We start from the raw sequence: 72,089 nt of genomic DNA on the forward strand, positions 1-72,089 counted from the left end.
AATATATTTGGCACTTAAGGTTAGGTCATGTTGCAGAAGATAGGATTGCAAAACTGAAGAAAATGGGGATTCTACCCTCATTGGGTTCTGAACCTACTCCAACCAGTGAATCCTGCCTTCAGGGCAAAATGACTATATCACCCTTTATAGGATAAGGGTTAAAAGCTAAAAATATTTTGGAGCTAACACATAGTGGTGTATGTGGTCCATTTAAAGAAATAGCTAGAGGTGGTTTTCATTATTTTATTACCTTCACTGATGATAAATCAAGGTTTGGGTATTTGTATTTGATGAAATACAAACATGAATCCTTTGAAAAGTTCAAAGAATTTAAATCTAAAGTAGAAAATCAAACAGGAAAAAGTATTAAAGCTCTTCGATCAAATCGCAGAGGTGAATACTTGAGTGCTGAATTTGATGAATACTTAAGAGAGCACGACATTGTTTTCCAGCTGACTCCTCCAGGAACACCATAGCTAAATGGTGTATCTAAAAGGAGAAATCGTACCCCATTGGATATAGTACGTAGTATGATGAGCTATACTGATATGCCAATCTCCTTTTGGGAATTTGCATTAAAATCAACTTTGCATATTCTGAATAAGATTCCATCAAAATCAGTATCTTCCACACCTTATGAGATATGGCATGAAAGAAAACCATGTCTTAAGCATGTTAAGATTTAGGGTTGTCCAGCTTATATCAAAAAGCTGAACACTGATAAATTGAAAACCAAATTAAATATGATTTAATTAATTAATTAAAGAGTTTAATTGATTAATTAAATAGGTTTGGTTTGCAATTAGATTGCAAAGTCCCTAGCATGGCTTGAAACCAAATCTAGATTATTAGATGTATAGTATAAGTTAAATTTATATTTAAAGTGTTTAAATATAAATTTAAAGTGTTTAAATATAAATTTAATTATGAGAAATTAATTAATAGGAATTAATTAATTAATTTATATTTGATATAAATTGATTAGAAGAAGAGAAATAATTATTTTGGGTTGAGAACTCAAAATTAAGACACAAGAGTATTTTGATCATTTCACAAGGTGACATGTGGCACCATGAGATGGTGACACATGGCACTACACATAACCTTGCCATATGTCTTTTAATCATGTAAGATGATCAAAGTCAAAATTAAATATAGGTTTGACACTTGACATAATGTGATTGGGTCAATTAAACCTAGAGCTAATCAGAAGGTGGCATATGGCAAGGGTTTTAAGTGGTGACCTAGCTATATAAGTGTAAGGATGAAAGAACAAAATATATAAGCTGCTGCTCTTCTTTGGTGCCGCCACCCAAAGAACATCTTCCCTCTCTTCTTCTTCATCTCTCATCAATTCAAAGAGATTAGCCAATAATCTCTTGAATTAAAAATACTAGAAATCATTTCTAGTGTCCTATTTACATCTGTAATCTCTCAAAAGGCAAAACTTGATTTTCTAATTGATTGGGAAAGCTTTAGAAGTTGTTCAAGGGCTACCATTGGTGATCTTGGTGTGGACAAGCTAGAGAGACAACATCTAGTGTCTTAGGCGCATCCCAAAGGTGCCAAACACACTGCAGTGTATCAAAAAGGTTAGTGCACTTGTTCTTGATCTAATCTAGGGTTCTAATGAATTAATATGTTAATTCTAAAATCTTAAATGGCAAATGTAGATCCAAAAATATATTAAAAGAGTTTTAATATGTTGTTTATCATTGAAATCAAATAGATAAAAATGAATCTTGCGTGATGCATGTGACCCTAGATGAAAAAAATTTTAAATTCAATGATCTAAACTTATGTTTTTCATACTTCCCCTCCTTCACTTACATGTTCATGAGATTCTAAAACATCTGAAGTTAGCTGTGTGCTATACAATTTTGTCTCTAATTCAGCTATCGACAAAATTAAAATTTTAAAACTAAAGTGTTAAACTAACGTATTTTACAATACTTCCAATTATTTAAGCAAATATATATATATATATATATATATATATATATATATATATATATAGAGAGAGAGAGAGAGAGAGAGAGAGAGAGAGAGAGAGAGAGAGGGGAGGGAATATCGAGCCACATTTAAAGCTTATAAAAAGTAATTTAAAACCCAAATCTTCTTCAATGCTAACTAGTTTTGATGATGACCAAAGCCAATTTTGAGTATAAATAAGAGCTTCTCGTATTTTAAGAGTTAAGGAACTCTTATAGTAACCAAGAACTCATCCGTTGGTGCTAAATGCAGACTCTAAAGTAACTGTAAAGCTAAGAACTTCTAACATGTCATGAACCAATTGTGAAAGGACTGGAAATCTGTAACTATGACCTTCCCACCACCCTAAAATATCAAAGTTTTCATAATCATCTTCAACTTGTTCATCTAAATAGATATCCAACTCTAATTTAGGTTCTTCACATCTAGTTTTAGCTCTGAACTTCTTAAAACTACTTTACAGTATCCCAGTCCTTCTTGTTTCGAACCCCTTTACCTCTACTTCATATAAAGCTTGGGATTTCAAACTTGCTTGGCAACTTTGACAAGCAATTATATCACTATAACCATTCTACAAATCGTATGTTGCCTCTTTTACTTGTTTTGCCAATTCCAATGCCCTTTCAACTTGATACATAATAGAAAATGCAAACTTTATAAATAGCATTTTGTATCAAGGATCAAGAACTATAACGTAAATTAATTTGTTCACTTTGTCAAGTTCTCCCCAATACTTTTCATATTTGCCCTTTATTTTGTCAGCCATCATACTCATTTCCAAGTCTTCAACATTTCTCCATTCTTGCAAAACAAGGTGAACCACAATAATTTCATAGAAAGAAGTATTGGATGTGACATATGAAGAACTTGACACTCCCAATATGAGTTCATAAAAGTGTTTCAATAAAGTTACTATGCTCCCAACATTAGCCTAATCCTCATCATTAGGTAACCCATAACATCCATCCTCTTCAATGATATCATTTCTAAAATCAGGATCTTGCTCCTCAAATCTTTTGAAAGCTCTTTGAAATTTTTAAGCAACATCCAACATCAAAATGGTGGAATTCCATCTAGTACTAATATCAAGACCTAATAAACTTTTACTTTGTATTTTTTCCATCTCAATAAACTCTTGAAATTTTTTCAGCCTAGATGGAGTTTGCTTCAAATATCTAACAACCTCTCAAACTCGATTCACTGATCTACTCACTTCTTTCAAGCTATTAACCACTTTAGGATCAATAAAATGTGCAATGTACCTCATATGAAGGTATTTGCAATCTAAATTGCTATATTCTAAATCAACAAATTATTTCTTCAAATATGATATGTCAACATCTGCACTAGCATTATCAATAGTTGATAAGTACTTAAAAGTATATGTTTTTATCTCTTATATTTAGTCTTTTGTTCATATTTTCATGTTATTTAGGTTATTTTATGTTTCTTTTATGTTTTTAGAGTTATTTTGCATGCTTAGGATGAATTTGTGCTTAATTGTAATAGTTTATGTCATTTTTGCACTTAAGGGTATTTTGGTATAAGATAATATTTTATGTTTTTTCCATGATTCATGTTCTTTTATGCTTCTTCAAGGTTGAGGAAAAATTTGGGTTGAAAAAGATTCAATTTGGTTGAGTTTAGGCTTAGTTTGCATGTTTTGGACACTTAGGGGCATTTTAGGCATTTATTGTATTTGTGTTATGGTGACTGCATAGGAAAATGTGTAAGGCATGTTTATTTGGACTTTTAAATTTTTTTTATGATGTTATTAATTAATTTTGGGCTTTTGGTTTTAATTTAGGCATAAGTATTATAAAGGCCCAAAGTTAGTTAAGAATGTCTTAAGATGGGCTCATATGTAAGGAATCTTGTTTAAATTCTATTTTGGCCTTTTAGATAACATGTCTTAATTCTAATTTAGGCTTAAATGTGCACATGTGTGTGTGTGAATGTGTGTGTGGCATGTAGATGGAAAGATTCATAGTCCAGTTTGATTTCCTTAATGCTTAAGAATTCCTAATTCCTATCTTACTTCTATTTATGATGGACTTCTTTCTTATGTAGGATACATTATGGATAGAATGATGACATTAAGAGACAAATGAGGGAAAGACATGTGGCATTCCAACTAGCCAGAATTTACCATGTCATAGAAGCTCAAACCATGTTTACTTTAGCATATGAATTCGGCCAACATTAGAACTCCTACTTAAGGTTGGATTTTGACTTCCACATCTATATGGCATCTCTTCAACCAATTACATGCAAGATAAATATGCATTCACCAATCAAATTTAAGCTTCATATGCAAGACATGTATAATCCAACCAAGAAGAGAATTCCAAGTCCTAAGTGATCTTTGACTCTTCTCATGCAACCTACACTATTTAAAAGGGGGGATACTTCAGAAATTGGCATTCCCATCTTTTCATATTCTTGGTCAAAAATCATATCAAGAATTACCTAGAAAATTAGCTTTAATTCCTAGGGAATTCAAGATCACTTAGAGGCTCTTATTCATCATTCATCCTTACATGTGTTTTGTGTTATCACATTGAATAATGCTTTTACTTGGAGGACAACATCCATTCGGCTTGGGTGGAGATTCAAGGAAGAATTGGAGCTTTTCATTATAGCCTTGGCTGAACCTTGCTTGGTGGACTCTCATTGGATTTTCAAGTTTGTTATTAATCAAGGGAGCGTGTTTTCCTTATTTATGAATTCTTTAATTTGTGTTTTGTGTTTATTTGCTAGCATGAGCGAGTAGTTTGTTAATCTAGTAAGAGGATTGCTAAACTATGAACATAAACTTATGAGATTTAGGTTTTTTAGTTAATAAAGTTCAGTTTTTATCCATATGAATATTCTTTATCTTAAATATTGAAGTATTCATTTTATGCATAGTTGTTTTGCTTGATCACCTAAATGGTTATGTATGGAATTCAATTGCTGTTAGTTGATTTGTGATATGTAATTGTCACCTATTAATTTAACATTAAGTGCATAAAAGATAAAGAACAAGATTGAGAATTAATGGTTTTATGATTCTTAGTTTTGATTTGGTTAATCTTTGGAATTTAATGCTATTTTGAATTGGTTTTATCATGCGCTTGACTTTAAAATCAATGTAAGATAAGATATTGATTGCAGAAGCTTTTCGAATCAATTGATGGAAGAAAAATATAAGGAATTCATCCTTGGCTGAATTGTTCATGTGATAAAATTTATTAATTAATGATTAGTTCATGATTCGTAGTTAATGCATTCTCTTGCTAGGTTGTTTTAGCATATAGTTTTCATCTTATTGTCATAACTTGTATTAAATTTAGGTTAGAATTGGTTTGGTGTCTACTTTGTTTTTTGATTTAGAAATTCTTTTATAAACCCTCCCCTTATTTTACTTGCTTTATTAGTTTAGTTGCATACTTTAACTTTTAATTGATCTAAATCAATATTCTTTATGGGATCGACACCTTGCTTTCCATCTACTACAAGTTTTGTGTATTTAGATAGTAAGGTTATATTTAATTGGTGCACTCGGCACACATCAAATTTTAGCGCTATTGCCGGGGAATGTTTTGCATTTAGATTAATTAAATTAAAGTTGCATTTATAAGTGTCAACTTGTTGTTTGTTTGTTTTTTGTTCTTTTATTTTAGCTAGTATATATTTCAGCCATTGCTTTCTTTTTTGCTTAGGATTTGATTTATTTTTCTTTTCATTCGTTTTTCAGGAATTAGTGCATGTTCGACGAGGACATTGATCCTAGATTGAGGCAAATCCTTGAATTCATTATCTCAGTTAACTCACCTGGTTCTTCAGTTCGATATGCTCCTATTGTTGACAATTATTCTATTCCATTAAATAGCCCCATTACTATGAGATTTGATACATGGTTTGAAGAGGGAGTTCAAGTAGAGGACACCAAAACTGAAACCTCATCATCTAGTGCAACTAAAACCAAAATCAAAACTATGGCAGGGGAATTGAAAAATCCTAGGAATACATTTAAGGAGCTCACTCAAGCTTAGCTAAACTAGTAGCCATTATGCATTAACATCCCTGCTACAACTGTAACACCCCTCACCCGTCTACTTTATAGCTGAGCAAGGCATGCTACACGGCGTGCCGGAACACCTAGTCTGTGATTATCTCATTTCTTGAACTCAATTTGATTTTAAGAAGTCATTTATGTAATATTCATATCATGTTGATACTATTGTCATACTTTGTTAAAATCAGTGTTTCAAGACCGGTAATAAAAATTTGGCAAGGTGCCGTCTATATTTAGGACAAACTGTCCTTCCAAACCTGTTGAAAACAGTTCAATATGATAATGTCAAAATCTCAAACATTCAAAGTCTCTATTTCTCAGTAAAGTCAATAGACTTTTACAGTCATTAAACAGTTCTATAATACAGTCCATAATAATTTAAATATATACAGAAAATCTCCATGTTATTTAATATGTACAAAATATTACAAACTTTAGAGTTTTCATAACATTACAAAATACAGGGCCAAATTTCAAATATACAACAAAAGTACAAAATACAAGATATCCTAAGTCCTACCATGTATGCAATGCAGTGCATATCTGATGTCTCACCCAGTCGTAGGTCTGCTGGGCTCCCCAGCTGTATCTCCAATACCTATGCGTTACAAAAGCAACGCGCTAAGCAATTTTGCTTATTGGTGCCAAATATAAAGAAATATACACTAAAATAAAGTAAATAAATTTATGGCATCGGTGTTCTTCACAATTGTTGATTCTACCTTTATTTGCTAACATTTCAATATCTGCTAATTTTGGTAGTGTTGTATGTCAGAAGACTGAATTTATGTATTTGAATTTTTAATAGTACTTGAATTACTGCCCGTGTAGCCTATATACTGACCAGACTGGATAAACGGATATACTAGCACTGGGTACCTAGTACCTCGGGCCGTCACACCATCGGTCACAAAGTGTCTCCCGGTGTGCAAATAGCGTGGCTAAAAAGCCATATAGTCAATCTGGCGATAAGCCAAAAATAAATATACAATATGTAAAGCCGTAGGCTATTAAAGTCACAGTGCGGCATAATAAGCCGTAAAAACACAGTATGGCATAAAGCCATTTACAGAACAGCTGTCAGAATCCTATTGGCATGCCAACCTATCCATACTAGTCAACTAGGCAACTAGGGCACATTATTAATTAATTGTTTAATTCTTCAATTTTTGAAGTTTACTAACTATTACATAATTCACAAGTCAATGCATATGTTAACCTTTTTAGGTAATATGGATAAGTTGTTTCTAGCATCAATATATCACAATTTATATCTCAATATGCTGCCAATACAGTGCAATTTACAATTTTTACAAGTTGGCATTCATTGCCAAAATGCTTCAAGCATCATTGTATGCAAAATGTCAAATTCTCAATTTTAGTGTGCTAGATTGGTCTAGCTTAAAGTCCTATTTCCCTTGATTTTTAGCTTCTAGTCAAAGAAGAAAAATTGTAGCTCTATGTCTTATTGCAGGCGGGACAAAATTTCAGGTCATTCCGAGTTGTGTAGACCAAGATATGGTCAATTTGCTAAAGCTGGACAGATTGCACTTTTAGTGCACAATTTGGTCAATTTTTAGGTCACTTTTGGTTCGGCAGTTTTTGTGCCCGAACTTGCGTAAGCCATTTGACTTGGTTCTGGTCATTTTTGGGATTTAGTGTCTTCATATGACTTGTAGATATTGGTCTTAACTATTCATGGTCAAAATTTCAGGTCAATTGGACCTGTTTTGAGAGAGTTATGGTCTAAATACTAACTGCTGCCTAAATGGTCAGTTTTCAGGCCTTAAATGCACTAATCCGGATTTGGTCACTTTTTAAGGTCAGTTTCTAGGCAGAATTTTGGAAACATTTCTATATGAAAGTTGGCCTATTTGGTGTCTAGTTTCACACCATATTGGCGTCATACCAATTGGGTTCACAGTTTGGCACTTATGGCCTAAATTAGGTGCTGCCTCCAATACACAACCTGCACAAAGCACATACACTCCCAATTTGATGTTCCTTCTCCTCCTCATTACTACAATATTCAATCAATAACACTTCCATACATATATTTTACACAATTCCAGCAAAAATTCTGGGCAGAATACTCAAGTCCACAAGGCACACAATACACCATTAAACTTCAATATTTACATCCACCCAAATTCAACATACTTCAATGTTAATATTACACATATACTTCAACATATTCATACTTCAATATCACTTACACTTGCTGCCCACAATTTAACATTAACATATATCATTAATAACCACATGTTCACACACAATTTCATGCTATTAGGGGCTGCCAAACATGGCAGTTTGCTCAAGGCATCAAGGTTCCATTTCACACCTTTAATCTAAACACTACATGCACATACTTATGCACAAACTTACTACAACTTTCATTTGAATTAATCAACCTTCATTTTCATTCATTAGAAGTAAAAATAACTCAAGCTCAACAAGGGTTCATGGCTGCCAAAAATGGACAAGTCCATTTCTCACTATTTCTTTCATTTCTCTTCACCAAAACACTCACCTCAACCTAAACACAAGCTTTACTAAAGCAAGGGAGAGGTTTTGGACACTTACCACTTGAAAGCTTCCTTCAAAATTCACCAAATCTTTTTTTTCTTTCTGCCAATATCTTCCCCAAGGTGAGTATGCAAGCTTTAATGAAGGAAGGAAGTGGAAAGGATGGCTAGAACATGCTTGCATGGAGGTGGTGCAAGGTGCGGCAATGGAGTCCTCCCATGGTGGAAATTCGGCTGGTTTGTGTTTTGGTGGAGAAGAAGTGGTTTCTGCCCACTAATGGCTTAGATAATGTCCCAAGGATTGAGTTAGTGGAGCACTAACTCTAAACAAATTGTTTAATTAGTTAAACTTTCATTAATTGGACCTTTAGCTCAATTATTTCACTATTTACATAATGTATCACCATTTAATTTTTCATGACATTTCTAAAGTGTAATATCATTTATTTTTTTAATAGACATTGAGGTCAAAAGGCAACTCTAGGTGTCAAATGACCAAAATACCCCACTTCGGGTTATATTCCCGATTTTTCGGTAACACCGATTTTTTTGTCTGTTTCTCGATTTTTCGTTTTTCTTTGTACTAATTTATTAATTTTTCTTTGATATTTCTAGTGTCAATTACATTTCAATAAATCTTTATTTATATCTCAAAATTATATTCAAAGGGTTCCCCGCGGTCCTGGGGTCGGCAACGGCCTTCCCGGTGCGGTCACCCATCGCTGTGGTGCCGGCTTATTTAACTTAGCATCATTTTCTCTCTTTCATTTTTGTTTGATTTTTCTTGTATTTTCTTTTTATTTATTTCATCATTATATGTCTGTTTACTATCACCGAAGTGTAGTTCCAGACATACTGACTTGCCTGGACTATTATTTGACTACTGGAGCAATAGAACGTACAAAATATGTACAGTGGGGATGTTACAACTCTTCCCCTCAAAATAAAAATTTCGTCCTCGAAATTTACATGATGCGAAGAGCTGAGGGAACTGTTGTCTCATTGTCTCCTCGCTCTCCCATGTTGCCTCTTCCGTGTTGTGGTGTCTCCATAGGATTTTCACTAGTGGAATTGTCTTATTTCTGAGCTCTTTTACCTCTCGTGCCAAGATTTTAATTGGTTCTTCTTCATATGTCAGGTCAGGTTGTACCATAATTTCTTCTGCTGAGATGACATGTGAAGGATCTGATCTGTATCTTCTGAGCATCGAGACATGGAACACATTATGTATCTTGTCCAGCTCAAGTGGTAAGGCTAATCTATAGGCTACTGGTCCCACACGTTCAATAACTTCATATGGGCCAATAAACCTAGGGCTTAACTTTCCCTTTTTCCCGAATCTCAACACTTTCTTCCACGGTGATACTTTGAGAAATACCTTCTCGCCAACTTCATACTCAATGTCTTTTCTCCTCAAGTCAGCATAAGATTTCTGTCGGTTTGAGGCAACTTTCAAATTGGCCTTTATCAGTTTCACCTTTTCCTCTGTCTGTTTTATCAGGTCTGACCCCACTAGCTTATCTTCACCCAATTCAGTCCAACATACAGGTGTTCTGCATTTTCTCCCATACAGTGCTTCATAGGGTGCCATTTGTATGCTAGCTTGATAGCTATTATTATATGCAAATTCAGCCAGTGAAAGGTATCTGTCCCAACTTCCCTCAAACTCAATAACACAACTTCTCAGCATATCCTCGAGGACCTGGATTATTCTTTCTGACTGTCCATCCGTCTGAGGATGAAAAGCCGTACTAAAATGGAGTTGTGTGCCCAAGGATTCTTGTAATTTCTTCCAAAATCTAGATGTACACCTCAGGTCTCTATCAGATATAATGGAAAGTGGAATTCCATGTAGTCTAACTACCTCACTGATGTACAATTCTGCTAGCTTTTCCAGTGAGTAGTCAGTTCTAACTGGCAGAAAATGTGCTGATTTGGTTAACCTATCCACAATCACCCATACTGCATCATGCTTCTTCTGAGTGAGAGGTAGACCACTGACAAAGTCCATAGTGACTCGGTTCCATTTCCATTCAGGTATGTTTATGGGCTGCAACAAACCTGATGGAACTTGATGTTCTGCTTTGACTTGTTGACAGGTCAAGCATCTAGTTACATGGTCAACTATGTCCTTCTTCATACCTGGCCACCAGTATTAGAGTTTCAGGTCATGGTACATTTTTGTGCTTCACAGTGCATAGCATACACCTTTGTTATGTGCTTCTTTCGAATCTTGGTTTTCAACTCTTTATCATCCGGTACACATACTCTATCTTTATAAATCTGGCACCCATTTTCTTTCACTTCATATTCGATTTCCTTCCCCTCGGTGATTTTGCCCTATGACCATTAATTTCCCATCTGTCTTCTGCCCATCCTGTATCTGTTGTAACAGATTTGGCTTCACTTGCAACTCAGCCAAAATAACTCCATCATGAGTTAAGGATAGTTGGGCATTCAGAGATCTTAATGCTACAATAGATTTTCTACTTAAAGCATCAGCGACTACATTTGCCTTCCCAGGGTGATAGTCAATCACACAATCATAATCTTTCAGGAATTCAATCCATCGCCTCTATCTCAAATTAAGTTCCTTTTGGGTTAGCAGATACTTCAGACTCTTATGGTCTTTGTATATGTAGCATTTTTCTCCATAGAAGTAATGCCTCCATATCTTCAATGCGAAGATAATTGCTGCTAACTCTAAATCATGAGTAGGGTAATTCTTTTCATGTGGCCTTAACTGCCTGGAAGCATATGCGACCACTTTCCCTTCTTGCATGAGTACACACCCTAACCCATTTTGTGAGGCATCACTATAGACTACAAAGTCTTTTCTAGACATTGGCTGTGTTAACACTGGTGCCTCTGTCAACATAGTCTTCAGCCTCTCAAAACTGGCTTGACACTTGTCATTCCAGTCAAATTTCATATTCTTGTGTAGTAATTTGGTCATTGGAGCAGCTATCAAGGAAAATCCCTTTACAAATCTTCTATAACATCCAGCTAACCCTAAGAAACTTCTGATCTCAGTTGTATTTCTGGGAGGCTTCCATTCCATCACTGCTTCAATCTTCTTGGGATCCACTCTAATCCCTTCAGCCGATACTACATGTCCAAGGAATGCAATCTCATTCAACCAGAACTCACACTTGGACAATTTAGCATACAATTTCTTCTCTTTTAGAGTCTGCAGAACAATTCTCAAATGCTCATCATGTTCTGCTTTATCCTTGGAATACACCAGGATGTCATCAATGAAGACCACTACGAACCGATCTAAGTATGGGTGGAAGATACGGTTCATAAGGTCCATGAATGCTGCTGGAGCGTTTATTAACCCAAATGGCATCACTAGGAATTCATAATACCCATACCGGGTTCTAAATGCAGTCTTAGGCACATCTGCATCCTTAACCAATGATACCCTGATCTGAGATCAATCTTAGAAAACACACCGGCTCCCTTCAACTGATCAAACAGATCGTCAATTCTAGGCAATGGATACTTGTTCTTCACTGTTACTCTATTTAACTGCCGGTAGTCAACACATAACCTCAGTGTCCCATCTTTCTTCTTTACAAATAGTACCGGAGCTCCCCAAGGTGACACACTGGGGCGTATGAACCCCTTGTCTAGTAATTCTTGCAGCTGGATTTTTAACTCTTTCAATTCAGCAGGTGCCATCCTATACGGAGCAATTGAAATTGGAGTTGTACCCGGCATAATCTCAATAGCAAATTCAACTTCTCTTTCTGGTGGCAAACTAGGCAATTCCTCAGGAAATACCTCAGAGAAATCCCTTACTGTGGGTATGTCAGACAAGTCAAGTTTACCCTGCCTAGTGTCAACCACGTGTGCCAGATAGGCTTCACACCCTTTTCTCAGCCATCTCCTTGCAACTGTATCTGAGATGACATTGGACAAGAAATCAGTCCTTTCACCCACTACTATTATTTCTTCGTTCTCAGCAGTTTTCAGAGAGATTCTCTTCAATTTACAATCAACTATTGCCTGATGATGGGATAACCAGTCCATTCCCAAAATCACATCAAACTCATGGAAAGGTAGTTCGATTAAGTCTGCTAAGAACTCTTTCCCTTGAATATTCAATGGACAGCCTTTATACACATTGTTTACTACCACACTGTGGCCTAGCGGATTTGTGACCAGGATGTCTTGGTCACTTTCCTCCACTGGTATTCCCTTTTCTACGGGCAGCTTGATACAAATATATGAATGAGTAGATCCAGGATCCACTAATGCATGCACAGAAGTATTATAAAGGAGGAACGTACCCTTGATAACATCTGGAGCATCCTGTTCCTCCTGTGCCCTTATAGCATAGGCTTTGGCTGGTTTTCTGCCTTCTGCTCTCTCCATAGACTCTGACACAAGTTTCTGTGAAGTACCAGTTGCCTCAGCCTTACCCGGCCTTCTACCCCTTGGAGCTGGAGGGGCAGGCCTATCAGTTGATACCAGAGTGGATGTAGCAGTTCTGCGTGGACAATCTCGGACTAGGTGGTCTGTAGATCCACACCGTAAACAAGCACCTATCATCCTCCAACATTCACCCTTATGCCATTTTTGGCAATGTGGGCAAGCAACAGATACTGTTGGGGCTGGTCCCCTGTACCCTGTTCCTGGAGAGCTAGCCATTGAAGGGGTAGACTGGCCTCTCCTTGGTGCAAACTGAGATTTGGGCCTCTGTGGTGACCACGACTTGGTGCTCTACTAAAATTACGAGTAGGCGAACCTCTGAATTTCTTACTAGGGGCGAGAAAATGTACCTGATCGATCGACCTCTTTTCTGCTTTATCTGCATTCTACTCATTCATTCTAACTTTTTCAATCTTCAGTGCAGCTTCCTCTAACTTAGCAAACTCTATAATCCCCAAGGCTGTAATCATTACTTTAATGTTATCATTGAGTCCTTCCTCAAATCTCTTGCATCTCTCTGCCTTATTAGGGACTATTTCCCGCCCATAGCGGCTCAGTCTGACAAATTCTCTTTCATATTCAGCCACTGTTAGCTGTCTCTGGCGTAGGGTAATAAACTCCCTTCTCTTCTCTTCTAGGTACACACTGCCCACATACTTCTTTCTGAACTCAGTGAGAAAGAAATCCCAAGTTATCTGTTCTGGTGGCACCTCACTAGTTACTGTATCCCACCACTGGTATGCATCATCCTGCAGTAGTGATATAGCAACTTCCAAATTCTGCTCTGGAGTACAATGAAGTTGTTTCAAGACTCTTCCAGTTCTGTCCAACTAGTTTTCAGCTGTGACAGAATCATCTTCCCTTTTGCCCTGAAAGTCCACTACTCCAAACTTCCTGAGTCTCTCCATATGAGATTTTTGATGTGGAGGTGGTGGTGGTGGCATAACTCCTGCCATCTGTCTAAAGAACTCAGCCATTTGCTAAAATGTGGCTGATGCATTTGGTACTGGTGGAACAGGTTCCCTCCTGTCCCCTGGTTCAGTCATAGATGAAGCATGACCTTCCACTTCCTCATCGACTGCTCTCTACGATGTGGAGTCCATATTCTGATCAAAATAACAAAACAAATCAAAAGATCTACATTAGAGTCATCTTAACACTTACAATGCAATGCATGATGTGCAATCTATCTAGGTCTAGAAACGCCTAAACCGTGCTCTTATACCACTAAATGTAACACCCCTCACCCGTCTACAGTATAGCCGAGCAAGGCATGCTACACGGCGTGCCGGAACACCTAGTCTGTGATTATCTCATTTCTTGAACTCAATTTGATTTTAAGAAGTCATTTATGTAATATTCATATCATGGTGATACTATTGTCATACTTTGTTAAAATCAGTGTTTCAAGACCGGTAATAAAAATTTGGCAAGGTGCCGTCTATATTTAGGACAAACTGTCCTTCCAAACCTATTGAAAACAGTTCAATATGATAATGTCAAAATCTCAAACATTTCAAAGTCTCTATTTCTCAGTAAAGTCAATAGACTTTTACAGTCATTAAACAATTCTATAATACAGTCCATAATAATTTAAATATATACAGAAAATCTCCATGTTATTTAATATGTACAAAATATTACATACTTTAAAGCTTTCATAACATTACAAAATACAGGGCCAAATTTCAAATATACAACAAAAGTACAAAATACAAGATATTCTAAGTCCTACCATGTATGCAATGCAGTGCAGATGACTCTGGACTCCTGTGCAGATCTGATGTCTCACCCGGTAGTAGGTCCGCTAGGCTCCCCAGCTATGTCTCCAATACCTACGCGTTACAAAAGTAACGCGCTAAGCAATTTTGCTTAGTGGTGCCAAATATAGAGAAATATACACTAAAATAAAGTAAATAAATTTATGGCATCGGTGTTCTTCACAATTGTTGATTCTACCTTTATTTGCTAACATTTCAATATCTGCTAATTTTGGTAGTGTTATATGTCAAAAGACTGAATTTATGTATTTGAATTTTTAATAGTACTTGAATTACTGCCCGTTTAGCCTATATACTGACCAGACTGGATAAACGGATATACTAGCACTGGGTACCTAGTACCTCGGGCCGTCACACCATCGGTCACAAAGTGTCTCCCGGTGTGCAAATAGCGTGGCTAAAAAGCCATATAGTCAATCTGGCGATAAGCCAAAAATAAATACACAATATGTATAGCCGTAGGCTATTAAAGTCACAGTACGGCATAATAAGCCGTAAAAACACAGTATGGCATAAAGCCATTTACAGAACAGCTGTCAGAATCCTATTGGCATGCCAACCTATCCATACTAGTCAACTAGGCAACTAGGGCACATTATTAATTAATTGTTTAATTCTTCAATTTTTGGAGTTTACTAACTATTACATAATTCACAAGTCAATGCATATGTTAACCTTTTTAGGTAATATGGATAAGTTGTTTCTAGCATCAATATGTCACAATTTATATCTCAATATGCTGCCAATACAGTGCAATTTACCATTTTTACAAGTTGGCATTCATTGCCAAAATGCTTCAAGCATCATTGTATGCAAAATGTCAAATTCTCAATTTTAGTGTGCTAGATTGATCTAGCTTAAAGTCCTATTTCCCTTGATTTTTAGCTTCTGGTCAAAGAAGCAAAATTGTAGCTCTATGTCTTATTGCAGGCGGAGCAAAATTTCAGGTCATTCCGAGTTGTGTAGACCAAGATATGGTCAATTTGCTAAAGCTGGACAGATTGCACTTTTAGTGCACAATTTGGTCAATTTTTAGGTCACTTTTGGTTCGGCAGTTTTTGTGCCCGAACTTGTGCAAGCCATTTGACTTGGTTCTGGTCATTTTTGGGCTTTGGTGTCTTCATAAGACTTGTAGATATAGGTCTTAACTATTCATGGTCAAAATTTCAGGTTAATTGGACCTGTTTTGAGTGAGTTATCATCTAAACACTAACTGCTGCCCAAATGGTCAGTTTTCAGGCCTTAAATGTACTAATCCGGATTTGGTCACTTTTTAAGGTCAGTTTCTAGGCAGAATTTTGGAAACATTTCTATATGAAAGTTGGCCTATTTGGTGTCTAGTTTCACACCATATTGGCCTCATACCAATTGGGTTCACAGTTTGGCACTTATGGCCTAAATTAGGTGCTGCCTCCAATACACAACCTGCACAAAGCACATACACTCCCAATTTGATGTTCCTTCTCCTCCTCATTACTACAATATTCAATCAACAACACTTCCATACATATGTTGTACACAATTCCAGCAAAAATTCTGGGCAGAATACTCAAGTCCACAAGGCACACAATACACCATTAAACTTCAATATTTACATCCACCCAAATTCAACATACTTCACTGTTAATATTACACATATACTTCAACATATTCATACTTCAATATCACTTACACTTGCTACCCACAATTTAACATTAACATATATCATTAATAACCACATGTTCACACACAATTTCATGCTATTAGGGGCTGCCAAACATGGCAGTTTGCTCAAGGCATCAAGGTTCCATTTCACACCTTTAATCTAAACACTACATGCACATACTTATGCACAAACATACTACAACTTTCATTTGAATTAATCAACCTTCATTTTCATTCATTAGAAGTAAAAATAACTCAAGCTCAACAAGGGTTCATGGCTGCCAAAAATGGACAAGTCCATTTCTCACTATTTCTTTCATTTCTCTTCACCAAAACACTCACCTCAACCTAAACACAAGCTTTACTAAAGTAAGGGAGAGGTTTTGGACACTTACCGCTTGAAAGCTTCCTTCAAACTTCACCAAATATTTTTTTTCTTTCTGCCAATATCTTCCCCAAGGTGAGTATGCAAGCTTTAATGAAGGAAGGAAGTGGAAAGGATGGCTAGAACATGCTTGCATGGAGGTGGAGCAAGGTGCGGCAATGGAGTCCTCCCATGGTGGAAATTCGGCTGGTTTGTGTTTTGGTGAAGAAGAAGTGGTTTCTGCCCACTAATGGCTTAGATAATGTCCCAAGGATTGAGTTAGTGGAGCACTAACTCTAAACAAATTGTTTAATTAGTTAAACTTTCATTAATTGCACCTTTAGCTCAATTATTTCACTATTTACATAATGTATCACCATTTAATTTTTCATGACATTTCTAAAGTGTAATATCATTTATTTTTTTAATGGACATTGAGGTCAAAAGGCAACTCTAGGTGTCAAATGACCAAAATACCTCACTTCGGATTATATTCCCGATTTTTCGGTAACACCGATTTTTTTGTCTATTTCTCGATTTTTTGTTTTTCTTTGTACTAATTTATTAATTTTTCTTTGATATTTCTAGTGTCAATTACATTTCAATAAATCTTTATTTATGTCTCAAAATTATATTCAGAGGGTTCCCCGCGGTCCTGGGGTCGGCAACGGCCTTCCCGGTGCGGTCACCCATCGCTGTGGTGCCGGCTCGTTTAACTTAGCATCATTTTCTCTCTTTCATTTTTGTTTGATTTTTCTTGTATTTTCTTTTTATTTATTTCATCATTATATGTCTGTTTACTATCACCGAAGTGTAGTTTCAGACATACTGACTTGCCTGGACTGTTATTTGACTACTGGAGCAATAAAACGTACAAAATATGTACAATGGGGATGTTACAACAACACCCTTAATTGAGTTGAAATAGGACTAATCCACTTGCTACCAATTTTTCATGGACTTCCTAGTGAAGACCCTCACAAACATCTCAAGGAATTACATGTGGTTTCTTCAAGCATGAAACCACAAGGTGCAACAGATGAGCAGATGAAGTTAAAAGCTTTTCCTTTTTCTCTTATTGATTTAGCAAAGGAATGGCTTTATTACTTACCTTTAAGCATTATAGATTCCTAGGACATGATGAAGAGGTTGTTCCTTGAGAAGTACTTTCCTACTTCCAAGGCTATGCAAATCAGAAAAGCAATAAGAGGGATTCAATAATTTGATAATAAGACTCTCCATAGGTATTGGGAGAGATTTATGAAATTATGTGCATTAAGTCCTCATGAAATTGGAGACCAGTTGCTAATTCAATACTTCTATGAGGGACTTTTACCAGTTGAAAAAGGGATGGTGGATGTTGCATCAGGTGGCGCATTGGTAGATAAAACCCCTAAAGAGGCTAGAAACCTGATTGTAAACATGGCAGCTAATTCATAGTAATATGCCATGAGGAGAGACATTACAGCAAAGAGAGCAGTTAATGAGGTAAGTCATTCCGTTGAACAAAAAATCGACAATCTAACATCTCTTGTTGCTCAATTAATGACAGGTAATCAAGCTGTTGTGAAGAAGTGTGGGATTTATTGGATGACTGGTCATCAAACTGATGCTTGTCCTACTTTATAAGATGACTATGAGCAATATGGTGCTATAGGTGGTTTCCAAAGCCAACAACAAAGGAGGTATGACAATCTTAGCAATACCTATAATCCTAGATGGAGGAACCACTCAAATGTGAGTTATGGAGATATGGCACAACATGGCCGAACCTACCAAGCCCATCCACTTGGATTTGCGCAAGCTCCTGGATACTAGAGACCATATAATGCGCAACAACAAGCATGCCTAGTTTTTTTTGCACAGTTTTCTGGTGTTTCTTTAGAGGATCTTGTCAAAAGTTTAGCTTCTAATCAGTTGCAATTCTAGAAAAACACAAAGTCTAACATTAGCAATATTGAAAATCAACTTAGCCAAATGGCAGCTGCTATCAATAAGCTTGAGTTGCAAAACTCCAAAAAGCTTTCATCTTAGCCATTGGTTAATCCTAAAGAAAATGCCAATGCAATTGAGCTTAGGAGTGGAAACAAATTTGAGTCACTTCCTCCAAAAGTGACGCATGAAGTAAAGAAGGAAATTAAAGTTCCTTCTAAAGAGAGAAAAGGCACAGGAAGCTCATCTGAAGACTTTCCCAGTGCAAAAAGCAAACAAAAATTAAATGGAAACACTTCAAATTCATTGAAAAGTGATCCAAAAGCCAAAGCTTTCACTCCACTATCAGATTACACTCTTATACCACCTTTTCCTGGAAGATTGCAAAGGCCAGAAAAGAACAATAGGAAAAGGAGATTTTGGACAGGTTCAAAAAAGTGGAGATCAACATCTCCCTAATTGATGCAATAAAGCAAGTTCCAAGGTATGCAAAGTTTCTTAAGGAATTGTGCACTACCAAAAGAAAGCTAAAGAGAAATGAGAAAATGGATGTGAATGAGAACAAGTCTGCAATATTATAAAAAAAGCTTCCTAAAAAGTGCAAAGATCCAGGTATGTTTACTATACCCTGAAAGATTTGTAATGCTAGGTTTGAGAGATGCATGCTAGATTTAGGTGCTTCAATTAATGTGATGGCTAAATGTGTTTATGATTCTATGAATCTAGAGCCTTTGAAGAATACTGGAGTAGTTATCAATCTTGCTGATAGATCTACTAAATATCCTGTTGGAGTTTTGGAAGACGTTTTAGTCCAAGTTAATGAACTTGTTTTCCCTGCTGACTATTACATTATTGAGACTGAGGAGGATAATCATAAAAATATTCCTCCAATTTTATTAGGGAGACCATTCATGAAAATAACTAAGACTATAATAGATGTGGATAAAGGTACATTGTCTATGGAATTTGATGGTGAGACAGTGAGATTTAACTTGTTTGAGGCTATGAGATTTCCTACTGCTGTAAATTCTGTTTGTAGTATGGATTTGCTTGACCCTATAGTGCAGGAAATACATGATTTAAATGATGAAGATTCATTAAAAGTTGCATTATGCAACTTGGCCGAAACACCACCAGTGGGATTGATTACAGAAGCATGGAAATTGGTAAATAACTAAAGGAAACTCTTTCTCCATTTTCTGCACAACCTTCAAAGCATGATGAGGTATTTTTGAAATCCTTGTTAGATGAATCTCATACTAAAATTCTTCCTTCTATTATGTAGGCACCTAACTTAGAGCTCAAACCTCTTTCGGAACACTTAAAGTATGTGTTTTTGGGTAAAAGTAATACATTGCCTATTATCATCTCAAATAAACTCACCCAAGAGCAAGAAGAAAATTTGGTACAGGTTTTGAAAAGTAAAAAGACAACAATAGGTTAAACCTTAGCTAACATCAAGGGAATAAGCTCTTCAATATGTATGCACCAAATTTTGATGGAGGATGAAGCAAAGCCTGTTCGTGAGGCTCAAGGGAGGCTTAATCCTCCAATGATGGATGTTGAAGGAGATACTAAAGCCCCTTCATGCTGGTGTAATCTCCCAATCTCTGATAGTAAATGGGTAAGTCCAGTCCTTGTGGTTCTTAAAAAGAATGGTATTACCATAGTAAAGAACCAGAATGATGAGTTAGTGCCTACTAGGATCTAAAAAGAATGGAGAGTGTGTATAGACTATAGAAAGTTAAATTCCATGATTAGAAAAGACCACTTTCCACTTCCTTTTATGGATCAGATGTTGGAAAGATTAGTTGGAAGAGCTTTCTATTGCTTTCTAAATGGTTATTTAGGCTATAATCAAATTCCCATTACGCCTGAAGACCAAGAAAAACTTACATTCACTTGTCCATTTGGGACGTTTGCATATAGGAGGATGTCGTTTGGACTTTGCAAAGCTCTAGCCACATTCCAAAGGTGTATGGTTAGTATATTTTATGATTATGTTGAAAGAATCATAGAGGCATTCATGGATGATTTTACTGTTTATGGAGATTCTTTTGATGCTTGTCTTGCTCAGTTATCACTTATTTTGGATAGATGCATAGAAACTAACCTTGTTCTTAATTTTGAAAAGTGTCATTTTATGGTAGAACAAGGAATTATTTTAGGGCATGTTGTTTCTTCTAGAGGAATTGAGGTAGATAGAGCTAAAATTGATATTATTGCTTCTTTACCTTACATTCCCTCTGTTAGAGTAGTTTGTTCTTTTTTATGCCATGCAGGTTTTTACCGCAGGTTCATTAAAGACTTCTCTAAGGTTTCATTGTCCCTATGTCGATTGCTTCAAAAGGATGTGGAGTTTGTTTTTGATGATGAATACAAAGCTTCCTTTGATAAGTTGAAAGCTCTTTTGTCTATTACTCCTATCATACAGACTCCAAATTGGACTAAACCTTTTGAAATCATGTGTGATGCAAGTGACAAAGCTGTTGGAGCCATTTTGGGATAAAGAGTAGGGAGAGCACCACACGCCATTTACTATGCATCTAGGACTTTGGATGATGGTTAGTGTAACTACTCCACTAAAGAAAAAGAACTCTTTGCAATTATTTTTGCTTTAAAAAAGTTTCATTCTTATTTATTTGGTACTAAAGTTATTATTTATTTTGATCATATAGCTCTTAGGTACCTCTTAAAGGAGAAGGAGGCTAAGCCATAGTTGATCCATTGGGTGCTTTTATTGTAAGAGTTCGATTTGGAAATTCGAGATAGAACTGGTGCAGAAAATCATGTGGCTAATCATCTTAGCCACATGTTGATGGAAAAAGAACCACTTCCTGTTGATGAGATGTTTCCGAATGAGACATTATATGCTACACAGCTTTTTGACTCTTTCTGTTTTTCATAAGTACCCTTAGGGGAAAACCTTCCTGCACAATTTCATTCTGGAGTGTGCATAGAAGATGCAAAAAACATTGAAGATACCTTTATAGTGGCGCAACAAGATTCTGGAAGAGATGTATGGTATGCTGATATAGCTAATTATCTTGTTACACATCAATATCCTCCTAGTTACACAAATGCACAAAAAGAAAGGCTTAGATGCTTAGCTAAGTATTATGTTTGGGATGAACCATATCTATGCAATTATGGAACTGATCAAGTTATTAGAAGATGTATTCTAGATTCAAAAATATTGTCAGTTCTAACTTTTTGCCATAGTTATGAAAGTGGAGGTCATAATGGACCTCATAAAACAGCTCAGAAAGTCTTAGATTATGGCTTATATTGGCAAACATTGTTTAAAGATGCCTAGTACTTTTGCAAGAGAAGTGAGCAATGCTAAAAAAATAGGTAATCTTTTAGCTAGAAATCAAATGCTCTTATTCCCCATACTTGCTTGTGAAATTTTTGATATTTGGGGCACTGATTTCATGGTCCCTTTTCCATCTTCTTTTGGTAAGGTTTATATTTTAGTTGTTGTTAATTATGTTTTAAAGTAAGTGGAAGCCAAAGCCACCAAGATTGATGACTCTAAAGTTGTTGTAGATTTTGTAAAGTCTCATATTATTTTTAACAGGCATAGAATTTCCAAAGCTTTGATTAAGGATGGGGGAATGCACTTTTTGCAATAAGACTGTGGATGCCTTGCTCAAAAAGTACCATGTGACTCATAAAGTTTCAACAGCTTATCATCCCCAAACTAGTGGACAAGCCGAAGTGTGTAATAGGGAGATTAAATCAATCCTGGAGAAAACTGTCAATATCAATAGGAAAAATTGGAGCCTTCAGTTGGATAATGCTTTATGAGCCTACAGAACTGCATATAAAACCCCAATTGGTATGTCACCATATTGGTTAGTGTATGAAAAAGCTTGCCATCTTCCTGTGGAGCTTGAGCACAAAGCATTTTGGGCCATTAAAGACTGTAACATGCGCCTAGATAAAGCTGGAGTAATGCGCAAATTGCAATTACAAGAATTAGAGGAGATACGTTATGATGCTTATGAGAATTCAAAGATATACAAAGAAAAGACAAAAGCATTTCATGATAAACGGCTTCAAAAGAAAGAGTTTAATATTGGTCAAAAAGTTTTGTTATTTAATTCTAGACTTAAACTCTTTCCAGGTAAGTTGAGATCTAGATGGTTAGGTCCTTTTGTTGTCACTAACACAAATGATCATAGTGCAGTTGAAATACAAAGTGTGGCAACTAATAAAATCTTCAAGGTGAATGGGTATAGATTGAACCCTTTCTATGAGGGCTTGCAAGTGAGCAGCATTAAAGAAGTGGACCTAGAAGACCCTCCAACACCTTCTGCGCCACCTACTTGAAGAAAGAATGGAGAGTGTCAAGCATATGACAATAAATAATGCACTTTATGGGAGGCAACCCATGATAACCAGATTTGCTTTCTTATCCCTTTTCTTTTTTATTTTTAAGTTTAGTTTCCTTTTCCCCTACATTGAGGATAATGTAAGTTTTAAAGTGTGGGGGAGGGAATTAGTGTTCATTTTGTTTCTATATGTGATTTTGTGCATCAATGACAGTGTCAATTGGTTTTGCGCACATAGCATAGTAAAATTGGGTAAAATTTTTCAAATTTCATGGTTATGTCATGTCTTATGCATAGGAACTAGGTGTGTTTCAAGTCATTGTTTGCGCATTTCACATGTAGTCTTAGGTTAGTATTTGTGTCTTTGCGATTCTTGCCATGAATTTAAAAGGTTATGCATGCTATAAGTGAACATTGATTGAACTGTTAAGGAAATTATGAGTAAAGAGCATTGAATTGGAAAGTTTAGTCTCTCTTAATATGATGATCAAATTGAGAAGTTAAGTATGCTTATTTAGAGAATCAAAACCTTTATATGAGCTTTTGAGCCTAAGGATTGAAACATCAATGTCAATCTCTTTCTTGCTGCGTGATATAATTCAATCATGATTTTGTTCTCTAAAACTTGCTTTAAATACTTTTCGAAGACTACATATATGTAACTATATGCATGCATTAAAATGATAAAAGTAAAATAGGGGTAACCATACAGCTTAAATAGCCTACCTTTTTTCAACTAAGAGTTATCCATTAGTGAGCTAATTTTGAGCCTACATTATTCCTACTCTTTGTTATTAGCTCATTAATTATAGCCATGAACTGAAAAACCATGTTTGTGACCCAACCTTAGGATTAGTATAGCATTTAAATATTAAATTTATGCATGAGAAAGGGTTGTGGTTGTGCTATGCGTGTGAAAAGAAAAGAAATGGTATGAATGGTGTTATATGAAAAGCTTTGTGTTTCCTATATGCAAAAGAAGAATCAAAAGAAGGAGTCATAAAAAAAAAAAAAAAAAGAGAGCAAGAAAAGAAACAAAAGTGATATGACTCCAATAAAAGAAAGGAATAGAAGCTAAATCATTTTGACATCATTCATGTTCAACGTGTAAAGTAAGCAAAGTTAAAAGGAGCAAAGTATATAAACAAGATGCTAGTGAGCTTGATCTTAATTATTGAAAAACTTAGTATGTATTTCTACATCTTTTATAAGTTTTATGCCTAGATGCTCTACTAGTTTCTTTGGTTTTAGCCTTCTTACCTTTGTTCCATACCTTTCACCCTAGCTCTATTATAACTAAATGAAAAGACCTTTTGATTAATGCATGCATGCACAACACTAGTAGTGGGAATAAGATGGACAAGCAAGCCTATGGTAGAACAAGGTTATGTATTGAATTTGAGAGCTTAAACACCTAACCGAAACACACGAGAGAGAGTGCTCATTGTACCTTGGCAAGGAATCTCTTAGTGGGTATGCTCAGCTTTTTAAGGAGATAGTTATGTTGGGTTGAGGTTAGATTTTGTGAGGAGTGTGAGGCCTTAATATGAATGATCTCTTTGATGGTCTAATTGAACTTGCGCATGTCATGCATGATTTTTAATGTTCATAGTAAGATGTCTTAGTTGAGTATAATTTGTCTAGTTTAGGTTTGTTCGAGGACGAACAAAGACTAAGTGTGGGGAAATTTGATAAGTACTTAAAAGTATATGTTTTTATCTTTTATATGTAGTCTTTTGTTCATATATTCATGTTATTTAGGTTGTTTTATGTTTATTTTATGTTTTTAGAGTTATTTGCATGCTTAGGATGAATTTGGGCTTAACTATAATAGTTTATGCCATTTTTGCACTTAAGGGTATTTTGGTACAGGGTAATATTTTATGTTTTTGGCCTTGATTGATGTTCATTTATGATTCTCCGAGGTTGAGGAAAAATTTGGATTGAAAAAGATTCAATCTTGGTTGAGTTTGGGCTTAGTTTGCATGTTTTGGACTCTTAGGGCCATTTTGGGCATTTGTTATATTTATGTCACGGTGACTGCATAGGAAAATGTGTAAGGCATGTTTATTTGGGCTTTTAAATGTTTTTTTATGATATCCTTAATTAATTTTGGGCTTTTGGTTTTAATTTGGACATAAGTGTTATAAAGGCTCAAAGTTAGTTAAGTATGTCCTAAGATGGGCTCATATGTAAGGAGTCTTGTTTCAATTCTATTTTGGGCTTTTTTAAATAACATGTCTTACTTCTAATTTGGGCTTAAATGTGCAAATGTGTGTGTGGCATGTAGATGGGAAGATTCATAGTCAAGTTTTATTTCTTTAATGCTTAAGAATTCCTAATTCCTATCCTACTTCTATTTATGATGGACTTTTTTCTTATATAGGATACATTATGGATAGGATGATGACATCAAGAGACAAATGAGGGAAAGACATGTGGCATTCTAACCAACCAGAATTTACCATGTCATAGAAGCTCAAACCATGTTTACTTTAGCATATGAAATTTGGCCAACATTAGAACTCCTACTTGGGGTTGGATTTTGACTTCCACATCTATATGGTGTCTTTTTAACCAATCACATGCAAGATAGATATGCATTCACCAATCAGATTTAAGCTTCCTATGCAAGACATGTATAATCCAACCAAGGAGAATTTCAAGTCCTAAGTGATTTTTGACTCTTCTCATGTAACCTATACTATTTAAAGGGGGGGATACTTCAAAAATTGGCATCCCTATCTTCTCATACTCTTGGTCAAAAATCATATCAAGAATTACCTAGAAAATTGGCTTTAATTCCTAAGTAATTCAAGATCACTTGGAGGCTCTCATTTATCATTCATCCTTACAGGTGTTTTGTGTTATCACATTGCAGAATGCTTTTACCTGGAGGACAACATCCATTCAGCTTGGGTGGAGATTCAAGGAAAAATTGGAGCTTTTCATTCTAGCCTTGGCGAAACCTTGCTTGGTGGACTCTCATGGGATTTTCAAGTTTGTTAGTAATAAAGGGAGCTTGTTTTCCTTGTTTATGAATTCTTTAATTTGTGTTTTGTGTTTGTTTGCTAGCATGAGCGAGTAGTTTGTTAATCTAGTAAGAGGATTGCTAAACTATGAACATTAACTTATGAGATTTAGATTTTTTGGTTAATAAAGTTTAGTTTTTATCCATATGAATATTCTTTATCTTAAATATTGAAGTATAGATTTATGCATAGTTGTTTAGCTTGATCACCTAAATGGTTATGTATGGAATTCAATTGCTATTAGTTGATTTGTGATCCGTAATTGTCACCTATTAATTTAACATTAAGAGTTCATCCTTGGCCAAATTGTTCATGTGATGAAAATTATCAATTAATGATTAGTTCATGATTCGTAGTTAATGCATTCTCTTGCTTTTCAGCATATAGTTTTCATCCTATTTTCTTACTTGCATTAAATTTAGGTTAGATTTAGTTTGGTATCTACTTTGTTTTTTATTTCAAAATTCTTTTATAAACCCCCTTATTTTACTTGCTTTATTAGTTTAGTTGCATACTTTAATTTTTAATTGATCTAAATTAACATTCTTTGTGGGATCAACACCTTGCTTTCCATCTACTATAAGTTTTGTGTATTTAGATAGTAGGGTTATATTTAATTGCTGCACTCGGCACGCATCAACAGTAATGGAGAAAACTTTATGTATGCCCCATTCAAGTAGACACCTCTCAACTACTTTACCAATGGCCTTGCGTTTATAACATGCAATTGGATGAAAATTCAACATTTTTCTATGCAGTTTCCAATCATTATCAATGAACTACACTGTAAGACACATGTAATCAATCCTTTGAAAAGAAGACCACCCATCAATAGTAAGACTTACCCATTGACATGAATTCTTCAAGAAATTTTATAACTTTGCTCTTTCATCTAAGTTGAGATCAAAACAATTCTGCATAATAGTCCACTGTGAATCTGTGATGGAATGTGAAAAATAGGACATAAATAAGATATGAATTGCCTAAACCCCTGATCCTCGACAAATTTAATGGTAGCCCATGGTCTAAAGTTTGTTGTAAACTCAATTGTGCTTGCCTAGTTTCTATGAAATAGGGATGTTCTGTGCATGAATCAATGTGATCCCTTAACGCTTGACGCTAGTTTTTCTTGGATCAACAGCTTCACAATAGCCGCACTTGCCCTTAAGATCACCATTCTCATCAATAATTTTGGCAAAGTGATCCCACTCCATTGAAGAAAGCTTCAGAAGTTTCATTTCTGCCAGTATAAATTGAGGTTGGAGTTGTGAACTAGACCCGTCATTATTGTCATCAAGAGTTTCTCCTTGTTGCACATCTAAGATGAATGGTGCATAATTAAAATTTAAAAGACAAGCAAGAAGAAAAGTTTGGCAATAAAGATGTGATTCTAAGAATATGCTTGCATTGTCTGCTAAATCCTTTGAGCCCATTGTGAATGAAAATAGTCTAAAACTCCTAAAAAATTTAAAAACATAATGCTTTAGAGCAAAAACGAGAACAAGAAGAGGAATAAAAAAAACCTTTACCCAACACAGTCCATAAAAAAATAAATAAATAAATAAGCTTGACCTAATACAGAAAATAATAGTTGATCAACACAATTCAATGTCCATCCATAAACAATTTTCATATTCTGAACTTAACACAGGCATAACTTGAAAACAAGCAATGCCCCCATGTAAATCCAGTCCAAGTAAAACTTGAGTCCCACATGGGATTTCAATGTGGGGTATTGTTACAATGCACTACAAGAAAAACTTGGGTCCCACATTTGGCATGGGATTTAAGTATGAGATTTAAATATGGACTTTTGGGCTCAATAGCTAGCTTTTGGCATGTTTCTCTTGAGTTCGTATCACCCTAAAACTAAATTCATTGCAAATAGGATTTTAGAAATTGTACCAAATAAGCAAGAGTAGCTAAATAAAAAGAACAATAAGAACATTGAGGCCTCTAAAAACGTCAACCTACAAGAGACATACATAAAAAATGGCATGGGATTTAAGTATGAGATTTAAATATGGACTTTTGGGCTCAATAGCTAGCTTTTGGCATGTTTCTCTTGAGTTCGTATCACCCTAAAACTAAATTCATTGCAAATAGGATTTTAGAAATTGTACCAAATAAGCAAGAGTAGCTAAATAAAAAGAACAATCAACCTACAAGAGACATATGTACATAAAAAAAAATAAATGGAGACGTTGTTACCTTTAAGAGATTTATTGCATTGCAGTGACAGATTTTTAAGAGAAAAATGGACTTGTTTGGAAAAATTGTACATTTTGAATGGTTTAATAATTTGGTTAGATGGCACAATTTTATTCAAATAAAATATTTTAAACTATGTCAAATCATCGGTTTGAAAGGTTATGAAAAATTTATAGTTAAGAAAATCATAATTTTACAACCTCAAACAACTATTTTTAGAAAACATATCCAAAATATGTAGAGTAATCATACTATATAATCACAAATTAAAAAAAAAAAAAAAAAAAAAAAAAAAAAAAAAAAAAATTTTCATTCCAATTGAACATAGTAAATAGTATGTATACTATATAATTATAATATAGTATGTTTACGATTAATTGGCAACTATTTAGAAAAGGGAAACAAATTGTAAAATCAAGAAACCGGAAAAGTTCATTAAATTCATTCATTGAAAAGTAATCAGCATAAAGAATAATTTGTTATAGGTAATCGATTTTAACATAGGCAACAAACAAACTCATTATGAAGTTACAATCATTTTCTCATACAACAATGTGAATCAGAATAATTTGTCTTTTCATTGACACAAACTAGCAGGCAAGAGACTTTTGGCTGCTGGAAGCATTGCAACAGCTCCTCTCTGGGGATGTGAGTACTTTTTGTGCACTGTTTGAAGCTTGTTTTCTGCAGCCTTTGAGTGCAAGTACACCAGCAGTCCAGCACAATCCCTGGTTGGGAACAAAAGAGCACAAGAACAAAATGTGTAAATTACAATCCCAATAGGAGGGGAAAAAAAAGGGTTCCAGGAAAGGCAAATATTGATAAAATCTTACTTAAGCTGTGATTCTGAGAAACCAGTATGAAGCTTAAGGGTCTCTGTCCAGACAGGGCATTTGCTTAGAGTGCATCGAGCTGCATAGACTGCTGAGGCAGCAACCATTGATGGGCAGAACATTATGGTGTCATAATGCATGATACCCAATTCAGTAAGAAAATAGACCATGTTCTCCATCTGGATACAAAACAACATTTCAGATATGTGTAAACAAAGCAAGATCGAGTATTAGTGCAAAGATTTGCTCTACCTCCTTGTCAGGAATAGACGCCTTGATGAAACGAGAAAGGAACACATAATGTGTTGGCACAGTTAGGGTCCATTCCAGCTTTGCCAGTATAGTTTTCTCCATAATCAATACCTGCTCATGAGTATAAGCTTTGTCGGAAATGCACACCAAATCATTGACCTACAGAATTCAATTTGTAAAGCAGTAAGCTGATATGGTACTCGTTACAGAAAGAAACTGAACGAACTCTTCAGAAACATTGGATTATTTTTACCTCTGGAGGCCAGATTTCCTCGTATTTGGAGGCCATTAGAGTGGCACTGATTCCCACCAGTTGGAGTTCCCTTCTTGGAACAGGTTTTACAGAAAGGAATCGATCAATGATATTGATTGTGAGATAAAGAGTTTCAGGTGACAGCTCAAACTTCTGATGCACATCTATCAACCAGTCTATCAGAATTGCTCTCATCTTCTCATTAATCTCAGGTTGTGAGTCCATGTAATTATGAGGCCGGCTCTCATTCTGCATTACACTTCTCATAGATTAGCACATGCAAAAATAGAGGAAACTGAACAGAAAAAAAGTAATATACCTCAACTAGCTTATAGAACTTGTAAATATCCTCGACATATTCAACTCCAGCTAAATCATTATTGGCATCTGCTGCATCAATATCAACAATCTCCTCCATTGGTTTGTTTCCCAGGCCACAAGCAGCCTGCAAATAAACCAAAAAAGAAGAGGCAAATAACAAGTTAGAGAAGGCCCCACCACATCTCAGCAACGTAGCATGTTTATAAAAAGGAGAATCAGAGGAAGAGGAGGTCACTTTGCTTCGAGCAGTGAGGGCTGATGTAAGAGTCTGCACTTTCTTCCTTGGCGATTCTTTTTTCTTGTGCACTGCCTTGTCTTGCTTCTTAACCTTTTCCTCTTCTTTCTCATTATCAGGGCTTATCTCAATCACCTCCTGGGGCTCTGGCTTGACTACGACTTTCTTCTGAGCTTCCTTCACTGCTCCACCATTTTTACCAGCGGCTGCTCCATTAGGACCAGCGCCAGGCACCGTCTCCACCTTGACACAGACTAATTTCTGCATTTCACAGAAAACACAGAACCCAGAGTCAAATACAGTTACTTCCATACTTGTTTTTGTTGGAAAACACAAAACTGCATAACTAATGCTAGTCTGACGCTTCCATATCAACAAGTGGTCTGAGGAACAAACCTTGTTGTTCTCTGCTGCTGCTGCGGCTTGGGCATTGGCCAATAACTGTGCACAGAATTTCCTATCGCAGAACAGAAAAAACAGCAAAAAGAAACAAAAATGATCACCACAGAACACACACGCGCACATGAGCACAAGAAAAAGAAATAGAGAGAGAGAGAGAGAGAGAGAGAGAGAGAGAGAGAGAGAGAGAAACCTCGTCATGGGGCGAGAAATTTGAGCCTGGGGCTTGGCAGCGTCAATTCCTCGAACAGTTACTACATTGCCAATGTCTCCAAGAGCACGGCGGTTTCTGCCATCAGCCCCTGCAGCATTCTTCTTCCGATGCATGTTGACACCTATAAGTGCTTCCCCTGTTTGAGATCATTCATTACAAATTAATAGATGGAAAAGAAACAGAGAACCCATTTGTAGCATGGGAAAGAAGAGGAATGAAAAACCAAAGATTTGTTTTCTCGGCAAACCAAACAGAAAATATGAGGAAAACCAACCAAAGCATCAAAATAAATAAAAGTGAATGGGAAAAAGCTTGAAAAAGTAGTTAATAAAATTGAAAAAGAAAAAGCATTTAATTTTCCTAAATAAGATAAATGATCGATCCAATCATAAAATCAATATGTGGGTGAGTATCAAACAGAAAGACCCAGAAAGATTAATCAAAAGGTTGTTCAAATAAGAACCCACTATAAAGAAATTAACAAAAAAGAGGAGATATAGACAAAATCAAAAGAATTAATCATTCAATAAAGCCAAAAACAATGAATAACGGTGAGAGAGAGATGGAAGAGTAACCGGGAAAGAACAAATACATACCTCTAGCCGGTTGTGGAACAATGGGTCTTGAAGCCATTTCAGATGTAATCTCTTGAATCCCTTGAGTCTCTTGAATGCGAATCAAACTTCTCCAAGAACCGAATCTCTCTCTCTCTTTCTCTCTTTCTCTAAAACTTCCACTATCTGGTGAGAAGTAGGAGATGGAGAAGAGGAAGAGAGGACTATTCTCTTTTTGAAGCTGAGAGGAGCCGACTCTTGTCATGCAACGGTCGGATTTCTTTTAATTATGGAGCGTCGGATCTCTTCTAAATCCAACGGCGTTGAGTGATTTATAGTTTTATAGCCGTTGGTGAATTTCTTCTAACAGCACAAAATAAAATATACTTGAATAAAACTCCAGTATTAAAATATATGGTAATAGCGGCGCGGTTAACGTATTACAATCAGTGATATGAAAATTCTGTACTACTCAATTCTTTTGCTAACACGTGCAAGAAAGTACAGATAATTCTAAAATATCTAATAATTTTTATTAATTAGTTATTTTATCTGTAGGATATGCATATTTATATTAATTTTTTATATGAAATATGCTTAAAAAATTTGTCCATCTAATATGTGATATAAAATTATGTAAAATTGTTAAAAATTCATGCACAATCCATGAATAACGTATAAAGGGAATAGTATAAACAAAAACTACTTCATTATAATAATTAATTATCCGGTAGGCAAAAATATGTAACTTATTTAGTGTATTCATATTCCAACTTCTATTTCTCTAAACTCTCTAAAAAAATTCATAATCTGTTTTATAGTAAGAAAAAGAATTAAAAAAAATCAATTCTCTTATTTTAATTAAAAAAAATTTTAACCCATGTTTTAAAAAAATTCACAAAAATTTATGAGTAAAATAAGTGGAAAAAAATGAAAGCAGTGTTAATATATATATATATATATATATATATATATATATATATATATATTTTTTTTTTTTTTTTTTTTTTTTTTTCTAAATTGTTTGTATTGTCTTTTTGTTCCTTTAGGGGTCATACTAGGGGTAGCCACGATCTGATTTTGAACCGGAATCGAATTGAAATCGGTTCGATTAAAATCAGATTAAAACTGATTAAAATCAGAACCGGCTTTGAACCGGGCCGAAATCGTCCTTTTGCGATTTGGTTCAGATTCATATTTTTTAAGAACCGTGAACTGGCAGTTCCGAACTGGATTGAACCGATGATTTCAAACCGAATTAAACCGGCGATTTAAATATAAAAAAATTCAATAAATATGTTATCTCACTTCTAATTCATTTATATATATCATTAATTCTCTACACAATTATTCTCTGCATTTTCTTTAATTCTTAATATTTTTTCAATTTTTCTCAAATTCTCTAAATAATTATTTTCTACACTCATTTTAATTTCCAATACTCTCTCAATTTTCCTACTTTATTATTTTATATACTTACTGAAATTTTCAATACTATCTCAATTATTTTGTTGTTACTTTAAATCCTCAATAAAATTTCCAATACCCTCTATTTTAATTTTTTTTCTCTTTTATACTATTTAATTATCAATTATTATATAATTTTTTAAAAAAAGCAAGTAATAGAACTAGAAATTTTTATTCTTCTAAATTCTAAAGGGATATTTAGACAAAATTAAGTTCATACACTTTTTGCTAATTTCTTTAAAAAAAAATTAATTTCATCTCTAGTTTTTTAATCATGTTCAAGTCTTTATTTATTAAATTTTTCTTAAAGATAAATTATTTTCTTTCTTTTTTTTTCTTATTTTATTTTCATTGAAAGATTTCTAAGAAAAATTAAAATATTTTTACAAATATAACTTAAATTTTGAATCAATAAAATTTTTCTCTAATTTTTTTTGTCTAAGCTACTCTTAAATCATCCCTAAACCACTTTCAAACCGTCCTCCAAACTGTCTTGAACCATTCTTTTTCGAACCGCCCTTTAAACTGTTTTAAACCAGGGTTCATACCAGAACTAGCGGTTCAGGAATCCTCTTCCAAACCATCCCCTGGCGATTTGATTCAGGTTCATGATTTTATTAAACCTAAATCTACAGTTCAGGAACCGTAACCGGCGGTTCCTGAACCGTGGCCACCCCTACTAGTGCTCACATATAGGATTAATTCAACTTTAGAATTGAAGACATATAATCTACAATTTAGTTGAGACTTTAGTAAAGTATGATATTTTAGTTGATTTATTTAAGACATACAATCTACAATTTAGGTATTGAGATACCTAAATATATATATATATATATATTGAGACAGATAGGGTGGAAATCTAAAAACGCAAAGAAAACTCATCTATAAGTCCTCAACATTTGGAGCCACGTCAGACCACCCATATTAGATTGAAGAACATTTTCACCCTACTGTTCAAATTATTATTAAGAAAAATATTTTTTTTTGAAATATATTAATTAAAAAATATTAAAATTAAATTTAATAAATTTCAATTATAAAAATATTAAAATAGTCGAATAATTTTTTTTAAATTACTTTTTAAATAGTATTTAAAATTGTGAGTATGTTTTTTTTTTTAATACAGTTTTAGCCATTTTATTTCAATGTGAAACAAGAATTAAGAATCTCATTAAAAGTTTCACGTAAAACGTGCCAACTAAGAGCTGAACAAATACCCAATTTAGCTAACTTATTTGCCACCATATTAGCCTCACGAAAACAGTGTTGGAAATTTAACCGCAAATCTTATTAAATTAGTTTTTCATATTTTGTTTTCTTATAAAATAATTTGGTTAGCTAAAAACTTAGAAAAGTGCAAATATGTTAAATACTGAATATATCAAAGGTATGCTTTCTGATTTCTAATTAAAGAGTTATAGAAACTAAACTATGTTGAATATGATTCCGTCAAAATCTCAAACAGATTAAATAGTAAAGTGAAAGAAAATTGTATTAATTACTTGAAAATTGAGTATTTAGGAGTTGGACCCTTTAGACAATTCCAACATAAAATCATCATGGTTGGGTTGGCGGCTTTAGGCTAGCCACCTAACCCTCAGAACTCACAAACGAAACATCTCCCACATTCCCCGAAAATACCACTTCCTGTGTCTGCTTATCATTGTTCTGTTCACCATGACCGTCTTCACTCATACTAACATGGTGTTTTCTGGCGAAGCTCTTTAGTTTTATTTTCCTGGATGATTTATATTTTATGTGTCTCGGCAAACTTAGATTTTCAATGGAGAAGGATAAATTTTCAAGAGAGAGACTAGTTATTTTTGGTGATTGGCATGGATTGCAGGGTTGAATACTATTTAACCATAGGATTGGGTTATACTCTGGTAAGTGAATCGGTTTCACTTCAATCTGGGCCCACAAAAGACCAGACATAATGATTAAATTGGGCCAAGGAACTGTTGGGCTTTGGGCTGATTAAGGAAACGTCTTTTAGTTTCTTCTGCTTAGAGAGGGCCGCAGGGTTTTGATAACCATATTTTCGCCCTCATCCAGAGGCCATGTTCTTGCCTCTTGCCTTTATTCTCTGGTCCAGTCACTTTTGCAATATTCGGACAAGTTTGCACTTGATGACAAAGAAGACCACACATGTAGCACGCGTCCAGTAACCATTCATATCAAAAACGAACGCTCTCCAATGATCCATCTGCCTTTCTATTTATGAAACATACGATCAAAGGCTTCCTAACATCCACTTCGACTTCAATCCTCATAAAGTACCCACTTAAGCATCTAACTGAGTTGCAAAATCCGTATACACCAAATCATCGAATTTTCCCCATCCGAAAAGCATTCTGCTCTGTCATTTGGTTTAAGGATAAACCATGTACTTGAATCCAGAATGGACAAACAGAGAAATCAAGTTCTTCAATCTTTAACTCGGGACCAATTTTTCAAAACAAGGAGATGATTACTTGCTGACCAGAAGATTCCTTCCATCGCTCATTGTTTATCCCTTTCATGGGTGAAGGTGAATAAAAAAGTATAAACCTGGTTAATAGGCTTCACTTCAAACGCAAAAGCTAAACTCCAGATCTGTGTGAGGATATTTCTTATATGGTTCGCCAAAAATGGCTTAGAAGAAATGGTACTTCCCTCAAACATAATGCTGGAAATTGATTCATCAGCCTGATTATCTGAATTCAACTCTAACGTGACTTCCTCCCAAGATAAGAGGTTCATCTCATCACATATATCATTTAAAGCTAATTCTAACGGTTCCATCCCAGCCAAAGATACGAGCTCTGAAAATTAAGAATAAATGCTTCACAGCAATAACTGAATGGAAAGATGAGAAATAATATACACACTCCACTAGAAAAGAGAGAGGAGGAGCTAAACTGAAAAAAAAATTGAGAAAAAACTTAGAAAAGACTGATGAAAGTTTTACCCTAAGAAGAGAGAACACTTACTATGACAATGGAATCATTTAATAATAACATTTTTTTTAATCGAAATTTAATAATAAGTTTGATGAATTAATTGAACTTTTAAAGCACTAATCGTGTAAACCTCTAAATAACTAAAAAATATACAATTCATGTTGAAGTTATAAATAATATGAAAGAATAATTTTAATCTCAATAAAATTTAGCTTAAGGGTCACCTTCAAAATTATGAAATCTCAAGTTTAAATTAACAATGAACTAATTAATTATATTAAAATTAATAACAATTAACCAGTAAAATTTAACTCAATAGTAACGGAGTTATCTTCAAGAATATGAAATATCAAATTCTTAAATTCATTATATTAAAAAAATAATAACTTTTTTTTTTAATTTTAATAGAAAATTAGTATTAGATTTCAATAATTTTGTATGCAACTATATTGAATCATAATCATTGTACAATTTGCATCAATGCAAAAATGGGAGGCAAAATAATCATAAACATACATAGGTGTGCAAATCATCAACAAATGAACCAATCAATTAAAAAAGATGAATTTGTTACAATAGATTAGGCAAATAAAAAACGATGCCTAAGACGACAGCAACAAGCTTAGCAGACCAATACAATAAAGGTGCATTCCTCTTCATCATGGTGCAAACACGCATACAAATCACTCCCACACTATCTAAACCTGATTATCCTCACATGGTAAAGTAAAAACACTTGTGTCAGTTACATTTTGTTCTATAATTGATCCTCTGGTCCAGCAAGTATCACCTGTCATTCCACCATTGTAATATGTTAAAGATATTTGTAATTAAGTACATTAAAAAGGAGGAGGAGGAGTAGGCAGATTAGTGATAAAAACACCTTTTCCATCGAAGGACAGCCCACTGAGCTTTTTTCCAAGTTACAGTTTATAAATAAAAAGGGGTGATTCAATGCACGAAACATTTCACACTTGTGGGTTCTAGAGAGGTTTATGTACGCAGCTTTACCCCTGCTTTGCAAAGGGGCCGTTTTTGTGGCTCAAACCAGTGTCCTCCAGCTCACACACCAAATATATATTATTTATTGTCAAATAGATTAACTTTACTAAAACACTTCAAAATATATATAAAATAAAAAATATAGTTTAATAAAAATAAAATAATATCTTGCACAATAAGCTGGTTCACTACTAGTTTATCTCATAAAATTTAGCTATAAGCATTTGTGCAGAAAATGAAAATCCATTTTAAGAGCTTTGAAAAATTTATGCATATTTGTGAAAGTTTGGAAGCATAAAATCAGAGCTGAGAAGTAAAAACATCATGATGATGAAGCTAAAAATCAAACATCAAGTTCATGATCAGAATTTATTGACATAAACAATTATGCCAATATAAGCTTTACATGGAACCTCTAAGATAAAAATGGGGAAGGGAGCTTTTTAGCAGAAAATTCAGTGACCTTGCATGAAATTTTACTGGGATGCATGGAAAAACAAGCAAAACTGATAATGCTTAATAAATTTAAGTGCATAGATAAAAAGTACAGAAAAAGATACTCACATTACAATCAAGAGCATATTTCCTGGCAATCATTATGGCTGCATTCCTTTCTCGTTCTGATTCAAATGTCAATACAAATGAAAGACCCTTCCTCGGTTGCCAGAATAACGCCTTTGCTGCAGCATTACTATTAGCTCGAACTCCACATAACTAGAGGTCAGAAAAGTGCAAATGTAAGGAATGCTGATTAAGGAAGTTAAACTAGCACTAGAGAATAACCACATTAATTTTAAGCCTTAAGGAAAGAGTTATTTCCTACTTTTCTACTCTTCATTCAATTAGGTCTTCAACTAAACAATGGAGTAGCTTACCCTCCTATACCACAAAACCCCCAACCATCCAGCTTGGAACCTCCAAGTTGGATTTTAAAACTTCAAGCCAATTAACTGTCCTCTTGCAGACTCTGCTTAAATAAAAGTTTAAATAGAAAATGGAGGGGGTAAAAAGGAAGAAATATAGAGAAGGAAAGGAAGGATCCTTTTCAAGCAAAGAAAAATGAGAAAACTTTAGTCGAGGATTGGAAATGACAGCCCGAATTAAGCCAGATAATTCACAACTTTATTAAATATCTTTGCTTGTTGATCACCTTCAATTTATATAAGTACAGACTAAGCAGAAATGTTACCTGCATAGATGCAGAATAAATTTCTCTAGCCTTTGTAATCCACCCTCTACAGAGCTTTATCCTCATTTTTCCCACATTAAATGTGTGAACAGAATGTGATGGATGATCTTGTCCATTCATCTGGGAAATAACTACCTACATGGTGTAATATCAAAATCAAATAAATACCAAGAAGTGAATACAAGGAAAAAAAAATCAGCCCCAAACTATTAGTCAACAAGTTTCTAAACAGTCATTGTAATATCTTATTTTCATATTACCTAATCAGTATTCAAAAGCAGTGACTTCAACCACAAATTCCAAATAATGTTAACTATTAAAATCAGATACAGAATTTTTGACATACTCAGTGGTGTGCTGATACCTGATTAGTTATTATCCAAATGGTGCTTAGATGTTAACTGAATTTCAATTTAAAGCTGTGATAATGAAAGTCTTTCATCAAGGCAGAGTTTTTACAATTTTATCAAAAGATTTGGCTTCTAGCAGCTTGAATCTGGTCAAAAATAATTGCTAACGTCCATGAACATGAGGTGAAATAGTTGCATATTTTACATGAACCTAAAATTATCCTAGATACTTGCCAATATTCAAACAGTGGTGACATCAGACTGTCCTTCGAAACCTGTTTAACAATGTTTATTATATTTGCAAGCTTAAAATTCATTTAAATGTTTCCTCTTCTTTACTATTTCCTTTTTGCCAAGTACAGATATGCAAGTCAGGACAAGGTTTCAGAGAACACATAACAAATTCAAGACCCAATCAACAATAAGTTTCAGTCTCACTGGGGGGAAAAAGTACTCATAACAGTAGAGGACATGGCAAAGCATATGGCCAAACATCAACACTGCCTCAAATTAATATTCAACTGTTTTACTTCTCAGGAGGCCCCCACCCCACAACAGCACCCTAACTTAGGAATAGGAATGGATCCACAGGTAACTACCCCCAAGATTAAATTTACAGTGTTGTATATAGGATAAATTTCATGTTTATGAAATGGTCAGTAAATTAAAACTTTGATGACAAGAGCTAATTGATTGATCTTGGAATCAAACTTGATACTTGAATTCTGAGATAAGAAACCATAGTCACAATCACAAGGCTCACAATGAAATTAGATTTTAAATGGCAACAGCTTTTCTAGTGCCTGTGGTAGTGGCAAGCCACCAGACAAGGTGGTGGAGATATACTAAAGAAGTTTTTAAAGGTAGTGGTAGTACTGAAAGCAGATAAGAATGTCAGCAATGACAGCATTGTTAATGCAAAACCAAAAATGCCAGTAATGATGGTGGGAAACATTTCATTATGGCAGGAGCAGTGTTGTTTATGTTGTCTCGGCCAGGGTGAAGGTGGTACTGGTTATAACAAATATGGATTTAGTGTTGGCTTCAGCATCAGGCTACTGAAGGCCATCACCTTCCAAGATACCAATCTATGCATTCTAAATCATATCCTTCAGCACCAACTAAGTTACTGACAACAGCCCCACGATCTTGGCAAAATGTTTAAAAGCTAACATGCCATTAAGACTAAATTAATTGCATAGAAAAAGCACAAACAATGGTATTCCCAACAAGGTTTTGAATAACAGAATCTCCAACAGTTTCAGAATCAGATTGAATAGGAAAACATTGAGCACCACTATCATGATCATGAATTGTTTTGCCAAATCACAAGACAACTCAAATCAACATTAAATGAAGAATTTAACTAAATATCATTCTAGTCTTGTATGGCTAACAATTTATAGTATTAAAAAAAGAGTCAAAGAAATAATTCATTTTAAAAAGTTAATTAAAAAATTATATTTTTTATATGCATGGGTTGTAATACTAAATTACTAAAAAATTGATGTAAAAATGTAACAGATGGTGTAAATAAAAAATTAAAAGAAATATATTTTCAAATAGTTTGTGCTAAAAATTTTCAAAATTTTCCATTTATGTTATGATCCTAGCATTGAAAGTGACAATCTAAACATAAACCCAAACCTAAACAAAAGCTCATTACATATTGAGTTTAAAAAAAAAATTAAAAAAGCCAGTCCGCGTTAGACATTAGGACTTCAAAAGGTAATTACAAAAAAGAAAAATCCCTTTATTCCTTTCCCTTTGTACCATCCCTCTCCCTCCCTATTCATCTATTCAAGGTTTTAAAATTAAAAAAAATAAAAAATAAAAAGAAACAATAGCCCCCCACAACCCACGCACCCACCACACCACCACCCCCTCCCCGCACCCTTCTTTTTCTTATTCTCCCCTGGCTGACCATTTCAGCCGTTACACCTTTATCAAAACAGATTGTAATGGCCATTAGATCCAACTATCCAATATGCAGGCGCTTCACCATGACTTCCAAATCACAGTGGGTGCATTGAATGTCGAATTGGCCCTTCAAAAAACAGTTACATACTAACTTATATGATACATAACGGTTGATATTAATACCCTGGTTCCTAGTGCACAAGGCTCCCTACTTTGCATGGGTTGAGGGAGGATCTTATATCACAATAAAGATAATAATACCATTGACATATTGATGGAAAACCAAGAAAAAAGGGATGGGACATGGAGGGGACAGCATTTATGGTAGATGCAATTCTAAGTAATGAATAGAGATTAAAAAACCCTCAATCTAAGTAATGAATAGCCAAATAAATGAAGGTTAATATTCCAGTTTTAAGACACAGTGCTCCCTTCTTGTATCAAAATCAATATAAACCGTGTGACTATCATGATCACGAATCAAAATATTGCCACCCCATCACCTACAATAATCTGAGCATAAAAGGATCAAAATTCTAAATGTAAATCAAATGATTATGACAATTATGATTGTTTTGGGTGTTTCTGTGCATGTATATGCACATTACTCATTATTGTGGCACAAGAAGAATCATCAAATTCTAACAGTAGAAGTAACAAGAAGGATGAGGCTACGTACATTAAATTCAGAGCTAGATTTCCGCAAAAGATTATCTACATAGCTTCCCAATCCTGCAGCTGTTGGAAGCAATTTTATTAAGCATTATTCTCACGTTCTTTATGTATTTACCCAATGTAGCAAACACAGAAGTAACGGAGCCCAAACTTTGCAGTCTTATCCTTGCTATCAGAAATGATAGTTACATGGAAAAATTAAAAAAAGAATTCAAGGAAAATAGGCAAATGGACAACCACAAATCATATTCCATCATAAAAAGTAAACACCAACCAGTTTCAATGGGACCAGCAGTTGTTACTGTGATTTTTTGGCCATTTGAAATGATGTCTGCTTGCAAAATAAGTCCAACATCTAACGGTTCAGGGGCATAAATTGCTCTGTTGGCACCTGTTGAATAATAAAAATAAAAAGGATGAAAAATCTAACTTCTTACGGATATAAAAATTCAGTTTTTCACTTTTGCAGAATCTAATCAGGTGAAAATTGAATAAATTCATGATAAAACAATAAATGGCACTTGTCTGCTTAGAGGATTTTATCCTGTACATGTGAGGATTTTATGCTGTACATATAATGATTGAAGTGTGAAATAAGTTTTGGTTCTGCAGCCCTGAAAACTAGTTCACAAACCTACTTGACTATCTATGCTTATAAAAACAACCCAACCCTAAAAATGGAAAATAATTTATATCATAATAGAAGCACATTAAGTTTTAAATAGTAATTAAAAATTTTAATATATAATTAATAAATTTTTGCAGGATCTGCGACTCAATATTTCAAATAAAATGCTAATAAGAAAATTGCTTTTATTAACATATATATTATATCATTAATTAGAGACTTATAATATATTCCCTTGTTTGGTTACAAATGACACTAATTTAAAAGGTTAGTAATAATTGACAATTTAAGGAATTGTTTATAATTGGAAATTGAACCAAGGATTTAGAAATGCTTTGTCATTAACCCATTTTTCAGGATATTGCAACAGATTATATGCAATATAAGTAGTATTCATTCGATTAAATTCATGCCAATTTCAAGTAAAAGCATTCGATGTTCTACAGCAACTTGACCTATACTTTTTTAGTTCCTCTATGAACTTCATTTACAATGTTACAGGAGTTCACAAATTTTATCCAATAAATATAGTTGGAAATCTAGTATCATAAAACCAACACCAAGCTGATACATTTGCATAAGACACTAATAGACTCAGAGCCAAAACTGTTGAACCTTTTAAGTACAGCAACTTCTATGTTTTGTCAAATTTCCTCTTAAATTTTAAAAATGTGAAAATTTATCCAATTCAATAATAGTCTAGAGCATTTTTATCACAAGATATCTACTTTAAACCAGCTCATATGACAAGTTTATAATAGTTAAGCAAGTTTCTATAAGATGACAACTGAGCTTAACAAAAGCATGAAGCATATGGGAACTACAAAAGTTTTAAGATGCATGGAAAGCCTAAATTTTGGGACACATCAAAACATGTTGATACTTGTATTGACCGATATTCATCACCAGCAAAAACATGTACAACTGCAAATATTACAGCCTAAAATTAACGCTATAGTGAATTTCAGAAGAAGCAACAACCCAGCTTAGTTAAGTATGCCAACTCTGCTTCTGGAAGGGTATGCTGAACATTAATCAATAACAAAAAAAAGACCAAAAAAAAAACTTGAAGTTCTTTTCCTGATGATGTGCCCAAAACTGAGTGCATAGAGGATAAGGATCCATAGAGATGACCCCAAATAATTTGGGATCAAGTCATACTTGAATTTAATCAGAGGAGCTTTACATGGTAAGTGAGATATATATTTTATGAACCAAGATTTTCTCCACTTTGAGCACACAACTACGTGTTAAAAAGCTTTGACTAAGAGAATACCTGAAATAACTTCTTTGTGGCTGCCATCAGAAGATATACGGCACCACTGAATTGAACACTTTGAAAGTGGTGGTGGAGAAGCATTTGATCTAGGCTGTAGTTGCAGACATGAACCTAGAGTTTCAGAACCATCTATGACATATGGAGAGGATTTATTCTCCTTGGCTCTCTTGCTCATTGCCAACTGGAAGGATAAGGATATCAGTAGTGCAAGATAATTATCATAATCTAGCATTTCAGTTGTTATATGATGGTTGACAAATGGAAGCCTCATAGAATGTCAAGAAATATTCACAAGTGACAATCCTAGAAATACATATATAAAAAAAATAACAATAAAATAAAAGAAGAAGAAGAAGAAGAAGAAGAAGAAGAAGAAGAAAGAAATGGAAGAGCCAAGTGCCCACACATAAAGTTCAAATGCACTCTCAGTGGCCATTTGAACTGTCTGTGGCCTGCTCAATGGCCTAGCATTAGTTACGGATATACAGTATACATGCCTCAGAGGAATTTGGCTATCTGTTGGGGCTTGGGTGCACAGCCAAACTCAGACTCGAATGGGGTAAAAACATCACTATCTATAGCTTTCCTGGTAACATAACATAGAAATGTGAAAACTGCTTCATGTACTAGTTGGCTGTCTCAGCCACAGTGTCATGAATTCAGCTTAATTCCATAAAGGACACAAGATCCTTATCCACAATTATATCGCTGCATATGAGACGAAAAATCTTCACTGAGATACTGATGAGAACTGAAGGATCAAGAGAAACAAATTTTCAAGACACAAAGGAAGAGAAACAAATTCTCTAGAGAAACTAATTCTCAAAACTTTTATCAATTCTCAATAATAATCATAATAATGAACTCTACCCTAGATAACACATGTATTTATAGTAAAATAATTACTCCTATTACTACTAGGATTAGGAATCTTTAAACAAGAAAACCCTAATCAAATACTAAATAGGAATTCCTAATCAACTAGAAATTCCTAAATAATAAATTACTAAACCTGACATAACCCTATAAATATGCCTAAATAATAATATAATTCCTAAATAATAGAAATCTTCTATTCCTAATTTTACACGGTATATAATTTCTAAATTTTATCTTCCAATACAGCATCATTCTCCCCTAGTTGGAAAAAACTCGACCTCCAGTATTGTAAAGAAACAAGAATTGAATTTGAAGAACACAGTCTTATCTTCTCTTGGGCGAAAACAAAAAGGTTGAAATGAAATACTTAATGCTTTCCTTTGTGTCCTTTGAAACATCTGAACATAGAAAAAAATCACAATTATAGTTGAATAGCTCTTCAAATCGCTAGGAACAAGGGAATTTGAAAATTTTCAATTTTTCATTGTCATCTCCTTAGCTTTAATTTTTTTCAAATTCTATTGAAGTCTCCATTGCTGGATTCTCTTCAATTCTAGGTTAGTTTCCTCAAGCTTTTCTTGCTCAGCTTCATCAGCTTCTTGTCCAAGAACAAGTTTTTCAACATGCATTTCTAGAACTAGCTCTTCAACATGTGAAGACTCAACAACCAAATCTTCAGATTCTTCAAGTTCAAACTTTTCAAACTGCTCTTTGTTCTTCAATTCCATTTTCAAGTTGCTTTTAGATTCAAGCTGTGCTCTTTTTGTTCAACAATACAAGACTGGCATATAGAGGCAACTATTTCACTGTAATCATCGAAAGAAATACCCAAAGATTTCACTTTTTGCAAGTAAAGCCTAACCTTGTTAGCACAACTTTCAAGTACTATTTCTCCCGACTTATGAGCAATACATAGAACTTCTACATTGCTCCTTTTCACACTAGTTAAAAGAGGATGAAGCAATTCTATAGAGATATCTCCACTTTCTTCTAAGACAAGGGATGTCATAATGGTCTCCATGAATGAAAAACTATTGTCTGAGTGATAATACCTTTTAGCATCTAGGAAATGCTGGAACATCTCAATAATCAGATCATCACATTCAAAAGCCAACATCACCACATGAATGAACTCTCGCAAAATCCTTTTACAATATAATCAATCATACTTGTCTCCTAGATATTTGCATGATAAGACAATCAGTTGATTCAAATTGGGATCTGATCCAAACAAATCTCCGATTTCAGGCTAAGTCCCGAAACTGGAGTTGCTTCACTGGACTCACCCTGAGGATTTGCGATATATTGCTGGTGGTGTTTTGGTTGTCTAGCGACCGGCGATGGTTGGTCAGGGAAGAGACAGTGGCTGGCTTTGGTTGTCTTACTTCTCTATCTTGCAGGTCTGTTTGCGAGGCTTTTCTTAACAATAAACTAAGGCAGAAATCAAAAGAAATACTGAAAGGAAATTTCGAAGAGACAAAGGAAGTATGGGATTCTTCAAGGCTCTAATACCAAATTGATGTAAAACAAATGGAACCAAATGATCAAAAGAAACAAATTCTCAAGACACAAAGGAAGAGAAACAAATTCTATAGAGATAGAGAAACTAATTGTCAAAACTTTTATTAGTTCCCAATAATAATCATAACAATAAATTGTAATAAAATCCTTAGATAACAAATGTATTTATAGTAAAATAACTAGTTCTATGACTACTAAGATTAGGAATCCTTAAACAAGAAAAACCTAATCAAATACTAATTAGAAATCCCAAATCAACTAAAAATTCCTATATAATAAAATACTAAACCTGATAAACTCTATAAATATTCCTAAATAATAGAAATCTTCAATTCCTAATTTTACATGGAATATAATTTCTAAATTGTATCTTCCAATACTGCATCAGATACATTATCATCCCAAGTCATTAAATTTAATGTAATTCTCATGGAAATTAACTTATCACCAAAAAATAAGTTATCAACTGACAAGAAGGAGATGGTAGAAAACATTTTTCAAATTTTTACTCATTCAGCATTTTGAATATTTCATGCCATCATGCAAAGGTGCAACTGTCATTACAGCTGTATTATTTTATGTTTAGTATTTTATCATCTTCTGCCCTCTACTGACTTGAATAAGTGCAAACCGACCAAGATCCAAAACCTTTCATTGATATCCATCTATCAGATATCCAAGAATATAATGCAAAAGAATATTTACCAATCTGGTAACTAAGAACTGAAGAAAATGTAAGGAAAAAAAAATTCACAAAATTTAAGAGTTCCAAGATAATTAAACTGAAAGATACACTAATACAACAATTGCACAATATTAGTTTCATTCTATGATCTATCCCTCTAAAAAGAAATTTATTGAAAGAAAAGGTACATTATGTCTATCAAATTGATGAAATAGAAAAATAAAAGTTGTTTGCCTAGAGCTACAAACCTGATTAAATGAGAAGTAACAAGTACACAAAATGCTTAGCTAACCTCATTCTGAAGTTTAACCGAAAATATAGATTTCTCCCGAATCTGAGTTCTCAGCGCATGAAGCTCATGCTCCATTTCCATCACCTATAAACATAGCAAGTTTCGATTAACTAAAGAAAATAATAAATAAATAAATCATATCATTACAACTCAATACTTTGAAGTTTGTACTTTGCTTTACAAAATAAGATATGCAGCATCCTTAAACACACATTCCAAATAAAATAAAAACCTAAGAACCAAAACAAAATGAATAAAAAGGGAGCAAATACAACAAGGAATGGAAAGAATCAAAAAGCCTACGCACAAGCTTGATAATTAGCCTGGAATAGCAACTTTTTTTTTTTACAAGAACAGAAGCAAGAGGAATGCCAAAAAGAAGAAAAGAAGTCCTCTTACATAAACTCAAAATAGATTAAACTTCACATTAGATTATCAAATAAAAATTTAATGATGATTTAATTCACTAAAATGGCTTTTCCTTCTATTTTCTTCCAACCCTTTATAACCTAAATGAGTGAAACTATTCAAGGTATCCTTCTTAGTCCTATGAAACTGCAAGTCTCTTTCATATGGATGCCAATGTGTCAGTTCTAGAGGATAATAAGTCAGATCCACAAATAGGCCACCTGCATTAACAAATCTGGGAAGACAATATTGATTTACCTTGGTTGGCTGATGCAACAATTTAATTCTTCTAGCTTCCTGAACTTCCTCAATTAGTTCCTCCACATCCTGCAATAGCATCACGTTTATTGACAGATAACCTCATTAGATAGAAGATACGAGAAACCGTCCAAACCGATGAAACTATACTAATCCAAAATAATTTTTATGGTTTTCATTTGAGTTATATTGGCTATGGGTTAGAAATTATATAAACCGATGTATTTTGGTTTTTCAGTTATGAAAATTACCAAACTGATGAAACCTGAACTGATGCTGATTAAAGACAATGAAGAAGGAGGACCATGAAGAAAAACCTATAGTAAAGTCATGGAACTTGACTCTTTATTCTGCTTAGTTGAGTTGAGTTGAGTTGAGTATGAATGAATTTGTAAAAGTTGAGTAACATAAACCTTAAAAAGTATTGCATGAATCCAAAGAATTAATAAAAGCACAGCTCAAATTATCAAACAACCAAACTCAACCTGTTTTATTGTAAAAACCAAAGATATTGGTTTTGTAATTTCTTTTTTTTTTTTTTTGGTTTTAGTTCCAACACTTTCCAAACTGACTTGGTTGGTTTGGTTTGTGTAAAAATATTGAATCTAACCAAACTAACCCATGTATACCCATAGATGATAGGCATCACGTATGCTACATTGGTAAGACATTAGATAGTAAAATAATGCAATAAAAAGAACCGGAGGTTGAAGCTTCAAAGGTACAAGATTAAAATACTTTGAAAAGTAAATAACAAAATCCATCTATTTGGAAGCCTTCATTTAGCACACACTTTCAATGTAATCACCTTTATTGTAGTTTTTTTCTATGTGATGCATCTTTACAAGCATTAGTACAATGAAATTTATGTTATTCAAATTAATGAATTTAACTTTGCAAACAAAATAATCAGTCCAAAAATCACAAATAAATTTAACTGCAAAATTACAAACAAACTAACTGTTTCATGCATCTACGAGTTTTGACTGTCTATTTATAGATCACTAACTTCAATTTTGATTAAATGTATCCGCACAACTTTGAAATCTTTTCCCCTTCTAGAATCAATTATCGCTCCCTGTCTTGATTAAGCAGTGTTTATCTACGAAATTTCTAGTTTACTGATACATTGATGATAAATTAAATTTCCTCATTGTTAACAAAAAATGATTTTATTTTTTGAGTGGATAATGGAGTAAGGGGGTGCTATTATCACATAGAAAAATACAGCAATATTCACTTTTAGCAATAAGATCAGAAGGATGTGTAGTGTATTAAATCTAATCAATATAGTGGAAAGATTTAATAAAAAAAATCAATAATAAAAGAACTCACAGGAGCCTCGTTTTTGGAATTCTGAGCATTCCTTTCTTCTTCCTCCAAAGCCTCTCCAAACCTCTGCACGACTGCCCTGGCACTTTCAATTTCAGCACAGGCAAAAGATTTTTCTTGATTGACCAACTTTTTAGCATCTTCAGAAGCCTGTAGGTAAAAATTAAACATTCAATTTTGTTAAGGAAATAAGCAATGAAAAAGAAAGTCTCAATGAAAAGAAAATATGAAAGACCTTTTCCACGAGCACAAATTGGAGCAACTTAGCCAATCAAATGGCCATATTAGGAAAGCAATTGTGCAAGGCATTATTCAACAGTGACAAAAAGCAATAATTATTTGGGGAAAAAGAAAAATAGTTTGAACCATACAAATGATCCATAGTAGTGACCCCTTTTTTTGTATACTGTTAAAACATTTAATCCAAAAAATTTCTCTATTATAATGAGCAACTTCTATGTTATAAAAACTGATATCAGACACCAAGCATAACCAATATTTAATTCCATAAACATTATAAGAAATTAAGCCAAATTATGAACAAACTAAATAATAAATCAAACAGTGAAGAAGCATTTGATTGTAGATCTAATTGGCAAATATCTTTCTTTCTTTTTCTATTGATATATAAAGAAAATTTTACACCATCATTGCTGACCTGTTTAAGAAAGTTAGCAAGCTTTTTCACTTCAAACTTCTCTTGAATTAATTCTCCTTCTTTCTGAGTTAATTTAACTGCTAGTGCCTCCACCTGCATAGAATATTATAGTTGACAACCATTATCATAGTTCAAATAACAACCATTATAATAGTTCAAATATGCAACAGTGAATTAAAAATGCACTCACATCTTACATGCACTCAGAAGAATTTTTTTCCTGCCATTGATAATGTGCTTCACCGTGCATGACCACATGCATATATGCACACGCAATAACCATGCACATTTGATTAATAACATGAAAAAATAAACAATTATAAGCTGTCAAATGCTGGACCTTACTGATACATAAGAGTCAAATACATGTTAAAAAATCAACCACGTATTATTACCATAATACCATTTGCAACCATGAAAATCCCATACTCAAGTACTTTTATTTGCTTCTTAAAAGGTATTTTATACTGTATCCAGCAACCAAACCAAAGAAAGGGGCATGCTCCTATATATGATGCACAAAGCATCTAAATTGATTCCACGGAAGAATGGCTATCAATAAACTCCAAAATTGCTCAACCTAAAAGCTTTTGGATACAAAAATAGGTTCTATACATCTAAAATGGCTTCTCATACGAAACCCCATTCTGTTTGTAGCATGAACCAGTATGGACGCTTTTTATCTTGTGTTGAAATTTAATTAACTATCTAGGGATGACCAACATTTGAAACTCTAGACCTTTTTGTATGTCTCTAATAATATGTCAAGGAACCATTTAACCTAAAAGTTCAAACTTGTAGATAAGGGTACAAGGAAAAGCTTTGTATCAAAGTACGCACATTAACTGGAAGTCAATAATGGCACTAAAAAACACTTCCTTTTATCAGTTTAATAACAACATTATTAATGCGATAATTGGGTGTATTTGTAACAAGAACTAGAGGCACAAGGAGCACAGATGAAGTGTACTACATTTATTATGATTTATGACCATCATAGAACAATACAATAGCTGGCGTTTATGATCTGCAAAAGTCACAATGAGAAAAAAAGGAAAAGGCTTATCCTCCATGTTACAGCAATTGGCATTTTTTGCAACATGAGTACATTGTAATACTGTACCAATAAGCAAGAAGATATCCATTAATGACCTTTGATGAAATTCTCCTATAAACTAAAATCCAACTATCTGTAATGGGCATGGCATCTTAAGTTCAAAAACATATTGATAAGCAAAAGATGATAGATATGGGAACAGGGGGAGAGAACCACTAACCATAGAGATAGCTTTCTCTACATCCTCCTTGTTTTGCCCCGCCATTCGTCCTCTTAAAGATTCCAGTGCATCTCTAAGCTTTTTCAGAAGAACATGTCCTTCCAAAGAAGCCACCTCTCTAAGCTTTGCCTGAATCCCAAGAAGAATGAGTACCATTCATTTAGTCCTCTATCCATATTAGAAGATCATAAACTTAATACCAAGGAAGTAATATTATAAACAAACAAAATAAATGAGGATAATGGCCTTTTGCTAAGCTAAGGGAAGATAATTGAATGGCAAAGGAAATTGTCCCATGCCCGTAAGTGGTTGGCAGAAAATCGGGTTGAGCATTGGAATGACATGTTTAATGCATAAAGGAAAATAAATAAACGATACCATCTATAAAAAAAAAAAAATGGAAAACATAAAAGAAAAGAAAAGTGTGAAAACCTCCTCAGCCAACTTAGCAGCAGCAGCCAAGTTCTTGTCAAATTTACTAGCAAGGTCACGAACCGAGAGGCGCTTGTGCTGATCTGATAGCTGTATAGTTTCTTGTTCAACAACCTCCTTTAAGGATGGACCTTTATTGTCCTCTTTTGGCTCTTCCAAAATCTGATTGTCAGGTCCTAATTTATATTTTGGAAACCCGTTAGAAGCAAAGCTTACATCAGCTGAAACTGGAAGAATTACTTCCGTCTGCATCTTTTCTTCTATTTCAGGACTTATCTTCGTCATTGATTCAGATTATATTCACTGTTCACCATAAGCCAATTAAAAGCCAACCTCAAACATCAGAACTTCCATGAAAACAGAATATGTAAAATATAAATACACAATGAAATTCCACGTTCAATCAATTCGTGCTGCAATCCTCCAGGTTTTTGTACAAATTAAAAATATCAAAAACAAAAACACATTAACACATTAAGCATGTTACTTTGCAACATAGTTTAAGAAGGCAGCATAAGATTCTACCACACTTGATCTCCATGGTTACTCATACCCATGCAAAAACAAGAAGGAAGGTATCATTCTGATTCAAAATATAGAAAGGCAAGGAGAATTGAAGACAAAGAAAGTAAAGATAACGAGGTTGCAAACCAATAAAAATTGGACTTGCTAGTAAAAGCAAAAAAATGAATCCTGGAAATGAAAATGCAATTTATAAACACCAAATTTCAATTTAATTACGAACTACAAAACCCCGTTACAAATTAACTTGGAGGAGATTAGTACAATGGAATAAGTAGTGATCCAAAGTTTGCAATACCAAATTTTCCAAGCTACCCCTAAAAAGAGAGAGAGAGAGAGAGAGAGAGAGAGAGAGAGAGAGAGAGAGAGAGAGAGAGAAACCTTCTACATTCTAACTGGATATTTTCAAATTATACAGCTCAAGAATTCAACCTCTTTGATTCCAATTGCAGTGAACAAGTTCCAAGTTCTGAACTACTTCCCAAAAATATTAGCCCAGGTTACCAAATCTCTCCACACAACAAATTCTTCATCAATCTAAACAATTTTTTTTATCAGAGAAACAGTCGGCACAAAATCAATCCTATCCCAGAATTGGAACTCCCATAAAAAAAACCAAAAACTTCCAAGGCAAAAAAAAAAAAAAAATCTTGCAATGACAATGAAGGCAAAGAAATCAACACAAAGGCCAAAAAAAAAAAATGAAAGCAATAAAGCCCAGATGAACAAAAAGCAAAATGCAGGTTAAAAGAAAAAAGGGAAAGAAAGGAACTAGAAACAAAGATTTACATATTACCACTCAATGTGCAACCACAGCACAACAAAAGAATTATGTTAGCACCAGCACAAGTAGAAAAAGATTCTCCAAGCAAAGAACAGAGAAACAGAAAGAGAGAGAGAATGTTAATTGAGAAGAAGAAGAAGAAGAAGAAGAAGAATCTAAGGGATGGTTTTTGGGGTTTTGCTTTTAAAAAAGCAAGAGTTGCTGGTACCAACTTCTTTGTTTTCTTTTTTTTCTTGGGGTGTCTCCTCTCCCTCAACATCCAACAATCAACAAGTTGAATGTTTTTTGAGTTTTTGTTTATGGATTGGTTGCAACTCCCTCACTCACCCTCTCCCTCCAGGGTTGTAATTTCTGTCAAATAGTGATAAAAAAAAAAAAAAAAAAAAAAACTTCGGATTTCCATGAGATTCTCTGCTGTCCCACTTTCTTCTTGGGGAAAATTACAATTTAATACCATGTAGTTTAGTGCATTTATCAGTAAATCCTATGTTAAGTTTTTCACAAAAAGTTATACTGAGTTTTAACTCAGTTGGACAATTGTGTATACGCTCTAAAAACAAGTAGAATAAATTACAGTATCATTCTTAAAATTTAATAAAAGTTACATATTAATCCCTTCACCTAATTTTAAATTCAAATTTAAATTTATCATTAATTATATTAAAAATTCTAAAATAATATTATAAATTTATAATATAAATTTTATTATGAAATAATACCCATATTTTATAATATTTATTATATTAATAATAATACTATCCTATTATTTTATCAATATTCTTAGTATATTATATATTCAAACTAAAAGAATTTAATTAGAAAATTTTTTATTATATTATATTATATTATATAGAAAAATAATATTAACACCTTTGCATTTTTATAAATCCAAGTGTGGATAAATATAAAGACTTATTATAATATCAACTGCCATACATGCGAATTTTAAAAATACAAAATTAATACGTGGGACTTACTAAATATCCCTAGCAAAGTTTAGGCAATTTGTCCTATTTATTAAGGTTTTTTTTTCTCAAAATATTAATTTTATAATTCTACTTAAAAAATGTACAAACCTATAAGCTATTTTTTCTTTTTTAATTTCCTTTGGGTTCTTTTCAGTCATATGCAGGAAAAATAACTAAAATTTCATGTGATATGAAATAATATATTTAAAAATAAATATAATTATTAATATTTTTTAAAATATATATATTAAACCCTTCTTCTCAATTTACTTATGGAATTGCCTAGACCTGTTAGGGGCTGATTTTAGATTGGTTTTAGGTTTGAATTGGTGCTTTCGATTTAAGGTTCATGTGGATCGGAATCAATCTTTCAAGGTTTTCCATTTTAACTCAATTTTAATTTTTTATTTTGATTTCTATTTAACCTTAAAATTGATTTTTTTTTTAAATTATATTTAAAGAAAAAAATATGATTTAACTTGAAATCAAATCAATTAATTCTGATTTGATTTTGATTCAATTCAATATCAATTTTAATTAATTTAATTTTAATTAATTTCAATCTAATTTTAATTTAATTTATTATAATTTTAATATTAAGCGAATTTGTATATTTTTACCACATCATCAATATAAAGATTTTAATTAAATAATTTAAAATTAATTGTATGTTAAGTTAACTATATAATTAACAGTAAGTTTAGTAAGATTAATACAATAAACTTTCTTACTACATATAAATATAATATTAACTAATAATAATAATAATAATAATAATAATAATAATAATAATTCAATTTGATTATTTCTAATGATTAATGATTAAAAATCTATTAATTAATATTAATAACAATTTTATAATAAATTTTCATTTATATAAATATTACATGTATGAATCAATTCATACAAAAAGGTAATAAATATTTCTAATCATTTTTTTAAAAATAAATTAAATTTTAAATAATAAAAATAAATATATTGACTTGTTTTATATGATGAGTATTTAATGGATAAAGTACATTGGCCCTAAAAAATTTTGGGTTTTGTTTTTAATTAGGTTTTGACTTTTACATTTGAATAAATTAGTTAATAAATTTTTTTTAACCAAACAAATTTTTTATTTATTACTTTTAAAGCAAAAAATAAATTTTTTAATCTTACCTTTTATTTTTTTTTATAAAAGAATAATTTTCTTTAAAAAAAAATTTATGTGACATTTTAATCGAATTAAAGTATCATGAAAATAAAAATAAAGTAATAAATTTAACAAATTAATTAAATATTTATAACCTTATTTTAAGTTAAAATTATTAATTAATTATTTGAAGAGAAATTTAATTTAATTAAAATTTTAAATAAGAATTAATAAATAAATTTAAAATAAAAATATTTAAAATATTAATATTAAGTGCTTAATTTAATTAATTGTATTATCAAACACATTGTGACTAACCGAATTGAAAGTGTTAGGCTGCCTAACAACATCATTAAAGTAATCCCTAAGCAAATAAATAAATGGGGTACGTCCTAAGTCCCAACCAACGTGCACTAGAAGGTGGGCCTTTTCCATGCAGATTTTTTTTTTTTTTTTTATATATAATAAGAGCTGTCAGTATCTTCTACTTTATTTTTTTTTATTACTAAGTTAACTATTTTCCTTTTTCTTCTCTTCAAAATATTTTTTTAAAAAAACTCATGTAAATATAAAAAAAATAATTTAAAAATACAACAATCAATATAAATAAAATGAACTTTTCACTATCTCCATTTATTTTATAAAAAAAATTTTTGTTAAAAATATATTTTTTAAGTGTTTAGAGCACTAAAAAAAGTTAAAAATATATTTTTCTAAAACCAAGCTATTTATAGGAAAACAGTTTATTTTTAAAAAAGTATATTTTTTAAATTTTAATAATTTTATTAAAATATTTATATATATATATATATATAATTAATTTAATATTATAATTAAATAATAAAAATATTTTATAAAAAAATATTTTTATATATAAATTATTTTTCATTTTGAATAAAAATTTAGTTGAGTTGAGATGTATAAATTATTTTTTACAAAATAAATATAATATAAATTATAAATTGTAATATTTTATAAATACACCTCTAAAATATTAATAAAAACTATTATTAATTGTTTAACTGTTTATTGTATTTCTTGATTTTTTTTATTTAAACATTTAATAAATTAAATAATAATTAATAAATTATATAATGAGAAGTAATTATATTTATTTAATAAATATCTCAATTTATTTAATATATTTTTTTCTATATTCTTTTTGAAAATTAGATTCCATCAAAATTATTTAAAAATCAAATTAGAAGTAGTGTGAGTTAATTTTAAATTGGTCTCTAACATATGATAAAAAAAAATAACATAAAAAAATGTGAGAATAAGATAATTTATGAAGTGCTGGGTTTTTTTTTTTTTTTTTTCGTTAAGAAAAAGAAAAGAAAGAGTAAAACCAGCTCGTCAATTGAAAGAGACTTCAGAATAATGACTTTCGCTGTCAGTTTCTTTTTTAATTCTTCACTTTTGGCAGGCTCCACGGTGCAAGCACAGTTGCACCTGCACTGTCTACATTTCATCGTATATAATTATATACATACATCAAAAAGACAAAATCCACAACGGGAGGCCTTTCCTCCACTTTTAAAATATAGAAAATTAAAAAATTTTAAGTTTAATTTTTTTATTTATCTTATTCACTTTTATTATAAGAAAATGAGAGATAATTTTTCTCAAATTTAATAAAAAAAACTTAATTTTAAATAATGATTTAATCTAAGAACTGTAATGGCTCGATTGTAGGGCGGAGATTTTCATCTTTATCTTCATCCTATAAGAGATTAATATCGGGATGTAAATTTTTTCGTCGAGAAGCGCAGTGGGACGAATTTTCCTTTAGTAATTTTTTTATTTTTAATTTAAATTTATTATTATATAATATAAATTTATTTATTAAAAAATAAATTATAAAGTGAAAATATAAATTTTAAAAGTAATATTAATAATATTTACATATTTTTTTAAAATTATAATATTTAAATATAAAATAAATTATTTTTTTAATAAAAAAATAATAATAACTCGAGAAAGAGGTCTTTTCTCCATTTTTACCCTATATAATAATATATTAAATTTAAAATGGATCACAAAAAATTCTTTAAAAGTAAATTGGATCGAATCAAATTTGAAAATAATTGTGAGTACAATTTAATCTATATGAATTTTTTTTAAAAAAAAAACAAAGAAACCTCTATGAAGTTTTAATTGTTATGACTAAACTCGATTCAATGAGGTAATTATAACACTTGAGTTCATTTTGTCACAATTCAATCATTATAAATGGAATATTTAGATAACAATATCAAATATTTATTAATTTCTAATTAAAGCTCAGATATCGTCTTAAGGTTTGAATCATAAATTATTATTATTTTAATGTTATATAATATGAATTACATAAAAAAATAATAATAAAAGCTAATTTAGTTTTGAGATATGATAAAAATTACAATTTAAAATTTTCAATGTATGTTTTATGTTAATAAAAAAGTCTTTCAATTAAAATTTATCCTTAATAAATTGAAGACTGTAATAATTTAGTTTGTTGTATTTTAATTTTTATAATAGTTTAGTTTCAATGATTTTTAAAATTTATGATAATTTAATCAATTAAATTTAAGTTAATCATTTAATTTTTAATTTACTTATAATGAATTTTAATAAAAAGACTATTCTTACTTGAATTCATTATTGAATTTGAATTTAGCTTAATTCAACTAGAGTTTAAATACTCATAAATAATTTAGAGTGGATTAATATAAGTTTAATTTTATTAATAATTATTAAATTAAATATTTATATTAATATTTATGTAAAATTAATTAAAATATATAATAAGTATATGAATTTATATGTAAATATTTAATTTAATTATCATTAAATTTATTATCATAAGTTGACTTTTTATTTTTTTTCACTAATTACAACATTAAGCTGAGTTTTTAGAATAAATTTTGACAATTATCCCTGAACTTATCTAATTATAATATTATAGACTCTCAACTTAAAAATGTAACATAAAATCTCCTTAATTTTTAAATTTTACACAGTAAAATCCCTCTAACCTTTAATTACCAGTTTTTCAGTTAGACACTGACCTGGATAGTTTCAGCATGAAACTTAGTCAGTATTTCTTTTTTCTTTCTCAAGTTATGTGCAAATTAAATTAATTTTCTCTCTATAGATTGAATAATTTTTTATGCGTAAAAAAAATAATTTTACACTTTACATAAGAGAAGAGAGAAAAATGTTGATTAAGCACCATGCAGAAGCTATTCACATCAATTTCTAATTAAAAAATCAATAATTGAAAGTCAGAGAAATTTTATTGTGTAAAATTTAAAAGTTTAAAAGATTTTATGTTATATTTTAAAATTAAAAAATTATAATATTATAAATATATAAATTCAGAAATAATTATTAAATACTTTTTATTAAAAGCTTTTAATAATTTACTATAATATATAATTAATTTTTATGAGAAAATAATAAAATAATACTCAAAAGGTGGGGCATTTTAGGAATTCCACTAAACAAGTCATTATCATTGTTTAGTTGGCTAAAACAACTCACCTAATAGACTTTTGGCTTTGGGTCCATTACATTAAACCTTAATCAAAGGGCAAAAAGTGTTGCAAGAAACCAAAACCACATACGGAAGTGTATCCACAGACCCAATAAGACCAGGACACGTGGGAAAGTGATGTATAAAGAGAGAACGGAGAGCGTGGGTGGAGTGTGGATTAAGGTATATAGTTGAAATGATGGTTGAGTTACAGAAATAACGGTTAATTAATAGACAAGGAGAGCTTTTTAGAGAAGGTTTGATTGCATGTGGGATCAATTGGCAGGTGAAATTGCAAAAACTCAATTATCTCAAATCATTATTTAAGAGGAAAAAAAAATCCTTTGAAAATCCATTATTGGAATGTGGCCCAGGAATCCCAGGACATGTTTTTTTTTTTTTTTAGGGTTTTCATGAAATGTATATGAAAGATTTATATATATATATATAATTATGTGAAAAATATGTGAAATGTTTCCCATTATTTTGTTTATTAGATATAGTGAAGAAAACTATATAATTGTAAAATTACTATTATTTTTTTTTTTTAAGAAAAAGGGAGAATCAGCATCAGACCACGATGCAGATAGTAACAATGCCAGCAAAGTCCCCTTGAATTAGAGGCAGCAGCTCCAAGAGAGGATCAGATAAACAAGAGAGACTTAACGGGAATGAATGAGCCAAACAATCTAATTTGTCAGCGAAAGAATTCCCTTCCCTGTAAGTGTGATGGAGGAGAACCTCGCAATCCTGAGCCAGCAAAATCACGAATGGATTGAATTAAAGCACTATAATAGCATGAGGGAGTAGAACAACCCTTTATAGCCGGCACTGTTGCCTTGTTGTCCACCTCAACCACAAGCTTCATTATGCATATGGAACGAGCAATTAAAATTGTAAAATTATTATTAATATGTAAAAGTATACATGAATAAGTAAATTTATGAAGGGATAAAAATATTCTTATAAATATTAATTAATATTAATAATATAAATTAAAAATGTAAATATCAATTAATATTAATAATACTAAAATTAAAATGCATATTAATAAACATATTTATTGTTAATTCGATTTTGTAAATAAGGCACAATAAATTCGATTTGCGTAAAATTTGGAATTTGGCATTATATAAAGCTCGACTTGAACTTAAATGGCCATTCATTTAATAAGATTGTGCTATGCTTATGTATAGCACAATTTTTTTCTTAAAGAATATATATATATAGTTCAAAAATTATTTGAGTATAAAATAATGATTTTTCAGGTACTAACTGATTTTTTTTTTCAATAACTAAAAAAATTTGATGCAATATTGTCATTCCAAAAACTTGTTACATCTATGACTTGTATTTGACCACCAAATGTAAATGGAGGGACAGACCGTGCTAACACATTCTATTGATAGAAGAACATTACTCGTAACTACAAATTCAAAATCTTCAACCAAAAGAAATAGATGATCAATGTTGCATTTCAATCTGTCAAAGAACTCATTTAAATACTATAAAAAATAAATAAAACTCCGCTAAAGGGGGAAAAACAAGATGCCAATAATAGGAGAATAGAACTTTAATATTAGGGAAAGAATTTTAAATTAGTTCCTAATGGACATAAATTTAAAGAGAAAAATTTAAATATATTCCGAATTGACATATATATATATATATATATATATATATATATATATATATATATAAGACTTTACTAAAAAAAAACAATAAAACAAAATCAATCTTAGGGTAGTCATAGATGAGTTTCACATTGATAATTGCCCAAGAATACATCAAAAGAAAAAGAGAAAATGAGAGGAGATGAGAGTTTTTAACAAATTAAAAGAATTGAGATATAAGCTCGACTTAATCTATCTAAAAGTTATATATATTATTTTTAGGGATGACAATGAGTAAAGTATTTACAGATACCTAATCTAACTGAATCCTAATAAGATTGGTTTGAATATTATATAATTAGATTTAGGACATATTCAGATTTGAAAAATAATCATCGTGATGAGTTCAGGTCAAATTTAAATTTTATATTTTAAGTATTTGTTATCCAAATCTATTTATATAAATAATTAATTAAATATAAATATAATTTTTTTATAATAATATTTATAATATATTTTAAATGAATAAAATTTAAATATTTTATAAAATTATTAAATTTTTAAAATATAAATTATTTAAAAAATATTTTTATGTAAATTATTAATTAAAAAATATAAAATTAAAAAGATTTTATTGTTCTGATATTAAAAATATTAATTGAATTCCAATTCAAATATAAATATTTTCACAGATACTTTATCTTGCTATCCTAATTGTTTCATATGATTATTATGCTAAGTCTACTCAATAAATTAAGTTAACCCATTTAAACTAATTTAAGATGGAAAAAAATCTAGATTTAATGGGATTCAATTATGTAGGAAATCCATTCTATAATTAGAAAATTCTTATATAGATGCTTACACATAGTCAATAATTGCTAAAGTGAATTTATATGTGAAACTTATCATAATTTTAATTAATATAATATTTTACAAATTAATTGGGTGTATATAGTCATGTATGTATATACATATATATAATACATAGGATAGAGACCACACATATCCCTTAACAAAATCATAATAATTTTATTAATATAAATTAAGCTATATATTCAATACACATAAATTTTCTACAAGTGATGTGAAATTTCAAAAAATTAACCTCCTTGTGCCGAGACACTCGTTAGATAGGAAAAGCTTACTCCTATAATTAAGGTGTCAAAGTTTGAAGATGAGTAAGCTTGGATGAGTAGGCATCCATCTACCCTAAAGTCTTAATGGCTCCCCGCAACTAGAGCAATCTAACACGAAGATTGACAAAATTATATGCATATTAAGCTATATATTCTATATATATAAAATTTCTACAAACGAGGTGAAATTCCAAAAAATCAACTCCGCGTGCAAAGACACTTATTAAATAAGAAAGACTCACTCCTATAATTATGGTGTTAAAGTTTGAAGATGAGTAAGTTTGCATGAGTAGGCATCCATCTACTCTAAACTCTCAATTCATTTGTCAAAGTCAATCTAATTTCCATATTTCTTTTAAATTTCAACAATAGTTGTGTAATGACTAATAACATCGGACTTCGGGTCAACTATACTGTTTTTCTAGCCAAGTTTCTTTCTAATAAATTATTATTATTATTATTATTATTATTATTATTATTATTATTATTATTATTATTATTTAAAACCTCTTTGGCAATTCGATTTTCAAGTTTAGCTTGAATTTGACTCTCCGTCCTTTGTTAGAAAAAAAAACTCATATTTTTATTATTATATCACAATATATGGATTAAGCAAATGGATGTTGACAAGTGTTCAATACATAAGTGAAAAAAAAAAAAAATTCTTATACGTATTATATGTGACATCTTAAAGAGAGGATAGTCTACTAATAAATAGCCACTAATTCTTTCATTCTATATTATTATATCAATTTTTTATTTTTTATTAATAATTATTTTTATTACTATTATTTTATTTTAAATACTTTAATTAATGGTAAATTATTTTATTTTATATTTGGTATTTAATTTCTTTTTATCATTATTTCCTTTTAATTATATTTAGTCTTTATTATTAAAAGAAATTAATATGATAATTAGTGTCATATAAATTTATAATCCTTTTGGTATAAATTTATAAATAGCACCGCATAATATTTAATAATTGTATTTGAAATGTCATCTTACATATGATAATAGGTCTAATGGTGTCAAAAAATTTAAACTTTTGTGAGTTTTGGTGTTTTAATTAAATTCTTCTAATTTTGAATTAATTAACCGAATTTTAAAATTTTAGTTAAATTCTATCCAATTTTGAAATTGAGATATGGGGGTGTGCCCAATTTTATGTGGCAGTGACATGAATTATAGGTAGCTTTTTTTTATTCTTATTTTTGGGATCTATATGACATATAGGATAAAAAAAAAATCTCTCTCAGAAAGTCTGAGAAATGAAGTCCACTCTTGTCAACCATCTCCACCAATATCTTGCTCGATAATCAAATGTTTGATTCTTCTTTATCATTCTCACTTCTTGGTAATTACCTGAAACTAACAAGGTCATCTGCATTGTTGCAATTGGAAATTAGACTTATAAGTCTTTCTTAGGATAGCTGTTGAAAAATTGTAATGTGCATAAAAAGAAGCAACTTATAGGGACTTTATAAGGTGCTTGAGACTCAGAAGAAAATCTTTATCCATCTATAATCTCTATCTCCACCCAGAAGTTCTTTCCCTCATCACGAAAAAGCTCTTGATGAAGGTGTAATATAGATCTCTTCACGGTTGTATCGGTTTGCAACATTATTTCTTTCTTGATTAACTAATCTCTAAGCCTGAAAATGCACAAGGATAAATATCTTAAACACAATGACAGTGTATGAGAAATAGTCCACGGCTTAGGATCAAATGAATCCTACCTTAAGGGGATGATGTGGAACTTGATTTTTTTTTAATCTACCAATATATAATAAGTTTTAGCATCTATGCAGAAAAAGCAAATCCTTGCTATCTCAGTCTGTCAAGTACAAGGACAGAACAACAACTCCAATGTAGTTGACTAAAAAATTGCTATGCAGCAATCCCACCTTGCCAATTTTTTAACCTACTCAACTATATAAAGGTGCGCCATTAAAGAAGTTATGCGTCCTGTTCCTAGTCTCTTCCTTGAATAAAATAGGAACACAAATATTTCCATTCATTATTGTGACAATGGGTCAGGTCATCTTCGCCATCAACATTGTCTGCCAAGACCATGCTATATTTGTAACCAAGATACTCAAATTTAGACAAATTACAAAACAAAGGGAATAAGAGGAGGAACTGTAACATTAATGGATACAGTAGATTTTTTTTAGTCATAACATCAAGTTCAGAGTTGGCTTTCTTACATTTCTTGTGGGTCCCACAATATGAGAATAAAAAAAGCCCCTTAAATTGTCATGTCACTACCACGTCAGGTTAAGTGCACTCTCTTAATATTAATTTCAAAATTGGATAAAATTTAAATAAATTTTCAAAAACAGATTAATTATTTCAAAATTACAAAAATTGAATTAAAACGCTAAAACTCGCAAAAGTTTAGTTTTTGGCGCCATAATAATAATAATAATAATTTATAAAAAATAAATTATATTATTGTATGACAATATTAAATTATATAGTTTAATTAGATGTTATAAATGACATAATTATATTATCATTAATTAATATTATATACGAATTACGGATAATTATGTTAAATAAATCAATAGTATTAAATGAGTTTTAATCGTGTCATGACTATTTTATTGATAATTTTTTTTATAAGCGGCAATTTTTTTTTAAAATTTATAAAATCAAGAAAAATTTAGTATGAGCACATCTAAATTAAATTTAGACTAGTAGGCCATCCCAACACACTTAATTTAGGATATGGCATGCCAAGTAAAAAAACAAGGTAATAGGAGTACAAAACCTAAGAACAAGAAACTGAAAACCAACAAACATACGACCACAAGAGGTATGCTTAGAACCCAAAGTAGTCGAGACACTCCTAACTATTGGAACCCAAACATAGACACCAGAGCATCAAATTTGGTAGAGAAGAAGCCTTCAAACATCCAAAATGACAACTAGAATAAAGACATTCAATAGATATCCCTAATTGTAAATAAGTGATGTTACTATGAGTTCCTTTGGCTTTCACTTGAATATTGCAAAGAAGAGATGTGAGGTTGGCGGCCTCGTGGCAACATCTTCAATGCTTAAATCAGTCAAGTGTTCAAGATAACTTGTGAACTTTAGAATGAAAGAGATGAATGGCCAGTTTAGCAGAGTGTACCTACTAAGATCTCAAGTCAAGTTAAAAAGCCTTATCTTGACTGCCAAGGTGTAAGAGTATAAAGCCACTAAATGACTGAGTTGAGCCATCCTCAAGTTTGAGCCCATAGCCAGCAAAGAGCAATGTCCAAACTGTAGGCAGGTGAGCCATATTAGTCCAAGCCCACTTATGGCGAGCCATAAACTCAAGTCTTTAAGTTTGGATACTTAAATAATTAATCCATTTGGTTTGAATTCTGGGTTGTACTATAACTCATCCTTTCTAGAAGTTGTAGACTTAGCCAAATGATCAGTAAAAGCATTCGCATCATGCATTGTATGCACAAAAACACCTTTAGTGTAATACCCCGTTTGCATAGCCTGGTAGATTTCACTGTTCCGGTGACCGGTGTCGGTCCGGACAATTAAGGGGATTAGAACCACACTTAAGACAACTAGATAAACCATAAACACAAATAATTAGTAATATTCAATTAGTTAAGTATAAACAAGAAAAAGCGAGCGTAAGAAGTTAAGCAGTGAGAGTCACAGCGATGGGTGACCTTTTCGGGAATGACTGCGAAGTCATTTTAAACTCAAATTTCGAACCGTAAAAAGTGACGCTGCGGTCCTTAGGACCCTTATGAACACAGTGGAAAAGAGAAAATCACGAAAAATAACTATTAAGCCAGTCAAATAATTAGGTCAAAGAGCCGGAAGAAATATTGAATTAATTACAAACCGGGTTGAACCGGCGAGGGGCAATTTGGTCAATTGACCCCGAGAGCTGACTCCTGACCTAACTGTCAAATAAAATCGGAGAAAAAGAAATTTCAGGATCAAGAATTAAATTAAAGAACTATTGAAGAATTAAAGAAAAAGAAAAAGAATAAAAAATGATACTTATTACATCATGATGATGACATCATATAAGATGTCAAAATTAATTTTAATTTTCCAACCTTTTTTTACCAAGTCAATTATGGGCATAAAAACAAAAATTGAAAAGCCAAATTTTATCTCTTCTTCTTCTTCTTCTTTTTTTTCTCTTTCCCGTAGCTCCTCATCCCTCCCCCTTTTCTCACTAAATCCTCCATGGCTACTTAATTTCAAGCTTTTAAAGCTTGAATCAACCCCATAAATCCCATAATTTTCCTAAATAAAACTTGTTCTTAGATCTTGGCAAGTCTATTGAGAAGGAAATTTGAAGGAAAATAAAAGGGAAATTGAAGCTTGGGGAAACTTCACAAGAGGTTAGTGACAAATTCTTCAAATTGTCTATTGAATTTTTGTTTAAGTAATTGATATAAGTTAGAAATTAACTTTAAATAGAAAGAAAACAATTATTGAGGGACTATATATGAGTTCAACCAGCTAGGGTTTATGTTTGAAATGGGTGATTTGATGCAAATTAGAAAGTAGTTAAGTGAGAATAAGTGAATGAGAACTAAATATGCATTTATAATTCAATAAATAAACTAAACATGGAAGTTAGGGTTTTGCACTTAGGGTTTATGAACCAAAAATGTAAGAAATGAGTAAATGGTGTCTTGGACCTATTGTGAAGTGAAAAATGGTCAATAATGAACAAAGGAGATGTGTGGGAATTGTTAGAATGAAAGTCAAATTCGTAGGCAGCATGACCAAGCCAAATTTGAAGGACCAAAACGGAAATTTTACAAGTCCAATTGATATGCCACCAATTGGGGATGAAAATAGACATAAAATGACACAATTTTCGTTAAGGAACCATGCCCAAAAACTGACCAAAACCTAGTGAACCAATTGACCAAAGTTGGTTAAGAGTAGTCTGCCACTGCACAAACTGACCAAATGAACAGTAATTGTTCATTTGGTCATAACTCGAGCTAGGAAGGTCAAAATGACCTGAAATTTTACCAGTAATTAGATAAGATATAGATCTAAAACTTTCATGAAGAACAGCAACCCAAATTATTCCATTAACCTAATCAAATTATTGAGCAAAGTTGAGTTACTGAACTTGCAAAACTGCAGCATTGCCATTTGAATAGTAAAGTTTCAATAGATATAACTCTTTTTAGAAAACTCCGATTTAGGTGAATCTTGAACCGATGGAAACCTAAGACATAGTAGAACATTTCGTATGAAGGAAATTAGACCAAATTACGGACTTAACCTGATCAAATTATTGAACGAAGTTGGATAAAAAATCTGCCAGAACCAAAATTGCAACATGAGCGATTGCGTGAGCGAATCGTATTTTGGCTATAACTTGAGCTACAAAACTCCAATTGGGGTGATCCAAAAATGAGAATATACTTAAGACAATAAGGAACATTTTCTATGAAGGAAGTTTTGCCAAATTCCAAAGTAAAAGGGCCAATGAAATAGTGCAACTTAGGACTCCAAAACCGAAAATTGGTAATTTTGCCTAAAAGACCTAAGTTTTGAGAAAATGACCAAAACCAACAAGTTTAGTGACCAAAATGTGGTATGTGGGTGAATTTGAAATTCCCATACCTATTAAGCCTTAGAAAGTCAACAATTTGACTTGAATAGTGCAGTGAATAGTAACCTGAAATACAAAAATTTCGAGAACGTCGAATTTAACACGTTAGAACTAGGTAAATGTGAAGCTAAATTTATTTTGGATTTGTGTTAAGTTCTAGTACTGAAACATTGTAAAATTGTGTATTTCAGTTGAAAAGAATATCGGGAAGGAACCCGAGGAGTCGAGTTAAGGCCAAAAGGCGACTCATTTGAGGTTTGTGCACAACATCTTCATGCTTTAAAATTCATTGATAAAGTGAACGAAATATGTATTTTACTTGTGATTTGGAATTGTTCAAAGTTTATTTGTGACATTATTTATGATGTTTTGATTAAACTGTGAAAGTTATTGTGTATATTTGAAATAGTAATGTTTAGCAAATTGTTAAGATAAGTTTTGAAACCACAGTGTCATGACCATATATTTGAACACCTCACTAGCACGACTAGTGGGGGTAATTAGTTTCGAATTTTGATTTCTTCTCTGAAGAAGTGTTGAGGTGTGCCAGTAGAAGAGGATGTGAATGGATATCCATATATTTGAGCTAGCTAGCCTTGTGATATGATTTCTCTTTAGCCTCTGGCTATTGAGATTCTATTTGTTTCGAATGGCATGATCTAACTGTGGGTTTTATAAAATGTGTTTTGATACTTTGAAATGAACTTGGTTTGCATTAAAATCTCATAATTCATGTTTTGTGTTTAATGCTCATGTTTAGTCAAATTTTTGAATAAATGTGATTTTATTTTTGCATAAAGATTATTTTAGTATGTTGTGTACCACTGAGTCCTAGTACTCAGCGATAGCTTCTATTCTTTGTCGCAGATCTGAGAGACTAGAAGAGCAGCAGATCGAAATTTCTTGAGGCGTGAGGAGCTATCATCTTGAAGTCTTCGGGTATAATTTATACCCTGCCTGTAAATATTTATTTTGATGTATGTATTGCATATAAAGGTATGGACATGTAAATGGGTCTTGAGCAGCTTGTACAAAATTTGTATGAAGTTTGTAATAAAATTTAGTTTGTATTTCTTTTGATGTGAATTTTGTAAGGATGTATATAAATTGTTTTGTCTCAAATGAAATGATTGTGGAATTGTTGAAATTGATAGAGTTTGATTATGAAATTGAAGTTGTGGTTGAGAAAAATTTTTAGAAGTGCTTTTTACAGGTATTTGAAGAACGGTTTTCTCAAAATACAGAGGAAACTCTGTCAAAATTTTTATAAAATTTGCGGAAAAATAAAATGGGCCAAAATTTCCAACTAGCTTTTCACTTAAGTACATGTTTTAAATACTTATTAGAAATGCTCACCACTTACCAAAAGTAAGAAATTGTTTTAAAATCCCTTGTAGGGTGCTTAATGAGTTATCGGCCGGTGAAGTTCGGTAGTTCATTGAGTATTCTACGGGATCATGTTATGCCTTACAGAGGGGTAAGGTGTGACATGTTTTAGTGGTATCAGAGCAAATTTTTAAAGTATGTTTTAACTTATGAATTTGTGTCTTTTCCTTGTTAAGTATAACTGCTTAATGTCCATAATTGTTACATACTGTGCATTACATCATGAATATGAACTAACGGAGGGAAATCTCCGTATGTTATTTGTTCAGGAGATACCCTAACTTCAGATTTAAATGGAAGAAGGGGATCGCTCAGTTGAGCAGTCTGTTGAAGCTGAGGCACAAGGGGAAACCCCAGCTTTACTGAATGTTAGTGGGTCGTGACAGACCCACAAATGCATGATTCCTGCACAATTAAATGCAGATGGTGCTGCGATGTTTGACAAATGGTCGGTATGCCTATTCAAGCTCCACCCCAACCACTGTGGCACAACCATCGCCTCGGCGGACAATATGATAAACTACTGAAGTATGGGGCTGCAGAATTTAAGGGTACAGTGGACCCTTTAGAGGCAGAGCAATGGCTTGAAAGAATGGACAGAGTGTTTAAGAAACTGCACTGCCAAGATAAGCTGAAGTTTGAGTATTCCGTGTCTCTATTGCAAGGGAATGCGTATGATTGGTGGAAGACCATCCCCCACAGCTTGGTTGAACCACCAGTGCTGACTTGGGAGGACTTCATCAGAGAGTTTAGACAGAAATACATCCCAGATGCATATGTTGATCAGAAACTGCAAGAATTTTTGAGCTTAAAACAAGGAAATCGATCAGTGGCAGAGTATGAGAGAGAGTTCTCCCGCCTGAGTCACTATGCGGGGAGTCTCCTTACTACCAGCAAGGCAAGATGCAAGAGATTTGAGACGGGTTTGAAGCCCAGCATAAGGATGCAAGTTGTGGGATTTCAACACAGTAACTTCTCAGAGCTTATGTCACAAGCACTTGAACTGGAGAGAATTGAATCAGAAGCAACCCCAAGGAAAGAAAAATCAGAAAAAGCTGAGAAATCAGAAAAAGACAAGGGGGAAAAATCAGTTGAACAGAGTTCTGGTGCTACCTCTGGAAAGAGAAAGAAGTTTAGTGGACCCAGCAGGGGTTGAGGTGGAAGATTTGGTAGGGGCAAATTTTCCGGACAGATAACCCTTAGGTCTGGTCAGCAGTCGAGCAGGGGTTCACATTCTGCCCGCCCCTGTGAGACTTGTGGCAAGATTCATGGGGGGGAGTGTTATTGGGCCACTGGAGCCTACTTTAATTGCGGAGGCAAGGGTCATTTAGCAAGAGACTGCACTAGTGCTCCGTCTTCGAGACATGGTCCAGCTCCTACTACTGCCGAGGGATCTATTCAGAGTCCTGCTCCTAGAGGTTCACAGTCAGTTGGCAGAGGAAGAGGCAGAGGTAGAGGCACTGCTTGAGCGATCGAGCCTGATTGGTCGATCAGGACAAGGAAGTGCTTCAACCAGAATCTACACAATGAGACAGCGAGAAGAGGCTGAGACTTCTGACGTGGTAGCTGGTATATTCTCTATCTCTGATCAAGAAGTATTTGTATTGTGTGATCCGGGTTCAACCCATTCATATGTTAGTGCTAGCATAGTTAGTTCACTTGCTGTTCCATGTGTACAAATGGATTTTGAAGTGCTAGTAACTAGTCCGTTAGGACAGGAGGTCCGGGTCAACAAAATTTATAGACACTATCCTTTGGTGATCCGAGGACATGTTTTCTCGTCAGACTTGATTGAAATGCCCTTCAGAGAGTATGATATCATCTTGGGCATGGATTGGTTAGCCAGGCATCATGCCATGATTGGATCAGAAGCGAAGACAGTCACTTTTGGTCTCCCTTTGTACGGTGATGTGGTAATACATGGGGAGAGGCATTTACTGCCATCAAACATCATTTCGGCTGCACTAGCCAGAAGAATTATCAGAAAGGTGTGTGAAGCATACTTGGCACATGTAATAGACACCCAAGTGGGGAGTCCAGCACTGAAGGACATCCCTACTGTATGTGACTTTTCAGATGTATTTCCTGATGAATTGCCAGTATTACCTCCAGAAAGAGAGGTGCAGTTTGAAATTGATGTTATGCCTGGTGTAGACCCATTCTCCATAGCACCATATAGAATGGCACCTGCAGAATTAAAAGAGTTGAAAGTACAATTGCAAGAGTTGCTTGACAAGGGCTTTATCCGCCCTAGTGTGTCACCTTGGGGAGCGCCAGTGTTGTTTGTAAAGAAGAAAGATGGCACTCTCCGGTTATGCATTGACTATCGGCAGTTGAATAAGGTGACAATAAAGAACAAATATCCATTGCCTAGTATTGATGACTTGTTTGATCAGTTGAGGGGTGCAGCTGTGTTCTCCAAAATTGACCTGAGATCAGGTTATTATCAGCTGAAAGTACAAGAGCAGAGTATTCCTAAAACTGCCTTCAGAACCCGATATGGCCATTATGAATTCCTAGTCATGCCATTCGGGTTAACTAATGCTCCGGCTGCTTTTATAGATCTGATGAACACTATCTTCAGACCATACCTCGACTAGTTTGTTGTGGTATTCATTGATGATATATTGGTCTATTCGAGGAATGCAGAAGAGCATGATAAACATCTGCGAATTGTACTACAGACTTTGAGAGAGAAACAGCTATATGCTAAATTGTCGAAGTGTGAATTTTGGCTGAAGGAGATATCCTTTTTGGGGCATGTAGTATCAGAAGAGGGCATTAAGGTAGATCCAAGTAAGATTGAAGCTGTCCTTAATTGGAGGCCACCCAGAAATGTCACAGAGATTCGTAGTTTTCTGGGTTTAGCTAGATACTACCGTAGATTTGTGAAGGGATTCTCCATGTTGGCATCTCCATTGACCAAGCTGCTTAGAAAAGATGTAAAATTTCAGTGGACGGACAAATGCCAGCAGAGTTTTGATGAATTGAAGAGATGTTTGACTGAAGCTCCAGTCCTGATTTTACCTACTCCAGGTAAAGAATATACAGTATATAGTGATGCTTCTCATAATGGGTTAGGCTGTGTATTGATGCAAGATCGAAATGTCATTGCCTATGCATCACGCCAGCTAAAACCGCATGAGAGAAATTATCCGACACATGATTTGGAGCTTGCAGCTATTGTGTTTGCTCTTAAGATCTGGAGACATTATTTGTATGGGGAGAAGTGCTACATCTATACAGATCATAAGAGTTTGAAGTATTTGGGCACCCAAAAAGAGTTGAATTTGAGACAGAGGAGTTGGTTAGAGTTGATAAAAGACTATGATTGTCTGATAGACTATCAGCCAGGGAAAGCTAATGTTGTGGATGATGCCTTAAGTAGCAAAACTATGGCAAGTCTACGGGTTACTCCTTTGTCTTTGGTACATGAGTTGAGATCATTACATGCCAGCTTAGAGATTAATGATGATGGGTAGACAGCAGTTGCATGGCATGTACAGCCAGTGTTGATTGATCAGATTAGAATGGTCTCGTAATGATCGAAGTATCGAAGTTGATGGAAGAAGTCGAGCAGGCAAGAAACCGAATTCTCAATCGAGAGATGACAGTACTACTACACGAGGCGAATATGTGTTCCCAATGATGTTGAATTGAGGAAGATCATTTTGAAGGAAGCACATGAGTCTCCTTTTGCCATGCACCCTGGTGGCACAAAAATGTATAGGGGGCTAAAGGAGCATTACTGGTGGATGGGTATGAAACGAGATGTGGCAGAGTTTGTATCCAAATGCCTAACTTGTCAACAAGTAAAGCGAGCATCAAGTACCCACTGGTTGTTACATCCACTACCGTGCGAATGGAAATGGGAAAGAATAACGATGGATTTTGTGATGGGACTTCCGAGGACACAAAAGAGTCATGATGCAGTATGGGTCATTGTCGACAGACTAACTAAGTCTGCTCATTTTCTGCCAGTCCGGATGGATTATAGTTTGGAAAGATTGGCCAAGGTATACATCGATGAGATTGTGAGACTGCATGGAGTGCCAGTATCTATCGTGTTAGACAGAGATCCTAGGTTCACTTCTAGATTCTGGGGTAGTCTTCAGAGAGCCCTAGGAACTAGATTGAACTTGATCGCATTCCACCCGCATGCATGGCGATGCGAGAGGGTAATTCAGATCTTGGAGGACATGCTACGGGCTTGTGTGATTGAGTTTGAGGGCAGTTGGGATACACACTTGCCTTTAATTGAGTTTGCTTACAACAACAGCTATCAATCAAGCATTGGGATGCCTCCATATGAAGCTTTGTATGGCAGAAAATGTAGAACCCCGTTGTGTTGGGATGACGTGGGTGAAAGAAAGATGATTGGACCCGAAATTGTTCAACAAACTGAAGAGAAAATCAGGGTGATTCGAGATCGACTTAAGACTGCATCAGACCGTCAGAAGTCCTACATTGATCTGAAAAGAAGAGATATTGAGTATGCAGTGGGTGAGAAAGTTTTCCTCAAGGTTTCTCCTTGGAAGAGAATTATGAGATTCGGCAGAAAGGGGAAACTAAGTCCTCATTTTATTGGGCCATATGAGATTCTGGAAAGAGTGAGTCCTTTGGCATGTCGGTTGGCACTACCTCCAGAGTTGGAAAAGATACATAATGTCTTCCATGTATCCATGTTAAGGAGGTATCGATCAGACCCATCTCATGTACTACTAGTAGAGGAAATTGAAGTAAATCCAGACCTCACATATGAAGAAGAACCCATAGAGATTCTGGCTTATGAGGTGAAGCGACTCTGAAACAAGCGAATCATTGGTAAAAGTCTTTGT

At 33.0% G+C, this 72,089-nt stretch overlaps 2 protein-coding genes across 4 annotated transcripts; both read right to left on the minus strand.

Moving 5' to 3' along the window:
- Nucleotides 1–28,758: 28,758 nt before the first annotated feature.
- LOC110640484 (G2/mitotic-specific cyclin S13-6) lies at nucleotides 28,759–31,659 on the minus strand. Its single transcript, XM_021791802.2, has 9 exons — nucleotides 31,422–31,659; nucleotides 30,805–30,961; nucleotides 30,609–30,669; nucleotides 30,213–30,473; nucleotides 29,976–30,101; nucleotides 29,657–29,905; nucleotides 29,404–29,562; nucleotides 29,152–29,330; nucleotides 28,759–29,046 (listed from the first exon to the last, which is right to left on the minus strand). Exons 1-9 carry the CDS (start codon nucleotides 31,642–31,644, stop codon nucleotides 28,896–28,898), a joined length of 1,566 nt encoding a protein of 521 aa, XP_021647494.2. The 5' UTR covers nucleotides 31,645–31,659; the 3' UTR covers nucleotides 28,759–28,895.
- A 4,655-nt stretch (nucleotides 31,660–36,314) lies between these two features.
- On the minus strand, nucleotides 36,315–52,217 carry LOC110640490 (stomatal closure-related actin-binding protein 3). 3 transcript variants are annotated; one of them, XM_021791814.2, is made up of 13 exons: nucleotides 51,895–52,214; nucleotides 50,577–50,879; nucleotides 50,145–50,273; nucleotides 48,868–48,960; nucleotides 48,213–48,359; nucleotides 46,878–46,946; nucleotides 46,212–46,295; nucleotides 42,832–43,015; nucleotides 41,202–41,318; nucleotides 40,932–40,990; nucleotides 37,983–38,117; nucleotides 37,358–37,507; nucleotides 36,315–36,581 (listed from the first exon to the last, which is right to left on the minus strand). In XM_021791814.2, exons 2-13 carry the CDS (start codon nucleotides 50,859–50,861, stop codon nucleotides 36,549–36,551), a joined length of 1,485 nt encoding a protein of 494 aa, XP_021647506.2. In that variant the 5' UTR covers nucleotides 50,862–50,879; nucleotides 51,895–52,214; the 3' UTR covers nucleotides 36,315–36,548. The 3 variants fall into 3 exon arrangements, with proteins under 3 accessions (XP_021647506.2, XP_021647514.2, XP_058003207.1); XM_021791822.2 differs by lacking the exon at nucleotides 51,895–52,214 and adding an exon at nucleotides 51,480–51,709; XM_058147224.1 differs by lacking the exon at nucleotides 36,315–36,581 and adding an exon at nucleotides 37,669–37,834 and having other exon boundaries at nucleotides 37,369–37,507; nucleotides 51,895–52,217.
- Nucleotides 52,218–72,089: the final 19,872 nt, after the last annotated feature.

This window comes from Hevea brasiliensis, chromosome 5, assembly GCF_030052815.1.
Source record: "Hevea brasiliensis isolate MT/VB/25A 57/8 chromosome 5, ASM3005281v1, whole genome shotgun sequence".
In the NCBI taxonomy this organism is placed as follows: Eukaryota; Viridiplantae; Streptophyta; class Magnoliopsida; order Malpighiales; family Euphorbiaceae; genus Hevea; species Hevea brasiliensis.

Excerpts from the sequence above, each read along its gene's own strand:
- LOC110640490 (XM_021791814.2), bottom strand. The coding sequence starts at position 50,861 with ATGACGAAGATAAGTCCTGAAATAGAAGAAAAGATGCAGACGGAAGTA. Across the intron at positions 48,961-50,144 it reads TAGAGAAAGCTATCTCTATG|GTGGAGGCACTAGCAGTTAA; the intron begins GTTAGTGGTTCT and ends TATTCTATGCAG. Across the intron at positions 38,118-40,931 it reads AATCTAGCTCTGAATTTAAT|GTAGTTATTTCCCAGATGAA; the intron begins GTACGTAGCCTC and ends TACACCATGTAG.
- LOC110640484 (XM_021791802.2), bottom strand. The coding sequence starts at position 31,644 with ATGACAAGAGTCGGCTCCTCTCAGCTTCAAAAAGAGAATAGTCCTCTC. Across the intron at positions 30,962-31,421 it reads TGTTCCACAACCGGCTAGAG|GGGAAGCACTTATAGGTGTC; the intron begins GTATGTATTTGT and ends GATCTCAAACAG. Across the intron at positions 29,563-29,656 it reads AGGAAATCTGGCCTCCAGAG|GTCAATGATTTGGTGTGCAT; the intron begins GTAAAAATAATC and ends TGAATTCTGTAG.